Raw genomic sequence first — 66,851 nt, forward strand, 5'->3', positions numbered from 1 at the left:
TCCGGGCATGGATAGTCACCAACCAGATCTGGCCGCCGCTGTATCCTTCTCGAGTCTCCATTATAACTGGTACTGTACCAAACCAAACACCTCCACTGCGACCTGTCTAACGCTAGTTGTTCCCAGTTATGATTGGCATTAACTGATTTTAGGGATTGATGTAGTGTATACTTAAACCGCTTATACTGGCCTCCTGGTTTCCAGGCTCCCTCAGTGAATTAGCCATATAGAGCTATTTTGGGGAGTCTTGTGTCTTGCATCCTCAGAATGTGGCCGCTCCATCTGAGTCGGGCCCTCGTTACTTGAGTCTCGATTGTTGTACAACTCGCGCGTTACAAGACTTCTGCATTCGAAACTTTGTGGAACCATCTGATGTGCATTATTATCCGTCTTAGATGACGTTGTTGCGTTTGTTCAAGCTGTTTAATATGTCGCCTATAGGGCGTCCAGCTTTCGCTTCAGTAAAAAAGCGTTGGGAGGACGACTGCTTTGTAAACAGCTGTCTTGGTCTTCAGATTGAGGTCGTGATTTTGAAACACTCTGTCCTTTAGCTTCCAGAATGCCCGTGATGCCGAATTGATACGCTTGTGTATTTCCGTGTCTAGGTGCCCTAGTATTTATGGAGCTTCCCAAGTATTTGAACTGCTCGAACTGAGTTTCATTTTCCAGGCTGATATTTATTTGAAGGCTCTCTGGCGGACTTACCAGGATTTTGGTGAGAGAGACTACTATCTACAGGACGAGCTTAAGACATTCTAGACGAGACTAGGGTCTACGAGAGGAGGTTAGGTTTTACTATAAGAGACTATGTCCCACCTGGAGAGAATAGGACCTACGATATAAGTCTATTACCTTCTTGACAAGGCTAAGGGTTTACAAAATGAGCCTAAGCCTACGAGATATATATGACTAGATACTACTAGGCGAGACTAGGGTTTGCGAGACGAGATTCCATAAAATGTTGTTAAGATTTTATGTAAGTCTCGTTGTTTTTCAAGCGTACCAGGAATACGCATACGCATACGCTTACTGGGTGTTGTATCACAGCCTTCTAAAGGAAGACGGCCGTGGTTGTATCAACTACATTTTATAGCATTGAAAGGAGTTCGTTATTATGATGTAAACCAACAATACCTTTGATTCGAATGATTATTCTAGACCACAGTGTGTAGTGATCTTTAGAAAGGCATAACGTAGGTGGTTCCCGTTTTTTCACCTCGGCAGAACGACTTCATCTGAAAATAATCGATTAGCTGTATAACCAAGGCAAACCCAATACCCTATTGTATAGAAATTATACCCCAAAGTCAAAAGACCCTTCAGGCCCTTCGGACCCGCTCTACGACATGGTATCGTAATTATAGGTGGGGAACCCTGATCGTGCAATCTCGACGGCGTTCGGTCGTTCTCGACGGATTTAAACACTTGTTGCTCAAGGCGGCAAACTCGAATAGAAACTCAGTATGTTTTCAACTGTTTTGGCGATCGGAGCGTGAAGTGTGCCTTTACTCAACTTCTCCCACTTGTTGTTTACGTTACTATACCAATGACATTCGCAATCAAGTCAATTAGAACAATTGTTACTAATTAATCTTAAGTGTATTGCTCCGGGAACAACCAGTTACTCGAAAACAAGGTCGGGCAAATTGACATTATGCCTGTTGGTTTTAAGGAACATGTAATTTGAATTATTATGTTGCGGTCTTGTTTGTGTTGCCCTGTCTCTCCACCATGAGATTAGTGTTTTTGAAGATGTGCAATTTTTGGAGGAACTCCGTGCTCAATCATCTTTTGCTTTTGGGATGTATTGTCGTTTTATCTTCAGCGTCGATACTTGGTGACGAATGCGATTGGACTGGAAGGTAAGAGCAAGACGTAAATTAATACTAACCACCAAAAAAAATATATAGGTACATAGGGGCATATATATATTTTATAGATATACATATATGTACTTATAATCAGGTCATAATTTTTTTCCTTTTTTTCTCTTCAGATTTTATGTATATTTTAGGCAATATTCCTTCTACTCCCTGTTATTCAACAAGACATAAAGATTTGCTTTATACTTCAAAAAGTACTTACGAACTATAAAAAAATAATGATTTATGAGATATAGTTTAAGTTTGTCCGCAAGAACAAACTTGACGTTGGCACATCTATTTCAATGTTTTATTAAAAATTCTATTTTATTTAATTTTATTCCCGGTTTCATAAGAACAAAACACGCCTTTTCATTTTGGTTTTTAACGAATTACGAGCCTTCATATTTGACAATTTTTGTAAATGAGAAATGGCGAAATTTCCATATTTAATGGCACCTTAGATGGTTTAAGTTAGCAATTCAATCTTTGTAATGAAACGGTGCATTTGCCATTGAAGAATTAATCAAGAAAACCGCACATGGTGAAACCATTCTTTTACGAATTCATTGTATCCCAGGCAAATATCATACATTGTACTTCTAAACCTGCAACCCTTTCATCGAACAAGCACGGGTTATGTATATAACCCTGTAACTGTAGAGAAACTGGGCTGAATCATGCTCATACTTCATTGCAATGTTAAAAGGAGGCATTGAAGCTAATTTTTCAGATTATGAATTCCAATCTCTCTTTTCAATTCAATGAAATCAGAAATTTTTGCACTCTTCTTCATATTGAATATCATTGTTGAACTATTTCTTCCGAGATTTCAGCCCTTGCATCTCAAATAAAAAAAAGTTCTGCTAGAATGTTCGTCTCGATGTTCATACTGAGATTATTTCTGGTCACGATCAGGTGTACAACGAGTGCAGTTGCCCTTTAATAACACTTCTATCTCTTCAACATCATCGAGGTGTTTTAATTGGTTTTAAGTTGAAACATCCTCGGAAATCGCTGTATACATGTAACAAACAGATGACATTTTTCGATTTATGCCAAGTATTCATGAACTAAGACCCCTAGAACCCAAAAGCTGATGCATTTTATCGACGAACACAGTGACAGAATGCATGTGAATAATTTTCAAACATACAATACCAAATGATAAGGTTTTCGATATAACTTATTGCTACCCTATTTCGGTATCAAGTTCTTGTCAAGAATAGATAACACATGTTCCTCTTACTAAACCGAGCTCTAAATAGTAAATTCCAATCGAAGGACAGTTTGACGTAGGATTAACTTAATTAGTATCTCAAAGAGCTCAGACGATCAAGAGATGGATTGATTTTGACAGTTACCTTCTTATCATGCAACTTATCTCCCCTTGAATCGCTGAACTGTGATTAAATTTTGATCTTTTTTATCGATTCATCAGCTGGATCTCGGAAAAGTGTCCATCGTTTTTAGGACATATATTTATAGCTTTCTTTCAATCTTGTCCATTTTAATCTTGACTTAAGGAAATTTCCATACAATCAACACATTTATAAACGTCTGGGGGCTAAAAATTCACTGCAAGAAATAAAAATTGTACATGTAATTAAATTTCCACAAAATCGTAGGGATTTTTCCTTCAATTGTCTCAACCTATAGGTTTTTTTTTTCAAGAAATTAAGAGTTATATCCTCAAACAGATGTTATCAATCAAGAGGCGTGTCATTCAAGTTATCGTGGTAGGCATGAAAAAAGTCCAACTAAAGGCTCTAATAAAATGACATAAATCACGAAAAGCACGAAAAGTAACAGATATAGTTGGGGAGCCGACGATGCTATATCGGGATTTACTCGAGCGTCGTGGAGACCTAGTGGATTTTGAAGATTAGATGGTAGAAAGAAAAAGAGGTTCTATGATATATGCACTTTCAGCGGTGGGGAAAGCGTCTGCAGGGTCTCAAAGATGTAAAAAAAAAATTTTTCCAGCGTGTCAGATTTTTGGAGGATATGTTAATTGAACCCAAAGGAAGCTACTTTTCAAGGGACTGACAATTTGGACGTGACGCAAGGTCACAGCGGTCCTTTGAAAATGTAACTTTGACGATGATAAAAATCCATTTTTTTTCGAATATTTTCCTCCCTGTACCTCTAATCTTTTTTGTATTCATTATGAAAGTTGTTGATAATAACCTTCTAAACAACTTTTGTCTGAAGCAATTTTGCATACCATTCTCGAGTTAGAGGGCGATAAGGGCGAGAGCTTAACCACACATGCGAAAGGGCAAGGTCAATGTAGAATCCCAGTCTAATCTACAATTGTCAAAATGACAAGGTACATATTTCTATGATGACAATTTCGAAATTAGTCACGAAAATTTTAGTATTGTCTGTGACTGAACCTTAGAATGTACTATTTTCTAACCAGTGAATTTTCGCTTCAACAAGTATCGTTAAACACCTCGCATTAATCGCCATATATCTCAAAAATGTTTGAACGTAGAAAAAATTGCTTGGGACAAAATTTGTAGAAAATGTTAAGCTCTACAACTTTTATAATGAATGCGAAAAAGATTTGAAGCCCAGGGAAGGAGATAATTCAAAAAAACTGAATTTTTATTGTTTCGGCTTGCTTAAACTGTCAGATTATATTTTTTTTGTTATTCTTGAATCATTAGCTTCAAAATAAGAGAAAATGCCACCGCGCTCGAGAATGTACACGTGACTTTTTTTTTGCAACTTTGGCGCCCTCCCACACATTTTCGACACACTTAAATTGTCAGATTAAGAGAATATATACTTTTCAACATGTAATTAACCACCTATATCTTAATCTGACACGCTCGACTATGTACAATGATCGTTTTTTTTTTTTTATATTCTGACAGGCTGTCCTAGACAATTCCCCTATATACAGGTCTAATTTTTGGTAGATGTACTCTACAGTGTCCAAGGTATGTCCCCTTATATTAATCTGACACGCTCAACTAATATACTTGTCTCGGTCACCTCCGTAGAGCTAGTTGTCAGAAACGCTCATATTTGTGGTTCGCCATACTGTAAGCCAGTCTTTTTTTGCTCTTGGTATCTACCTTAATATTTCTCGGTCCACATACTACAAACAAGTATTATCGTCATTGCAAATGCCAACCAAATTCGTGATAGGACAAATCATCATCGGAACAGACAACTAACATATCACTATCACAATTGCTGAAATTATGATAGATTTGATATCTCTTACAAGAATCAATTTTATACCTCACTAGTAGACTAAAGATCTACACTAGTCAGTTCTCTCAGTATTTTTATGAAAACACAACAGAAATAAAGGGTTATCAGTGCAATTATTCGAAGCATACCATGCTTCGAATGTCATTTTATTGAGAAAAAAACAACTTTATTCTTTAGTCTGGATGTTGCAGTTCTGACTCAACTTCTGAGTTCAGACGACCATAAGTATATTATCCTTTAAAACGAAGCAGACTGTCGTTCCTGAAAATCCATAGGCATTCCTGTAAAAAGTATTCAAATGATCAATAGCCTGAAACCTCGACATTTGGCACTGCGTATCATCATCGTGAGAACTGGCGCTTCCAGTCATCTCTCACGAATCAAAAAATTCCGTTTCAACACATGTGTGCAAAATTCTCGCGAATTATGTTGTGTTATTTTTTTTCATCACTGGATCCGTCCGTTCAGATGACGCCAATGAGCAGCTTATGGTTAATGTCAAGAGGTATTTGGTGTGGTTAATGAGTTGTTTGGTATGGCATCTGCTAAGAAAGCATTAAAAAATTGAAGATACTAAACAGTTTATTAATGTTATTATTTCGATTTTCTTCAATAACAGATAGTTATTGCGATCTCGAGATAGTTCTTGTATTATTAAAAATCGATGATACAAAAATCACGCAAGGCAAAAAAACATAAATTACAGACTGAGACAGCATTCTGTCCAAACTTCGGTCTTCATCACAAAATCGTTTTTTTTTTTACTTAAAACCATTCATCACCCTGATGCAACTAAAATGTTCGTTCGACGGATTATTAATACAGGGGTAATCTGTCACTTATCGTAAAACATAATATGGTGTTATATTTTCTTTATATTCTGACACAAAAGTGTCAGGTTTCATTGTTTCCAATAACGAACAGTCTGAAATCGACTTCGAGAAATAAAAATTATTATCCTGTTTGGGTTACGTAAAGAATTCCACAGAAACTATCATGAAATGTTTACCTTATGGACACACTCGTAGGTTGTGTAGAAACTTTATTGACTTCGGAATAAGTCCGTGGACACGTCGAATAACAAAGAGGTGTTTATATATTCCGGTAAAAAAAGTTTTATAAACAGGAGGTTGCTTTGATGAATTCTAAGATTTAGTACACTATGCTAACCGACCCCTTTCCTCTTTGCAGTCACAACTAGACGCTGAATGAGTTGCTAAAGACATACATTTTTAAAACTTCGTATGACAGATGAATAAAATAAAAATCAATTATAATTCTTAGTTTTCCACTGCACGTCATTTTATGAGAGAAATTAAATTTTTCGAACCATCTGTTCAACTGTTAACCACCGGTCCTGAAATATTGACAGAAAAGGAATCTACTTGTCGTATCATGGCGAGACACAACGGGATACTTTCAAGGTATTCAAAACAACCTGACTTTGCGGTCCCTTTTATTATAATCATTTGGTAACTTTATGTCGTTTATGTCTGAAAAACTGGTCGCTAAGCAGTCATAACATTCGGAAAGCAGGCCTAATGAAGAGGTCTAGAAATAGGCTCTATTTTGACATTCTGAATTTTTCAATAACATCGAATGGGGTCCCATTATCCCACCATAATGATTCAACTCGATTAAATAAAACTCATAGGTAGATAATATGAAATGCAAAATAGCTCAGGAATTATCGACGAGAATTAAGATTAACCGAGTTTTATTTGAATCTTGTACTATCTTTGAATCATTTTTTTAAATTTTATGTGTTCCAAATCACAGTTTTGGGGATACCATTTTTTCAGAATATATCTGAAAATAACTTCAGTTTATAATTATAGTCATTAAGTTTTCAGCAATAAAAATAACAGGACACTGGTTTTTGTGATTTACTCATTGAAAAAAATTCAAAAATTAACCATACATATAATATTATTTTCAAAGGCTACTCAAAGTTGCTATTAAAATTAAAAAGTGAGCAGAATATAAGGGTACAATTTAATTTTTTATTTTGGGAACCGTTTAGAGTGAAAAAATTATAAGGGTGCAATTTTAAAAAACTTGGGGGTATTTTTTTTTTAGTGGTGGTAATTAGAAACCTCGTTAGAAACAAAATGTGCCAGAATTTATGATTATTATTTTTAAGGGCTGATTTTACGTGAAATTTGAAAAATTGTTTTGCATAATTTTTCTTTTACTGAGTAATCGTTTAGAGTTAAAAAAAAATAGAAGGGTACAATTTGAAAAATATCTGGGGGTAGTTTTTTTAGGGGTGGTAATTAGAAACAAAATTCTAATGACGGATACTGGTAGAGTTCCTGATGCCAATTAGAATACTTTTTGTTTGAACTTTCTACCTTATCCGAGACCTTATCTGAGAGCCGAGATATTGGCCGTTTGGAACATTTTGGTACACCCAATATAACGTAGTTATAGCCACCCCGTATACATGTCATTTGATGCACATTTCACAAGAAAGGATACTCCATTCACATTTATTTTAGCAGTCGGTTGTCCATGAAATAATTTTCTCAAATTTTTGTAACTAGAACGGAGTAAGGTTGTCACTCATGAAATGTCGTTAATGTCATAACGCCGTTGCCACAACTAATATCAATTAATATTACAAAAATGCCGAAAGTGATTGAAAAATAGACAGGTTTCACAAAGTGCTATTTAGAATTCAGGCCCGCTCATTCAAATAGTTTTACCCTGATATTCTAAAATCCACAATACGTTAGACGGTAGCGAACATATTCAATGTAAGAGAATAGAGAATTTAAATAATGTTTCACCTGAATCTAAACGACTTATATTTCAGCTGAATATTTCCACAATCCGAAAGATTGTGAATGAAGAGGATGACAAACAATTTCCTTCTATTGGGGGACCCAAAAGAGTGGTGGCATTTGAGAATTTTATGTTTGAGTGAATTAATGCGAAAAGTTTACTACAGGATTTTCGATGAATGTCATCGTAGAATAAGTTCACCAACAAATACGCGCCAGTTGTCCTGTTAATTGTTTATTCATGTGAAATTTTTGTTCAAAGGTGAAGTTCATCTTGACTTGAAACTTCCTTTGATTCCTTTTACTAACATTGATGCAAGATGATTTTTGCTGAAGAATTTAACATTCTTGTAATTATCTGTTAATTCCTCCGGGAGATACCCATTCCAAACCACTGCATCATATGCATTTCATCTTCGGGTTAATATTTTTGAAATCTAGAACTGTTGTAACGTATTCAAACTTTAGCCAAAGAAAGTAACGGACATCAACTCGCCTCAAGCTAGTGCATATTATGATATTATACTGATCTCTTGTATTTTACATGCAAATACATATCTGGATTTGGTATGCCTTCAGTCAGTTTGTATAAACTTCAATTATGTTCGTCACATATTTTCCGAAGAGATTCGACATTGTGATAAAATACGTAATAACAGAAACTTTCACGTAGAACGGGCAACATAGCGTTGATTTAAAACCCAAAAATGTTTTGACAAGCGTCATAACCCCACATTTTCGTACTATACCAAGTGAAATGTGTCAAATTTCCATGGCCAACCGAGTGCCAAAATATAAGTGAATGGAGTATATGTATTGTCTCACTTCTATAGCAGTGTAGAAAGTTTAGAATTGAGACACAGTCGTTTCAGCAACTTACTTACTTGCACACAAAGTAGCTTAGCGGTTTATCCATCAGGGGACCATTGCCACTATGTCAAATGTGGATTGCAGCTTTGATATTCGATCGGTTCATAAAATTGTCAGATCCTTTGGTTGATTGTTTTCCCCCAGACCAGGATTAATCGCCTGTTAACCCGAATACCGCTGTACAGAATCGTCCGAACCGCACGCATCAATTAAATGAAATAAAATCGTCACGAGCCTTCAGCTTGTGCAGGAAAGTGTGAAATCGACCAATTTAACCGTTCCATGAATCGGTTCGATTCATGGCATTCCGTGAAAAGCAAATGTCTCTCCGTCTTCAGATTTCAGACACCGATCGGGTCTATCTGGTTCTGGCACGCGGTCCAGCGCAGCGCCAGCAGCGGTCGAACGTCAGAAAGAGTGTTGCCGCGGTGATGGGAGATGAAGGTTGTTCAATCTTTTTCTACCGGCATGCCCGTGAAATTATTCTATATTGGTTATATGTTATAAGTTATTGGTTCCAATCAGCAGAGCCCATTTCCCAATTGGATTCGGCTGCCAAATAATGAGTTTTTGGATGTGTGGAGATAATTTTTGCCAGTTCAAATGCATGAAATGAACTATCGAATATGTGTTTTTGAAAAAAAAGTATATTAAAAATGCATGAGGAATGGAGGTTTCGTCGAACCAAGGCAAAATGTCGTACAAAGTTTAAGTTTAAGTTGATGGTCAATTATAATTTTTTCGGTCAGAAAAAGTTTTAAACGGAGATTGTGATTTCGAAAATGCCCAAAATTTAGAACATTCGACATGGATAGAATCGACCATTGAAGCTATTAATTATTTTACAACCAAAACAATTATACATACAGTGGTTGAAGGTAACTGTGTACTGCCTCATACGAAATATATACAGGGTGTGCCTTTGACCAGTACAAATATTTATAGTAGATTCTTGAAATCAAAAGAAACATTTTTCTTCTATACTATTTTTTCCGATTCGGCTCTGATGAAAAGATATAACCCCTTTGTTTCCTTTGTTTTCCTCGAAGTTTTCATAATGAGCTGTGCCACCCCTGGATTAACAAAATTACCTTCAGAATAACCAGCTAGATCTGTGACACCACACAACTGCAGATCTTTCAAACAGAGTTGTATTCAGCCAAGGTACCCAATTTTTCAAATTTAACAGATGCTTTTTGATTTTTGTACAATTTCTGGCAAACGGCGCATCATACGAGAGTATAGAGTACCTACTTTTATTTCACAATAGGTTCAAATAATCATTAGATAGCGTCCAACTTATGGTGGTATTCTGCTTTCATCTGTAAGCCAATCTGTAACTTTTCATAAGCTTACAGGAAAATTGCAATTCTGGACGGTTTTTAGTGGTCTGTAGCTTACAGGAATCCGTAACTATTTACGATAAGTAGTTCAAAAGTGACACTGTGAATGAGATAGTGACAGAAACATTTCCAGAATTGCATTATTCACGAATCTGTCAATATGAAACTTACAGATCGATTGTACGCTACAGATTCGTAACTTACGAATGAAAAGCAGAATACAACCATTATTAGTTTGAAGAGTTGGGTTCTTCGAATTTTTGGTATTATTATGTTAAGAAATGGTCATAATGAGAAAACTGGAAGACGTGGGTTATATCTTGTGTTCGCAAAAGATTCATCAAATAAATGAAAAACCATATTCTGAAATTAATTTCATTCGATAAAACCGTTTGTGAGAAAGAACTAAAATAACATTTTTTATGGTTTCTCAACAGACTGTATCGTTTAAACCGAGCCGATTCGGAAAAAATGGTTAAGTCAAAAGTAGTTCTTTTGACTACTGTTTAAATATTTATAGGAGTCAAAGACTCACCCTGTATTGTGGTTTAAATTGAAGGCATCAGAAGGTTTGTTTGAGTCTAGAAAAACAAAATCATTTATTTGAACTTGAAGACCATAACCATGTCATGTCTCTCAGCACAGTAACCACAACTTTTTAAATTCGGGTGGGTAGAGGTCCGACCATGAATTCTGGAAATAATTTTGATTTTTGGAGCGACCAATTTGAGAGGTTCAAATTTGATCAATTAATAATAATAAGGTTTATTCAATTCCTACAATTATTGTGGTACAACAAGAGGGAATAAGTCAATTAATCTCAATGATTACTCCTTACAAGATTTCTGTGAGTTTTACTTTACAAGATTCAAAATATTCTGGTAAATTGTATGGTTCAATGTTCAGCAGAAATTTCATCAATTGGTTTTTCAATATATTAATATTTTTCATCAAATGAAACTGTTTAGGTAACGCATTGTAAATCTTCATGCACATGTATTTTGCATTGTTCTGTATTAGTGTCAGTTGTTGCCTGGGGTATATGTAAGGGTTAATTCTCCTAGTATAGTTGTTGTTCTCAAACTGTTTAAACAGTTCACTGTGGCTTTGTAGGAAGATAACACACTTCAACACATATATTGCTGTCAACGTCAATATTTTATTTCTTCTGAAAACACCTCTGCACGTCTCACTGTATTTCATTCTATACATAACTCTGATTGCTCGCTTTTGTGTTTGAAATATTCTGTTCAAAGATGTACAATTTCCCCAGTAAATAATGCCATATGATAGGGTTGACTGAAAGTTGGATTTGTATAAGCCTTAATGTTAGGCCTGTTTTGGTTCACTTTTAGGATGGTTCCAGAACGGTTCAAAACAGTCGCATATTTATTTATTCAGCGTAAGCTCGCGCGTAGCATGCGTGTAGCTTCCCACACCATTGCTGCTCCACTACTTTGAACCCATTCAGAACCGCCTCAAGTGCGAACCAAAACAAAGCTGTTAAATCAAGTTATACAGAGTGAGAAAAAGTAAAGCACATAATTTGTACAAAATGCTCGGACAAGTCAATTTGTATTTCAAATTAGGCAAATTTTATGTATGAGGAGCTTGTCATGCCCCCTCTATGATGGGTTTAGGGTAGTCGAGTTCTATTAAATGGCAACTCTATTTTTTATGCCAGAAATTGATAAAACTTTTGTATTTTTATCAACTCTTTTTTTGATAAAGGAAAAAATAGTTAATTTTAAATTCGAATTTCAATTTTTTTATGTATTTTGACGTTTATTAAATGCTTCAGGAGTGATGAATGTTTTTTTAAGGATAGTGATTGATGAAAAAACGTATCAATTTTTTGTAATTGTGATTTTTATTTCAAATAATTGAGTAATTTCTGCCTTATCCTAAGATTCAAAAATAACAGATATTTGTGGAAAATGTCTCCATAGTATAGCTCTTAAGTAGTCTTAAGTAGTTCTAGTCCTTCCAACTTGAGAGAATTGAAAATGTAACCTTGTCTTCTTCAGCATTTTCGAATCAATTAAAATAAATCTTTCTCGCATAAAGTTTCCCTTGGGAATCTAACCCTTTACTATGCTCCATCTGCGAAAGCTACTAACTAAAATAAACCATATCCATGAAAGTATGTCATCACCGACGAAATTATAAATATTTACAGCTCGTCATCTCAAATTCTATACGAACTGAATTAATACTCAAGTTTTTCGTGGTAACAGTTCAATGTATTCTGTTTACGAAAAAGAAATAGAGAAGCAAAAGCTGTAGGTATTTGTTTATGGTCGTATATTGAGATATCGATTGTGGAAATGTCCCACGAAGTCAGTGATATTTCACTCTTTGAAGCAGGTACCCTTTTCAGATCTCAATTGCACTTCACTTCGGAACCGTACTCTGTAACCTACATCTGATATATGAATTTAATCCTCCAGATCAAGCGGCTTCATTCCAATCAAGTAGTAATTATAGGGGGACAAGTTCAACCGTTAATGTACTCATGCACCGTAAAGTCAGGTTTGAATTTGAAGCAATAATCCGTCTTCATTCGCCTTATCGCCTCTTTTTTCGAGTTTCGTGATGGAATTACAAACATAAATCAGCATAATCTTCAACTCATCGGTTCAGCGTCAGAGTCTTCGATGTAATGAAAATTTTCTTGAACGTTAACTTTCGAAAATGAATGTGAAATGAAAAAAAACTTTTTTTCTCGTTAAAACACTATTTCCACGAAAAAAAATTAGTGAAAAGTTCAACTAGACTGGTTTAAGTTGTTCCTTTAGATAAAATACTGAAATTTTCCTTAATCATCATGTGTATCGTCAAAACATGTCTTATTTTTTCTGATGGGTGTTCTCCACCAACACAAGGAATTGAAATTATGAAATTGCTCCTGCTTCAGAAGATATATTTCAATTCATTACATAATCTAAGGACTGATTAATCATCATGTGTATCGTCAGAACATGTCTTTTTTTTCTGATGGGTTTTCTCCCCCAACACAAGGAATTGAAATTATGAAATTGCTCCTGCTTCAGAAGATATATTTCAATTTATTACATAATCTAAGGCTCGGAAACAGTAGCTCTTCTAGTTTCCGAGATTCCCTCACTGGACATCGAATTTGGGACACCCTGTACAAGTTGACCCAGTGTAGATATAGTGCCTGGCCATATTACGATAATATTATATTATCAAGTTCGCTGTTAACGGCTACTAATGGACCTCTTCGAGGTGGGGCATTCGATTCTTTTGGATCTGCATACTTACTACATATATGGACGCGTTGATAACTTATAATGTAGTACATCTAGAACGGAACAATGGCTTTTTCGAAGATAATGCCGAAGGAGGCGTGAGCGTAACTAAATTTCAGACCCAGCCTAAGAACCAATAATGGATTGAATAATACGAGAAGAAGGTGACTTGATGAAATATTCCTCAGATCATTTACTTGACGAAATGGTATGGAGTTAGTCAGCGAATTTTAGTACCGGCTCTCTCCAGTGGCGTAGACGTGATGATGTACGGCCACAAGAGTTTTTTGATGATTCACTGAACTCCTCTTGATATTGCAGACTTGCTGTGATGAATTCCTTTTCAATTTTTAAAAAGCAATATTTTACAATAGAGTATAAGATGCTGAATTGTGGCGTTGAAATATGGAATGTAAAAAAGATGATAAAAAATCCTGAATAACAATATTTTCATTTTGACAATTATTCCATTCATTGTTCGTGTTTTGCCATTGCAACAGCTTCTTCAAGTTCATTTTCTTATTTTTCTTTAAGCATTCATCATCCAGACTAGACTATCACCTTCTGGAGTATCTCTATTAGTCCATTAATATCACGGTGGATCCAAATTATTGTTGAATGTATAATTTTATTAACCTTCTAACAACTAAAATTACTAAAACGATTTTCCACACGTATATATTGCTATTATAATGGCATCTGCAAATGTTTCGGATTATTGTGTCTTTATAAGTTTAATTATGCATTTTCATTAAGTGTCGTCCAAATCTATTCCACATCATTCCATAATTATAAAAGTTTAATTGAAAATTCTCATTCGAAAACTCCATTTACATTATGATATAAAATAATATTTCAACACCATGAAAGCAGTCACTTTCAACATCGGCTATAAAATGAGAACCTGCCATCAGCCATAATGATAACAAATATAAAAAAAAACAAAAGCTTCTTGAACATCCATTCAAGTGGAGAATATTAATAAAAGATATATCGTACGTTCACAACAATCAAAGATGGCGAATAGTACCATAAAAAAGCTTTTAGTGTTATTGCTCAAGGCGGCTCCGGGCGCATTCGAAAAACAAAACACCAACACCTTTGAGGGCGGCCATTTTTCGATTCGTATCTTGTAATAATACGGCGTTCGGAGCGGAGCGTGCAGGTATTCAGGTAATTATTTAAAATAGCTTATGGATTGTGCTCCCAAAAGAGGAAAAGGGTATAATACGGTATTGGATCATAACGGGCAGTTCGATTTACGACACCATATCACAAATGTGACTCATCGGAAGTGGCGATTTCTCCCCATTCTGTCTTTAGGACGGGTAGTCACCGTTTTAGTGGTCAGTTCAAAAAGAGAAAATGAATGTCTTACGTCAGAAACCACTAATTTATATGAGGTTTTTATTACAATTCAATTCAATCAGTTCGTCATCTCGGAAAGTCAGAAATTTTTTTATTCGTCAAACGGGAAAAAAAATAAAATTTTTTTTCATTGAAGAACAAATATTCATTCATGTTATTAACTTTCCGAGGTAAAATTATCTCTTCTATGAATTTCCACATGAAAAAATTTCTCGAAAAGTCTCGCCGTTGGCTATAAGTTGTATCCTGGTGAAATTGAAAAAAGACGTTAAGTGCTGAGTGCTGTCATTTTTTCGACGAAAGTGGAAACTATTGTAATTTCTGGTGGTCTTTTCTCATTAACTCCTTATACGGTTTGCTAGAAAGTCCCCTGGTCTAAACTCCTCTTAAACAGCTATGATAGAATAGATAGACATAATATGTATATCTGACTTACTTCTTGAAAATGCAATCGGAAAACACATAACTACAATAAGGTCACCAAACTTCTTTTTCTCCTCGTTACCATCTACCGTTTATGTAGATACCATTTAAATGTAGAGTAACCCATAACACATTTCTCTTACGCAGATGTCGAAATATTCCATTCGAAATAACAGGATAATATATTATGATAAGGAAATTTTCTAATTTCCATATTGTCCAACGTTTCTAATGCTAAAATTATACAAGAATGATGTTCCTTGGAGAATTGTATTATAAACAATAGGAGTGGAACCCACCTAACAAGAAAGACCGTAATTTTTCATAACAAGTTTAAATCCGTGTCACCAAAGTTTCTTGAAATCTTATGCTGATCACGTACGAAAACCATTAAGCCCTTGGTACTATAAAATATCCCGTTTTCTACGAAACAGAAAGCGAAGCGGTTCTTTGTTCTGGGCCGACCCTGTTAGATGGGTCAGCAAAAAGGTAATTTATGAAAACGCCGAAAGATCCTATGATAAATGAACGAAAGTTGGAGCCTGTCAGGTTACATGTCATGTACAGGTTGGCTTATACGATAATTTGGAGAATTTTGTGAGTTCTGAAAAGAGGTAATGCTAATTAATTATTTCTATCGTTGTTTTAGTGTCACCCCTTCGAAGTTTGAATTCAACGCAAACCTAAATATCTTATGTTTTGATAGAAAAAACAAAATGATCAGATACGCTGGCTGTCAGCAGTCTTAAGTTCTTTAATCATTATAAAAAAAATTATACAGGATGTGAATAGTTGCGAGAACATTAAAGGGATGATTCCTTGGCAAAAACTTGTTTGGGTGTCTCATATATTTTGTCTTTTTGTGCAGCCCCTGTTTAGATACAGTTCTCTGAAAAGCAATTTTTGATTTTTCTTAGAAACCGAAAAACTGACAGAAATGAAATGAAGCAGATATTCTCCATGGGAGCTGTAGTAAAAGCCACCCCTACAATTTGTTTCGCAAAAAACTTTTACCCTTATTCGTATTACACCATTAAAAAATTAATTTTTAATATCTTGATTCCTTGTGAAGAAATATGGTACTCTCTTGCTAAAACTAACATACCTATACGACCCGTATAGGCTGTAATTATTTTCAAACTCAAATGTTCCTATATAGTAGACGGATATCAAGCTGACATTATAGGGGACCACCATCACAATTTTTTTCTAGCTCCCGCAGAATGTCTGCTCAATTTAATTTCTGTCAGTTTTCTGGTTTGTCAGAAGAAAATTAAAAATTGCTTTTCATTTAACATTTTTAGGGGGCTGTATCTAAGCAGGGGCTCGAGCTGTTAAAAAAATCATAAGAAAGACCCACACTATTTTCGATAAGGAATCACCCCTTAAATTTTGTCGCAACTATTCGTTCATTCACACCCTGTATATCTGCCGATTAATTCATTATCAATTGTAAAGAAATTAGCGAGAAGAATGCTGTAATTTGCCTCGTGCAGAGATTCTTAACACTACTTGTGATGAAAATTTCATTTTCACTAATTTTATATTTTGATCTCAGTTAAATTTTCGGAAAAACTTCCAAGAATCATAATTTTTATTTTCAATCTACAATCTAACCTTAAAACAGCGAAGTGTTGAGTTCAATACGTCAGGTTAAACTTCCCATTATTCAGGATGACACTCCCATGCAATGTGAAGTTCAATGCTGAATCCGCCGAAGGTATTAATTCAAGGGTTACCAACCCACGTGTCTGTCTAGATGGAGCAGACTCAGATTATGTGTAACTTAGATTTATACCACTTGAGAATAATAAAAGGCAAACAAAATGCAAATCTAGAACTTGGAGAGACGTTGGTGAAGAGATGCAGACGTGTCTGTTCCTCCTATAATTGAATGCAGCTAGAGATATGTTCTCAGTTAGCCGCCTACTCTCTTCAAAGAGAATAAACGAGGAGTCCTTTTAGGGGGTCATGAACAAGAGAAGTCCTTTGACTACTTGTGTTTGTGTGGGCTTACAGAGTTGCATTGGGAATTTAAGCAATATGTGAAGAGAGGTTCTTTTGATAATTCAACGGTTCTTGGTGTTGCATAACAATTATTGATTTGATTTTTGGAAATTGATATATGCACTATTTCCAATTTCTGGGGAAGAAATTGTGATTGACGAACTCCCAAAAGGTATAATTTATGGTTGAATGTTTCAAATGTATCTGATGCAGAAAAGATTAAAACACTAATAGTGCATTATTCAGTATCTAATTGTAGAATTTTTGTGTGTAAAATATAAAATTTCTTGGTGACGTCCTATATCCATATTCAGTTTAATAAGTTTCACATTTTGTCAACTTCAATCGGGATCAATTGGAAATAGTAGCTAAGAAGGTATCTTGTGAAATTGCATGTTTCTTTGTTTCGAAGAAATTACTGAAGTTGTTATCTGATTCAATAAAAAAGATTCAATATTCTATCGTTTCTAATAATTATTGTTTCTGTCTGTATCGAAACAAACTACCTAAATACTCACTTGAAATTTTGTCATAATTTGATTTGAGAACAATAAATGACAAAGAAAGTACGTAATGATCAAACATATTATATTTAATATTGCCTTGTGATATTTTACAGGAGATAAGGTTATCGTTGTGTATTTTATAAATTCCGTAAATCTGCTTTATATTTTCAGTCGAAAATGGAGATAAATATTGAAAACTTCATTTGTATCTGTTCAAGATAGTTATATTATTTTATTGGTGGCATCTGAAAAACATTGGTCCTCATACCTATTCTCCGATAATTGATTCTTCTTTAAAAATCAGTACTTGCTGTATTCATCACGTTTAATTTTTGAGTCCTAGTAAGGTCAAAAATGACCTATCCAAAGAATTGTTCTCTTGAAAACATGGAATTCTTGATTTGAATGCGGCATATTGAATAGATGTCAAAATCGAAATTCATTTTTTCAAGTAGCCGCTACATATTTCTCCCTAATAGGATTACGAGCATACCGTATGGTCCGAATAAACTGGTTTCGAGAAACCAACAACCTCCTCGTCCTATAGAACGCCTACAACGCGAGCTACAAGTCATTCCTTATGATAAAATTTAAATAAAATGTAGTTTATAGTTTATGTGGTGCCCACCTCCGCTAGGTCGATATCATTAAGTCTATTGTTATGGTTATATCTCATACCACCCGCTAACATGCAGAAAGATCTTGTTCCATGGGTGGAACTGTGTCCTCTGGTATCATTAATTCTTCAGGTGTGCCATTGTTCCGTGCTATTACAGTTTTTATTGTCGATGGATTTCTCTGATAAAACAATAATACATTTTCGATTTCTCAATACGACAATAATAATAACGTAAAAACAATTTTTATCCTTGGATTATATAGTCATTATGATATTGAATGTTTGAAGGAGAAGGGTTTTTCGATATTTAATGATAGTTTTTGTTCAGTGCATATATTTCAGATCTGGTAACATTTCTTTCTTTATTTCTTTCTCACGAAGGACTAGGGAATTTTAAATCGATTATGAAGGATACTTTTATTTTAGTAACGGTTAAGAATTGGAAATATTCATTTCAGTTTTGTTATTTACAACAGTAACGATGACCGTATTTAGAATCGTTTTTGTGACTTATAATTTAAGCACGTTGGTTATACCGGGTGGCCCACCCCAGATGCGCCGCTCATTTTGAGGGAGTGAATAAAGATATTTTGAAAATCTTTTCTTGTGGTGTGTGTAGGGTGTTCAGAAGCAAAATTTGAAATTATTGTCATACATACAGGGTCAAGATTAGACCAAAGTTACATTTTTTCAAATGTAACACTCTGTATTTGACCTCAAAAATGGAATGGCAAGTTCAAATTATGATGATTTTCTTCAGATCACTTTATATCTTAGAAGGACCATTTACGAGATAATGGCGAAAATGGTTTACTAGTTTCGAATTAAAAATCGAAAATTGCTCAGAAACTATCAGGTTTAGATGGAGGAAAATTTTATGAAGATAGTATAGATAGTAATTTTTAAGTTCAACGAGATATAAAAATACCGGGTGTGTCATTTGAAATAAGAAAGTTTTCGACGATTATTTGTAGATGATGTTTGAGAATTAATTATGATCACTCTGTATATTCCAGAGTTGAAATTTTTTTTATATGTACCTAGGAGTAGCCAACTTGTCTACTCGAAAAAATTCTATCTGTATCGCTGGCGTAACTAGTTTCTTCATGAATTGCTATTCAAAAAACTTTATATTTTGGATTTTTCACCATTATCTCGTAAAGGGTGCTTCTGAGCAATGGAGTAATCTGAAGAAACTCATTATAACTTGAGCTTGCCATTCCATTTCTGAGGTCAAATATATGGTGTTAAGTTTAAAAAAGTGTAACTTTGGTCTATATCTTTGTTTTCGAACACCCTGTATATATGAAAATAATTTTAAATTGTGCTTTGCGACATCCTACATACACCATAAGAAAAGATTTTCAAAATACATATCTTCATTTACTCCCTCAAAATGAGCGCCACCCGGTATACAGGATGAGTCTTTGACTTGTACAAATATTTTAACAGTGGATTATTGAGGTCTGAAGAAGCATTTTTTTCTCATACCATTTTTTCCGACCCGGCCCTGATAAAATGATATACCCATTTTAAGTTTTCATAATGAACTGCGCCACCCCTAGAAAAACAAAATCACCTCCAGAATAACCAGCTAAATCTGTAACACTACACATCTGTGAATCTTTTAATCAGAGGTGTATTCAGCCAAAGTATCCAATTTTTAAAATTTCACAGATACTTGTCCATTTTTGAACATCAAATTACTCGAAAACACCGCATTAGGTATACGAAAAAATATTAGGAATACTTTTATTTTACAAAACGTTCAAATATTCATTAGATAGCGTCCAACTTATTTTCAAGAATTGGGTTCTTTGAATTTCTGGTATTTTTATGGTTCATAATGGTCATAATGAGAAAACTGGAAAACGTGGGTAATATCTTGTGTTCGAAAAAGATTAATCAAATAAATGAAAAACTATATTCCGAAATTAACCTCATTCGATAAAACCGTTTGTGAGAACGAAAAATACCATTTTTTATGGTTTTTCAATAGCCTGTATCTTTTGAACCGAGTCGATTCGGAAAAAATGGTAAAGGAAAAAAGTACTTCTTTTGACCTCATGAATCTTGTGTTAAAATATTTGTACGAGTCAAAGACTCACCCTGTATAATATATTGAGCAGTATGATACTTGGACAACGGAGGTCCTTTCAAGAAAATGAATTATTAGAGCATTTATTTCCATTCTCGAGGAAAACATCTGAAATAAAAACAATAATATTATAATTTGAAATCTCTGCACCTCTACTCTTGAAGTTTGGAAATAGAGAGGAGTTGTGTAGTATGATTTAAATGTTTTTCCTCTGCAGGTGAAAACACAAGAATCTTTCATATAGTTTTATTTCTTTTCTCTATTCGACCATAATGTCTCAATCATGAAATAGGTACCTCATCCTGAATAGGAAAAATTAAAAATGAATCCACGGAAACAGAATCGACCAGTACCTATTCAAATTCAACACTCCGCTGTTTTTTCTGAATAAATATACACCACAACATGGTCTAAGGACTCAATCCAAAAATGTTTCAGCACTGGTTATTATTGAAATTTTAACAATTCATTTTCAGAAAAACACATTTGAAATATTTTTTGATGCTTTCATGTCGTTTCGAACAAATTCTGTACGTGGTCAATCTGAATTATAGCTTGAAAAGGTCCTGTTCGTCGTTTCTGAACATAGTGCAATCGTAATCAGTTGAAAGTCGAACGTAATTAAACCTAAGTGGGGCATTATTCATAAGAAAACCAGAATGATCACGGGGATAAATCCATGGACAACATAAAGCTTTCGTTATCAATCCTACGCCCTGTGTAGGAGTACCAACCCGAGAAACACGAGCCAAATGTACGTTGGCGACCGTAAAGGATTCCTTGTCGGGAAAAAAGCCACTCCACAAAGGAACGCGCCACGCTTACCAGTTTCTTCCATCCGTATCATGTGGGTTAGATAATCCGAAAGCTTCAACGCGAGATATCTGACCACTTCGGGCCATTTCGAATCGGTTCCCTCTTGAACTGAGTAACTTTTGACAGGCCACGTTAATGGACAAGAAATATGATACCGTGAAAAGCGATCGGCTGATATCAGAACCTTGAAAACAGAACGGAGAGGCTGCTCAAATATCACATTTCGAAGGACCAAATTTATTTTCTGAGGATTATTAAAAACTAGCTTCAGTCCGTTGTTTCGATCTCGTTGTCATGCATATTGATGACGAATTTCTGGTAGGTAGAAAGATTCCGAAAAAAGCATTCTAAATTTGAAGCATATATTTTAAATTTTTCACCGCCTGTTTCATATTCAACTCCTTATTTATTTTCTTATATTATGTGAGTGGATTACTTTGTGGGCCATTTTTACATCTATATTAATAAAAGAGGATCTATGGTTTACTTCAAAATGCTTTATTGTTCAAACGATCGCACCAAATTGGACAATTCTTTTTTTGTTGTGTTTATTATTGTTAGGGCAAGGTTTATATAACAAAATATTCCCAAAAAAAATTGTACAGAACAGAAAAAAAGGCATTCCTTTTTCTTACGACCAATCGAGCAATCATAGAGTACTTATAGGTTCTCGACATTTGGACAAAAAGTTAAGTTATATCGAGTAAATCGAAAATTTAAAATTTTCGATCAGAAGTAACGAGTAAATAACATATTATAGAATAATTTTATAATCATACTATGTTTAACAAGTTTTTAATTATGATGTTTGAATGTATTTTGGGTTGCCTGACAAAAAGTAGACTGAAATGAAACGAAAATGAAATCTTTTTAATTCTATTATAATATAAGGATTATTGATGTAAGATAAATCACACAATCACGATGAGTAAGTTATTATTATCTACCCTAGAAATAATTTAAATGACAAAACTAGGTTTGCCGGGTCAGCTAGTATTCTATATTTATGAGGGTTGTACAACGTACAGGGTGGGCAAAATTGGTAACATCTGATCTACAACTTTTCAACCCAACGAGATAGAGGAAAATGAATGGCACATTACGGTCATCATTTTTCGAGAAACTTATAATCCCATCAACTGCATTCCACTATCTTCTTTTGCTTTCGAGTTATTGGCCAAAATTGAAATTTCAACTTTGGTCATTATCATAATTTTCAAATCAAAATATTCCGAAAACGGTACACAGTTTTACCAAGACTACCTTTATGGTGTAAAATTGAATGATGTTCACTTGAAATTTTGATTGAAAAATCTAACCTTGAAAACGTTATGTTCAATAATACTCGATACGAACCGTGCAACTATAGCGTCCCTTATGAGATTCAGATAAAAAAATGAATTCATGGGATGAACAATTAGCTTTCACAACATATTCGCACTAAATTGCATTACAATGTTGCCAGTTGTTTCGTCGAAAGCATAAAAAAGTGTAGGTACTCATAATTAATTTTTCGTCAACGCCAAAATTCAATTTCACATATAGAAAGACACATTAATTAAATGGCAAATATGAAGAATTATTGGAGCAGGCCAAACATTTATTGCAAGCAAAAATATGAGAAGGTTTAGCCGTTTAACCTCTGAAATGCTATACGCATTTAACTCTGACATTCTGGAGTAGCATTACCATATAAAGTGTTGCAGGAAAGACATGAAACAAATCACTGGTTCTCTATTCTTCGTTGATATTCAGCTCATAATTCCGATAAAAGCATAAATCAGAATAATATTTGAAGATGCCGATAAACAAGACATTTAAGAGAAAACCTATACATATTAAAATAAACCAAATCTATAATCAATGAGATGGTTGAGTTGATTCGCTTTTGGCGATATAGGAGATTTGCATACTTGATGAAATTTTATAGCTAAAAATTTTCCTCTTGAAATATTTTTATCGGATGGATATTCGTCACAAACTGGTTACATTAGTCGATGGCATTTGAGTGTAGAATGCGAGCTGGTAGATAATGCGTTATAAATCAAACTTAAGCACATCAAATTGTTCCTTCTCAGTATTTATAGAAGATGGATGGGACCTGAGGCCTTGTTTGGTTGTTGAAAATATTACAAGGTGGATAGGTTGATATGAACTGTAAGAATTTAAGTTGCTTTGGAATGAATCAAGGAACCACTTCATTATTCTGTATATTCCGAAAATTTTTCATCAACTCTACCCCTAATATGAGGTTCAATCTTTTTTTCATCTTCGAATAGTACGAATATTTGAACAGGATATTTGGGGTCAAAGGAAACATTTTCTTCCTTTACCATTTTTTCCGAATCGGCTTGGTTGGAAAGATACAGGCTGTTGAAAAACCATAAAAAAAATTTTATTTTCAGTTCTATCTCACAAACGGTTTTATCGAATGAAATGAATTTCGGAATATAGTTTTTCATTTATTTGATGAAACTTTCTAGAACTCAAAATATCACCCATGTCATCCATTTTTCTCATTATGACCACTACGTTCCATAAAAAACCAAATAATCAAAAAAAAAACAACTCTTGAAACTAAGTTGGACGCTATCTAATGAATATTATTTGAACGTTTCGTATAATAAAATTATTCCTCATATTTTCTCATATAATGCGCTGTTTTCGAGTAATTTGACGTTCAAAAATAAAAAATATAGGTGAAATTCGAAAAATTGACCGAATGCAACTCTTTTTAAAAGATCCACAGATATGTCGTATCACATATTTAGCTAGTTATTCTGAAGGTATAATTTTGTTTTTCCAAGGTTGGCACGGATCATTATGAAAACTTTAAATGGCTATATATTTTTATCAGGGCCGAATCGGAAAAAATGGTATAGGAAAAAAGTATTTCTTTTGACCTTGAGAATTCACTGTTAAATTATTTGTACGAGTCAAAGACTCATCTTATATACTGGACAAGATTGTATGAATTTGAAACGCACTTTTTTCTTTTATTATCGATATCACAAACAATGACGTCATTTCTTTGTGAGCAAAATACCCTAAATAACACAATCAGTGCTGGAAACTTTGAACTGATTTGAATAATTAACATTATATTTACCATTTACCTACTGATGAAGCTGATGAAAGTTACATATTTGAACAACTTCATTTCGAGAGCCATGAATCTGATCCAAAATAAATTGTGAGCTTCACTTGGTCGAAATATATAACACTGTTATAATATAAATTCAGTAATTTCTCAGAGTAGTTTGATTTCTGTCGAACATGAAAATCCCCATAAATATGATGGCTTTTTCGAATCAACCAAGAAATTCCATATTTCTTCTTTTTCACCTGATGGATGCTCCTGGACATATCTCCCGTGACCAGCCGACCTTGATCCCAATCAAAGCTCGAAACAAATGATGCGATCATTATAAAGCCGCCTCGCCTCATTATATTTAGCCCTGATTCGACGTATACTGCAAGTGTTCTTATTTGTTGAGCTTGCATACTTTATTTATACCTGCGAGCCTTTTGAGCAATACCTCATCAGACTGCACCACATAAAAGACTTGGGGATTTTCGACTCTAATGATTTACGTCAAGCAAAACCCCTCAAACCAATTCGAGTGTTATAAATTGTAGCTCAGACTGTAGCTTGACTTTTATTACATCGAATAGTCGTCGATAAAGAAACCAGGCTAATTCAGATCAAGATGTGAATTGGGAAACAACTGAAAGCTCGCCCTCTCCTGTGGTGAGCTATGAATTTATGGGGAGGATAGTGCCAAAGTCTATCATTTATTTCATGAAAGAACAACATGGTTAACGTCCACCTTCATAATCAAATTTAATGTCCCTTCAAGCTTAAAGCTTCCTTTAGTGCCATTTTTAGTAGGGTTAAAGGAAGCTTTGAACGTAAAGGGACTTTAAGTTTGATTATGACACTGGAAGTTTAAATATCAATCAAGAACAAAGAATGTAATACCCAGCAATCAATACTCTCATTAGTGGAAGTGCACAATATAATATTTTTTTTGCTTTTGGTGTAGATCCAAGTTAGATGTTGTTTTTGAAAACTTTATTTTTATCTTGAAAAAAAGGGATTTTAATTTGGAATTCACAAAACATATAAGGATAAATTAATATATAATAATAAAATACAAGAAAACACAAAACAAATAGTGTTGTTCGGTTAATTAATTTGCCTAGTTGTTGTTTAAAACATAAAAGCAGTATTTGAAAATCGGGGAAACTAAGAAATCTTCTTTTATTTTGGGTGTTTCTTAAACCAGAATCAGATATCTACACAAATACTCATTGGAAATTCTAGTAATGATAAAAATATGAAAGAACCTACTGATTGAGTATAAATATTGAATATCGTGGTTTCTCAGGGGAAGTTTATCGAGAGAGCATTGAGCGATGCTAATGAATTGCCAGAATGACAGCCTTTCTTCATCTCTCGCATTCATCGAACAATTTATTTACACATGTTTATATCCCCCACAACTGAATAAAACGTCTCCAAGGAATGTCATTGTCTTCTGTTTTATATGGTAATGTTAAGAATATATTCCTCCGTACTGAACATGCGTTTCCGAATGAAAATGACATATGATTTTCTATTGTTCTGTTGGCCAAGAAGCGTGCCTTGAATTTCAAGCGGCTCCGTTTGATTATCTGGAGATCATGAAAATTATGAGGTTGTCTGAGGGCCAATCAACATCGAACCAAAGCTTGGGATAAGAAATTTTTGTATCGAAATTGCCAAATTTTAGAATAATCTCATGTGAAGGAATAATAATTCTATCGTCATGGCACTTTCGATTCTGATATTTGATACAAATTTATAAACGAATTCTCTTCATTTATATGTGGCCATTCTGGTAAAGACAAAAATTACTCAAAACTCCTACTCATTGTATATTAAAATATATTTACTTTTGACTCTGCTAGTAATTTCATTGGGTCCAATCAGTCTGCTCATGTCATTCTTAAAATTTTTGGGATGATATTTTCCTTTTGTAACAGGGGTGTAGACCCCTCTTAAGGAGGTAAAAAAAAAGTTATGGGAATGAAGTTTGGGAAGTCAAATCCTCATCGAAAAGGATTTTGACAAAATCTTTTGTGGGACTACTTGTGAAAGATATTTTTATATGTATCGACATTGCTTGAAAAGATCAAGATTCATGGCGTTTTTAAAATTTTTTTCATCGCCAATTTTTCATGGATTGGATTCTCATTGAAATAATTAGATTTAAATATTGAAAATATGTTATTCAGGTTATTTTGAAGATTATTTATTGCATCAATGACTTAAAAGCATTTGATTCCAAATTATTGAGCAAACTAGATTACCTGCATAAAATAGCTGAATATGAATATCTAAATGAGCTCAAATTGTCCTCCCAATGAAAATATACAGCTTCCTTCATTCAAGTGCACACTTCAAGCATTTAAATTTGCCGCAATCCATACACGAACTCGGAATATCAAGCAGGTGTAGGCGGCAAATCATAATTCTCTTTGTCTAAATTGAAAAGCAATGAACATCTGCAATGAGCAATGAATACGAAATAAAGCTTTGGGCGTAGATGAAGAAATCTATCGCGTGCAAGACATGCGAGCCAAATATCTTTTATTCTTTATCAGATCATAGTCTCGCAGCTATAAGAGTAGAAAATATACTTGGAGTGCTTTGTATCTGGAAGACAATGAACGTGTGGGCTCGAAGACAAGATATAAGAGCACATTGTTCTGTACTGAATTGATCGCCCTGCCATGCCATAATTTGAATATAGGAGGGTGTTGGGATTCTTTTATTTTATTACGAAATATTCAATTAGTTTTTGCATCTCATTGTGTTTCTAACAAAAGTATTAAGGAAATATCGTTTATGTAGTTCATGTGTATTTAGGGATCGATTGAATGAACATACGCTCACTCAAAAAAAATTTGGCTGAAGTTCGTTGTCCAAGAACTGAATTTTTCATCGATTTCAATTGTTTTTGAGCCAAATTGTAGATAAATTCTTTGGTTTTAAAACAAGCTCCAGAAAAGATTTTTAAGAATGTTGATAGACCTTTAACACGTGGTGAAAAAAACATGTATTTGAAGTCCAATTTCGCAACACCCTGTGAAAGAGTTCCGGTAATCTGTAAAGTTTACGCTCAGTTTATTACAAAGACCATCTTGTTCGCCAACTTTCAGTTTTTATTTCATGATGATATCTTGATTTCTCCAGAAAATACATGTATTCAAGTAAAAGCCTGGAATTTTATAAACACGCCAAGGAACAAAATTATCCAGGAAGTTCTGTTATACCTAATTGGGGAGCTGACGATGCTAAATCGGGATTTACTCAAACGTCTTGGAGACCTAGTGGATTTTGAAGATTAGATGGTTGAAGAAAAAAAAGTTTTTGCAATTTCAGAGGCGGGGAAAGCGTCTCCAGGTTTTCAAAGATGCAAAAAAAAATCGTCGGGTGTAGCGTGTCAGATTGAGATACTGTACCTATATGTCCCTCGTGTCCTACGTGTCTCTGATAATGAATTCATGTTCTGCATTTTTTTAAATTCTGTAATCGTCTTGGAGTACGCTATACTTTTATTCCGACTACGTTAATATTGCCATAGTGGAACGAAAGACTATGAATATGTCAAAACTGTAAAGAAATATATCTCGCTGTTTCAATTTTACCAACGAAACTCCATATACCAGAAGAGATGCTTATTGAGTGTACGTTCTTTACAAAATACTATGTTACATTATGTTATAATGTTTTCGAACGAGGAATAACCCGTGCAGTTTTATCGCATCTTCAGTAAACACCCTGTATGAACGTAACAGGCTAGTGCTTTCAGAAGCACAAATAAAATTTTCCTCGACCCACAGTTTTCGTTTCTTTCAGGAGAGATTTTTGTCACGGCTCAAATATTCAACGAGGTTGACTGAGTCAACTGGACTCCCACCAGAAACTGGCACCGAAATATTACCTTTAAAATCAGTGGTTTATTGTTATTTGCCCGTGGAGTGTAGGCTTCGTAAAGCGTGTAGTAGAGCGTGCGGTCCGTGTTTTTCCCGTTGCGTGGGCATAGTCAATCCGCCACAGCCCACGCCGATCGACGGTGCAACACGGCTGCTGACCGAACGAAGCTTCTCGTGACGTTTATCTCATAAAATAATAAATATCTCATTTGAATTGGATGGCCCGTTATGGTCGCCAGCTGATCCTCTTTTACTGTTTTCTAGGAGAAAATCGGCTGTTTTTTATCGCTTCCAAGCGATTTTCTGGTGGAACAAGACCGAAATATTCGGTTTTCTTAAACAATCTGTTACTAATTCGTCTGGATCGTTCTCTGAGCTCCATTAATTCATGACTTAATTCATCTCTATACCCAAATTGCAACAAAAATTTCGTGAGACTTTGCATTAATGAAAAAAAAAACAGTGGGGCAATATCATACATTCTGTACAACAAGAGCTATACAGGGTGAAACTTGAAGTCAAAAGAAACACTTTTTTTATACCATTTTATCCAAATTGGCTCGGTTTGAAAGACACAGGCTGTTGAAAACCCACTAAACAATTACATAAATTTTTGGTTCTCACAAACGGTTTAATCGTTACAAATCTGTTCGAATTTTTTTTTTTTTTTTTTTTTTTTTTTTTTTTTTTTTTTTTTGTCCTTCTTTTTGTAGATTTATTCCCGGTAACGGGATACAGCAATGAATGAATGAATGAATGAATGAATCGAATGAAATGAATTTCGGAAGATAGTTTTTCATTTATTTGATGAATCTTTTTCGAACATAAGATATCATCCACGTCTTCCAGTTTTCTCATTATATATGACCATTACGTAACATAAAAATATCAAACATTCAAAGAACCCAACTCTTGAAGCTAAGTTGGACGCTACCTGATGAATATTTGAACGTTTTGTAAAATAAAAGCATTTGTCATATTTTCTCGTATAATGCGCCGTTTTCGAGTAATTTGATGTTAAAAAATTGAAAAGTATCTGAAGTGAAATTTGAAAAATTGGGTACTTTGGCTGAATACAACTCTGTTTAAAAGATTCACAGATGTGTCACAGATTTAGTTATTTATTCTGAAGGTAATTTTCTTTTTTTAAGAGTGGCATAGCTCATTATGAAAACTAAAAATGGCTTCTTATTTTTATCAAAGCCGAATCGGAAAAAATGGTCTAGGAAAAAGTGTTTCTTTTGACCCCAAGAATCTACTGTTAAAATATTTTTACTAGTCAAAGACTTATCCTGTATAAGATATAAATTTCACGTCTATACGCAACAATCTGGAAAATATGATTTTTTTTGTCAACTTCTAACATGGTCAAAATATGAAAGTATCGCATGTTACTTAATTTTCGTAACAAACTCCTTCATTTTTTTTATCCTGATGCCTTTCACTCTTGGTGTACTCTTTTCTTTCGTATCTACTCCATTCTAAAGGTTCATTATTGGAAATAAGTTGATGTTCCTAAGTGCAATAATTTTACATAAACAAGATATTTTGACGAAATCCTACCCAGAAACTTTGACCCATGTTCAGTTAACCTTTTTCTGCCAATTTCAAAGATTATGGGTTAAAATTTGTAGGAATTCGATTTTTTTTATGTAAATCGAGAAATATTGATTTTATAGCTTCCCTTTTAATTGCTATGTTTTCTAATTATTCCTTTTTTGTTGCAGGTAAGAATTATTCTATCCCTATTCTGCTTCATCTGGTGCAAAGTGAGTATTTGAAAATAATTATTTGTGCAACCAGTTTGGAAAAGCATTATTTATCGTAATGAGCTTCGCTCGTTGAGCCAAAAAATGCAAATACGAAAAATAGTGCTTTCCAAAGTGTTGCACACAATATTTGTTCTAAGTTTTGGATACGATTTGTCTATGAATTCAAATATCAAAAGTACCAAAAACGTCTATAAAAGCGTCTTCCTTTTAAATCGTTTAGTGGCGGAAATTTTTCATTTTTCACTTCGTTACTATGGAAACAAGTATATCTTCATCATCAGTTGCGAAATATTTTACTTTTCGCAACTGATTACGAAAAGTAAAACGTTCAAAAATGGCAATAAGCTTCAAAAAGTGTCAATTCGAATGTCAAAAAAAAAATTTCATTAGTGCAGAGATACATGACCGATTCATCAAACTGCTACCTTTTCATTTAGGTGCTCACAACTGAATTATGTATAACGTGTGTAAATCCCCATGGAACACCCAACGCATACCAAACTTATAAACGAAAAGAAAAAAACCTCTTAAATTCACGACTGAAAGGGAAATAATTCCTAACACAGATAATGGTCCATTCTTTCGTCAGTTCAACACCACCCAACTATAATTCCTCTGAATTTACAACCCTTCTGTCAAAATATTATTCAGGTGTTTTTATGATAATCATGGGGGTGATTCGCAGGTAGTTGTCATCCGAGTAAGCACAAAGAAGTTTCCATTCTTCTAGAATTTGTGACTTCAGAGGGTGCTATTAATGGAGATTGTAGGTGGAATATAAAATACCCTGCTCTACTGCCCCTTGTCGCACCTGTGTGTTCTGTCGTATACAATGAAATTCGATCTGCGAACTACCGTAAGAGAAATCGTAAATTCATCATTGTTAAACGGACCTCTCATATCAGACTTCGTTTTTCAACACTTTCACATTTTTAACTTGAATTTGTCGAGAGTGTTACGATTTTAAATTCAGTTGCGAATAGAAGGCTCAATTGAAGGTTTTCAAGTAAGTATTCATATTTTGAATGAAGTCAACAGAATTAATAATCAACTGAAAAAGATGCATAATTTAGTATTTCTTATTGAATAACTTTTTGTTTTATTTAATTCATTTGAAATTCAATCTATTCTTCCATCGAATTAGAGTGGAATAAGTAAAACGAAAAATACTATACTTCCTATTTTCCTTGAAAATAAGTAATGTAGATATATATGTGTATTGATACATAATATAACTTTCAAGCTATAATTATGTTTCACATACATATAACTTTATTCATTTTTTCATTATTTTCAAAGAAAGTATAGTAATTTTTTCCTAAATCGTTTTTCAATAATTTCCCAACAATATGAATTTCTCTTTCATTACTTATATCAATTAAAATTCACTTGATTATAAAGTCATGTTGTCTCTTTACTTTATATGTGTTCATCTTATATGTAGCCAATAATAAAATCTGAAATTTTGCGATGGTTGTTGACAAATTATCCTGGTTTTCGTTGAATAGCTGTGAATAACACTGCTATCAATTTCAAATTGAACTTGGGAAATTATTTCCTAATACTGTCCAATAAAATTCTGCGACTCAAAAAGTGCTGAAATTGGTTGAAACAAAATTCCATCGGCTTTCTATCGGAATGCTTGTGAGCGAAAAAATATTAACGAGGCGATAAAACTACCGAATGCTTATACATCACAATTCACTTGAGCTCATGAAAGCTTTCGTTGAAGCAGCTAATCTTGAACACTAATAATAATATTTCCAAAGTGATAAGTAATTTGAAACGGAAAAATTACCCAGATTAAAACCTTTATCTATCGGAAACAAAGATTAGTGTATGCCGTGAGAGTTTTGTACCAACCCATTCATTGTTTTGTTACAACAAGATTTCCTGTTTAGATAAGCCTATGTGAATATTCTGCAAAGTTTGTGCTCATGAAATTAGGTTCGGCTTCACCGTAGGGAGATAATTTTTTTTCACACCAGTTTAGGATAATTATGGCCTAAGAAAGCTTTCAGATAGTATAACATGGTGATGTAGTTTGTTGCGTTTTCGGTTTATCATTTTCGAAGATTAACTTTATTAATTTCGATACGAAAATTTCACACCAAACGTTTCAGAACTGCAGTTAAAGATTAGAAGTTGATTCTATTTAAAATTACTTATATAAACTTGTCCAGCGAAGTTTTCTGGCAAGCTAATATCTGAGTTCAGTTAGAGCTATCAAACCCTAGAAATATGAGTAGATTATGTGCAAATTATGTGAAATTAATATGTGCAGAACGAGTTTTTCATCATCATGTATTGTCACCTAACCTCCCACTTTCAATTTGAGGATTGAAAGGATGTTTCTATCCCCTTCCTGCTTATTCTATATTTTCTGTTGGCGCTGATATATTCAGGGTAATGCGTTTCAGAATTGAACTATGGTTGAATTGAAGGAGAAAAGAGTATTTGTTTAATTTTATCGTCGACCTGATCACGAATTCTTCTAATGATTTCTCTAATCGATTGTGGAAAGAACGAAATGTCATAACTTGTTCTATTTCTTATAAGTTAAGTCTGATAACGTGTCCAAATAGAGATTTCGTCAAATTTTAGGTATTATCTTGAGTAAACGCAAACAAAGACAAGCGTCTCGAGTGCAATTTACAGAAGATAGTGTTATTTGCTATCCATTACATGGAATTATATGCCAACCTCATGATCCGTCACGTTCATGACATTAGTCATGCATAATATCTTGAGGGTTTGACAGGTAGAAAGGAATAAACAACAAATTATTGACTCCTTCCTTATAGTCCGTATCGCCTTCATCTACCTGGCTACAGTCAAAGATTGTTTGACTTGTTTTCGTTTCCTACTACAACAAGGATAGATTGAGTTGAAAATCGCAAAGTAACCAAATTTTTGAAAAATAACTGTATACTGTATCCTAAATCTTTTTACAGCCCTCATTCGCACGTTAGTACCTATTGTTACCACATCCACAATCTTTTTGCTTCGCTAATCCGCATCCATCATAGTGAGGTGAAAATATTATTTGTTTTCTATTCGCTCTTTCAATTATTCCAAATCATTCAAATCCCCTGCCAATTCACTGCGATATTTGGAGTGACCCTAAATAATTTTTCACCAACGACAAAAAAAAAACAATAATATTTTCATAATGTCATTTCATTCTTCAGGAATCATCAAGAAATAAGTACAATCGCATATATATTCATTAAGACGAGAATTTTGTGCGTCGTTATTCATAGGATTGTAACATTCAAATAATTTCACACTGATTAAAGTTTAGAATCGTTAAAACTGATATTTTCTCAAATAATAACTCCCCAATGGGATATATTTTCGGCTGGATTCTTAAGATCATTTTACATTAATGGGATGGATAATTACAGCCATTATTCTTTCATGTTAAAGAAACCAGTAGTAACGCTGAATTCCTTATATTTATATAAGTTTCAGAAAATGAAATCGTCTTCTGCAATGGAAATAATTTTAACTTGAATGATGATTGTGATTTAACATTTTGCCATCATTTGGAACCTGTAAGAACATGAAGTCTTAAGCCTATTTGCAACAGCCGAAAATTCTCTAGAGAATTCACTCCATGCAACATGAATTCTCTGCAGTTATACTCCATTCACTTTTATTTTAGCACTCGGTTGTCCATGGAAATTTGACACATTTCACTCTGTATAGTACGAAAATGTGGGGTTATGACGCTTGTCAAAACATTTTTGGGTTTTATATCAGCGCTATGTCGTCCGTTGTACGTAAAAGTCTCAGTATTTACGTATTTTATCACAATGTCGAATCACTTCGGAAAATATTTGACGAAAATAATTGAAGTTTATACAAACTGATCGAAGGCATACCAAATCTAGTTATTTGCATGGGAAATACAAGAGATCAGTTTTTAAATATATTTATCTTTGCTATGGAAGAAGATTGAATTATTGACACATATTATGCAGTAGCTTCAGGAGGGGTAATGTTGGTTATTTTCTTTGGCTAAAGGCTGAAGACGTTACATCAGTTGTAGATTTCAAAAAAATCAACCTGAAGATGAAAAGCATCTGATGAAGTGGTAGGGAATGAATATCTCTCTAAGGAACTAACGGATAATTACAAGAATGTTAAATTCTTCAACAAAAAATCATCTTCCATCAATGAAAGTTAAAATAATTAAAGGAAGCTTCAAGGCAAGAGTTCACCTTTTAACAGAACTTTCATATGAATTAACAATTAACTGGACAACTGGCTCGTATTTATGGCTGTTTATTTATAATATTTTGATATAATAATTATACATCTATTGATCTCTTAAGACATTTACTATGTAGAGGACAAGTCAAATGAAAAATAGAATAATCAATTTTCTGGAACTTATTCTACGATGACATTAATCTAAAATCCTATGGTAACTTTTGGCATTTATTCACCATAAAAAAAATTCTCTTTATTTCAAAATACCACCACGTTTTTGGGTCTCCCAATAGAAGGAAATTCCTTGTCATCCTCTTCATTCACATGCAATCTTTCTGTTTGTGGAAACATTCAGCTTATTATTTTAGTCGTTTAAATTCTGTAGAGAATTATCTAGAGAATTTTCGGCTGTTACCAACCGACTTTAGTCGATATTGAGAGAGTTTTCTTAAGAAAATTTCTCCTTTTCAAAGGTTCTAAAACTTAAAAATAATAAACCTTCACGTCTAACAGAGAGGTAGGTGTTGATGAACAACATTTTGTTGTAACACGCCCCTCCCTCTGGTCCCTCCACTTTCTTCACATCCAGCAGAAAATCTAATAGTACAAACGACCCCGATTAACCACCTGCACGTCTGGGTTGCGGGTCTGTCTAAATATATCCCCAAAAGAAAACAGAAAGAGGACATTATTGCCACATTCCGACAACCACTTCAAAACATGTGTGGTGCCTTATTAACTATACGGAATTCCTCATTTAGTTTAAACTTCCCCCGGTCTCAGATGTCAAGGGGTGATTCCATAAGTCATTTTAATGTCATGCCCTAATAAATATTTAACCCAAGTGTCGAGACTTGGGGCGTCGATATAGGGTCTGGTTTTGTCGTTGTCGTTCATTATTGGACCATCATCTATGTATTATATGAAGGGTGAGCTTTCGATGTGTACGTATACAGGGCGTATATAAAGATGGGGCTTTTTTTAACAGAAGGTAGAACTGGTCAAAATAAAGAGTTTCATCAAAAATGATCTAGAAAAACTTTCAATGTAACAAATTTAACTTTAACGATTTAATAAAATGACAAATTTCGGTACCAACTGATAGAAGAAGGCACAAGTGTTTTTCCAAAATTGTCATCACAATCTTCTTGTTCCAACACACCAACGGTATTAAGCATATATTCGTAAATCTGCTAACCCCTGAACCCTTTTAAATACAGGTACTTGATGATGGCTCGATACTCCAATTTTTCGATTTTCACAATTTCGATGGACATCTTCTTTCTTTTAATTTATTGCTTAACTCTGGTTTACTTTTTTGACCTCAAACTTCACAATGAGACTTCTAATGAGTTAGTGTTCTTTGCTATGGTAACGCAACATACTTTTTTTTAAGCATGGAACTGGTCTAGGCTAACTAGATATCAATACATCCTCGTATACCTACCTAAATCTTTCAATTGGGCGATTCGTGCTCAAAAATATCAAAGCATGCAAAAGCATTTTTTCTAATTATTGTTGTCGTTCCCTAGTTGAATGAAATCCGTGAATCCAGAAGTATCAGTACGATCACCATGAAGAGCTGTTTCTAGTAATAATTAAATTGAAGTTAAGACCGTTAAATTCTCTCTTGAGATCGCGAGATTGGATGATAGAATTGTGTAATTCCGAATCTTTACGAATACTCGTTATAAAAATATTTTCAAGAAATCTTAATGAAATGTAATGACAGAGGCACGCTACAATCATCCCGGCTGTTATATTGTCATTATAAAGCAATTTGTTCAAATTAGCAGAGCTCGCGACGAAGCCTTGAATTCATATAATATTCACAGCGAATGATTCCCTTATAAAAACTAAATTAAATGGAAAATGCCCGAGAAATTAGCGCTTTAAGCTATGAATCTTAAAAAGTTACAGATCACACCACACATTAAATAAAAGACACAGATATTTTTTTCTACAACGTTGAATTCCAACGAACATAAATAATCATCCAGTATTTTTCACTCAACGAACTTATTCACCTTTCAAATAGATAAGTAGAAGACAAAAAAATACTGGAACAATACTTCCAATACTTTACTTTTCCACTTCTACGTCATCACCCTTCCAATCGGATTTTAATTGAATTGCAACTTCTTTCTATACCTACTCTTAATTATCACAAAGTGGTAGTGTTATTTTACCATAAGTGACATTGACTCTTCAGTAAACAGAACGTCTGCTAAGCCATTTGGCTCCGATTCTGACTCAGAATATTCACTAACAAGCCAAAATTTAAAATGATCAATGCAAGTAAAGCGAATTCGGACCTTTATTGCTCAGAATATGGGCTTTTTATCCCCTTTTTCATAGGGGTAAAAACGTTCAACTCAATGAACTTTATATGTATTTCGTGAAATTTCCTGTATAGAAGTATGTATTTAGATATTCAAAATACTATTAGAACACCGAGCCTTTCTTGTTGGTAGTACGTGAATATCCCTAAGTAGAAGCTTCGTCATAATGATATAAAAAAAATACCTGCACCGACTCGTTCCCGTTCCCTTTATTCCTATCTAAATAACATGAAAACTCCTACAAAAGAAACGTACTCCTATTTGACCGCGTTATCAGGTTGATATTCTGTATTTGACTAGGACAAATGTTTGTCCAAGACACGCTCGTTGTATGGAGGTTTTATTTCAGATAAATAATCGGATAATGCTGCTCTTAGAAGTAGTAGATTGAGGAGAATAACCTCTACGGCCAAGTGTTGTGGGCGCGTTCTGTCTTCAGGGTAACCTGAGCCGCAAGAACTTTGAGATCGTGACTTTTGCCTTTCCATACCGTTACTGAATCTGTATGGAGCGCCCTGTTTATAATGTAACGTGAAAAAGACGTTCGTCTCCTAGGTAATGGTCTACATAATACGAATGACCCTTCCAATATGTCAATTGAAACTTCTATATGTTTTTTTTTCGATATTACCTATACTCCATTCACTTTTATTTTAGCAGTCGGTTTGACACATTTCACTCTGTATAGTACGAAAATGTGGGGTTATGACGCTTGTTAAAACATTTTTGGGTTTTAAATCAGCGCTATGTTGTCCGTTCTACGTAAAAGTTTCTGTTATTACGTATTTTATCACAATGTCGAATCTCTTCGGAAAATATGTGACGAACATTATTGAAGTTTATGCCAACTGATTAAAGGCATACCGAATCCAGTTATTCGCATGGGAAATATAAGAGATCAGTATAATATCATAATATGCACCAGCTTGAGGAGAGTTAATGTTCGTTATCTTCTTTGGCTAAAGTTTGAATACGTTACATCAGTTGTAGATTTCAAAAATATTAACCCGAAGATGAAATGCATATGATGCAGTCGTTGGGAATGGGTATCTCCCGAAGGAATTAACAAATAATTACAAGAATGTTAAATTCTTCAACAAAAATATCTTGCATCATTATAGGTAAAACGAATTGAAGGAAGTTTCAATCAAGAGGACCTTCACCTTTGAACAAAAATTTCACATGAATAAACAATTAGCAGGACAACTGGCGCGTATTTGTGGATGTTCATCTTAATGCATATATATAATAGCTATAATTATAGGTATTTTATTGGTACCTTAAGACATTTACAATGTATAGGACAAGTCAAATGAAAAATAGAATAGGGAACTTATTCTACGATGACATTCATCGAAAATCCTTTAGTAAACTTTTCACATTAATTCACTAAAACATAAAATTCTCGAATGCCACCACTTTTTTGGGTCTCCGAATAGAAGGAAATTCTTTGTCATCCTCTTCATTCACAATCTTTCTCATTGTGGAAATATTCAGCTGAAATATAAGTCGTTTAGATTCAGATGAAACATTATATAAATTCTCCTACATCGAATATGTTCGCTACCGTCTGACGTATTGTGGATTTTAGAATATAAGGGTATAACTATTTGAATGAGCGGGCCTGAATTCTAAATAGCACTTTGTCAAACCCTGTCTCTTTTTTCAATCACTTTCGGCATTTTCGTCATATTAATTGATATTAGTTGTGGCAACGGCGTTATAACATTAACGACATTTCATGAGTGCCAACCTTACTCCGTTCTAGTTACAAAAATTATTTCATGGCCAACCGACTGCTAAAATGAATGTGAATGCAGAATAGAAGTTCAAGCATTAGCAATCAATATACAGAACATTAACATTTTTTCTCAGATATTCGTTTACTCCCTTCATGAAAATCTGTTGAACCTACAGCAAAATCGTACCAGAAACACTTTTTTTTATTTAGATTAAACGAGGTATCTGCAAACAGTGTCATATTTGCATAAATGTCTACAGAAAATTTACCATCTATTTTTGCAATTGCATACCTTATAAATCGAATTTAAAACACGCTTTTAGTAACAGAATTGAAGCAAATCTCACATTTGGCATCATTATGTAGCTGTCAGTAACTTCCGAATTCAATAACCCGATACCTGTTAGCGCAATAATTCATAAAAGCGTAACAAGAGATGAGAACTCAGGAGCTAATTGAACAAAATTCATACAAGAACCGTTGTGACGGATATTTTTGAAGAGCAATAAATTATTTCGGGACATTGCAGTTGGGCTGGTCACAATCTCTACCTCGAAACGTGAAACAATTCCTCCTTGTTTTAATTAAATGAGAAACAAGAATAATTGAAAGCCAGAATCAAAATTGTCCGGATATCCATTAGTGAACGCACTCGAATACTTGTGTGATTTCTGGACTTTTTATTGAACAAACAACTGTTCCCCACGAGATGAAAAACAAATCGACATTTTTATTCATTTATTAATATGGAGGTACTGTTATATAATTATTTCGTTCAACCGGTAAAAATTCTTATATCGGAAAGAATTTGGCTTTAATGAATCTCATGAGGAGCCGCCAAACATTTTATCAGCGAATTCTGGATTATATTTCATTTAAATTCCTTTATCTTTGTAATGGGTAGTGTCGGTCTCAGAGCAATGGATTCCCAAAAACCCAACGATTTTTTCAGTAATTCCTATAGTCATTTGGTTGACTACCGGTAGATTCGGGTGACTTGGGACAGTCCTGTAACTTGGGACAATTACCCCCCTTGCAGATTTTTTTGTTTCTTACCATTTATGAGTGAAGGGACAAATTTATAAGATTGTGTAGCGTCTTTTCGGTTAGTTTAATAATTAATTCCTGGTGAGTTTGCCGTGACCAGAGCGTTTGAATTGACAGAAAAAATTAACGAATTCAGGAGAGTAAAAGCGCGTTTTTTTATGGCCCTTATACTTTCTAGTGTCTTGTACATGTGTTTCACTTTGTGCATGTGTAATTTTTTTTTCTGGATACGTGGGATATTGGGATATTAGATATTTCATGAAACAAGGTTGTTTACAAATTAAACGACAACGCAGATCTCATTCATTTATTTTGTTGTTTCATAGGGTGACTTGGGACAATGCCGAATAGATACAAGTGGGGCATTGGCAGTAGGAAATATGCCGATTTTTCGGAGGATATTATTATTTACGTTATTTGCACAAAGAAATCACCAAAGAATAAAAGAAATCAAAGTTCCCTTGTATTGATTAGTTTTTTTACATTAGAGTTGCAATATATTTACTTTCGCTGTAATAGGGGTTTATCATTTAATTTCCTTACCGAATTTCAACTATATAATCACAAATTCTAATTTTTCTAAACTATACATCGTCCTAAGTCATCTATTTCATTTGAGAGTTGAGAAATTAATAGATTTTAACTTATGTGCCAGCCTCCCAAATAAGTGGGTGACAAGTATATTTCATTTTTTTCAAAATTTATATCCGAATTCTGAAGCTTGGTATATATCCTAATCAATAGTCTGAGTCATTAAGCATATTCGAACCACTTTTTCAGATAAAAATAGGTCACCGTTTGTAAAATATGACAAGTTGAATTCAACAATCGTTTTACAGGGTTGGCAATGGTTTGCACACATGCAAACTATACAAAATGAACAATATCATTTATTTCAAACTTCACATTGAAACCAAGCCAATGAATTTCGTCACTTTTCTGTCTTCTATATTCAGATCTTAACAAAAGTTGAATTCGAATATGTTTAATATAAGATGAGTTTGACAATTTCGTAATTTCTGGTGAGTAGGTTTTGTTCTGAAAGTCGATCGAGTTAGGGACACCCTGTAAACATGCACACTCTATTCGAACACTGACATTCGATTTATAACTCATTAAGCCCAATGCTTTCAATTATAGGTTTCTCCTGCATATGGATAGAAAAGCAATAAAAATTTTAATGGATCCCCTTTATATTCATATTGGCAATATTACGTCTGTCTATTATTCAGATGATGAAATCTCACTGGTACTGGAATATCAATCAAACTGATTGGCTTTCATTATTGCCCCAGTAACTCTTTATGTATTGAGCTTTGATTGTAATTGATATGCCGTCTTCTAGAGAAGAAGTTCAGGAGGAGATTGTTAATTTCAATTGAAACTCGATTCCATTGCTGGGCCACTACAAATGTTCTCGATTACTGCATTCATCCTTTACTTTTTTAAAACAAAGAATTGTTTTTCGAATCTGGTTTGTAGACTAGACTTTTGAAATAAATTGAAAATAAACATATTTCCCAAGGTTTTAGATAGTAAATAGAATAGATATGTAAACTAATAATTATGCAACAAAGTATTACAAAGGGAATTGTGGTCCAGACATAATGAACAATAATATCGAAATATCAATCATGACTGGTTATCCAAAATATGGATCAGCTCTAACTCAATGAAAAAAAAAATTCAGAACAAATATTGGAAATAATTTTTTCATTCATTAAATTCTTTTTTGGTATACGTCTTTCAAAGGTGCAGCAGCTCCTATATTATTCTTTATTCAACGTATAATCTGGATAGATATTTTCAGGTTTCGGTTTTTGTTTTAATCGTAAAAAAATTTTCCCTAATTCTTCTAACATCATTTCACCGAAAGACGTTAATTTTTTCCAGTATAATAATAACCGCAATTGCAAGTATTGACTAGTAAGTGTTTGCCTCGAATGTCTATTGGGTTTTTCGAGCATCAAAAACACAATTAAGAGGTTATTTTTCTGCTAATGATTCAACTCAATTAATGAAATTCCGGAAGTTCAGTCATCTAACCGCGGTTATCTTTAGCGTAGTTTGTGCAGTTTCAATTTGCTGAAATTATATCAATTGTCCACAGGAAGTCGTAAAAACTTTTTGCTAATATCACCCCTCAAACTATATGTCTGAGCTAGTCCACCACAGGATATAAAAATGCCCCAAAAGAAACAAATAATATTTTAATGAAACAGGGTCGGCTAAGGGTTAATTTCAGATTTAACTAGCGGTACCCCTCTATTAAAGGTAATAAAATATCTTCTTCTGTCCGCTTTGACAAAATGGTCTCACTTCTTAGTTGAAAAATGATTTTGGGTTTTTCGGTGAAGTTACCTGCTGAGGCAGAAGGGTGTTTGGGAAAATCTTAGACTGTGCTCGTAATAAATCGAATTCTACGTTTTGCACTTATAGACCGATTTTTGAAAATGTTATGAAAGTATACTACGAAGAAATTATAAGATTTCCTTTGAAAAAGAGAACTTCTGTTTTTTATATTTTATAAACTGACTGTAATGCTATAAAACTCTTGAGTTATCCATTTCAATCTGAGGTTTACGTATAATACTGGACGAACAAAACAAACAAAAGGTACAGACAGCGTGCAAAAAACGTAACGTAACTCAATAATCACGTCAATATTTCTTGTACTAAGAATTTTTTAAGATTTTCAATTTCAAAAGCAATTTATTATATGCTTTTTTGAATTTGATATTTCTCACCCTCTACGCCCAACAGCCCTCTACTTTATTTTTTCAAATGGGAATATATGGATTGTGATACATCAAATGAAAGGTGATTTGATTACCTATTCAGCGATGCAGCTAAAATTAGAATTGGTTGTGCCGTTTTTTTATTGAAAAGTTACGAAATAATTTACAATTTATGATTGGAGAGTACTGCAATCAGACCATTGAAATCAATAACAATAACAATAACAATAACAATAAATTTATTCTCAGAATCCAGAATACAAAGAAATGAGAAACCGTCAAACAAAGAGAAAACTAGAATTACATTTCAAAATTCCTATAATCATATTTCAAAAACTCTAATACTGAATAAGGTTCAATATCGACGATCAAGTTGGTGAGTTTTTTCTTGAATCTTCTGAAATCCATTATATCTAATATGGCTTTGGGGACACTATTATACAATCTGATACATACATATTTGGTGTTTCTTTCTGTTAGAGTCAGATTATGTTGTGGAAAGTGATAAGGAACTGTTCGCCTGGTATTATTATTATTTTTGGAATCTTCAAAGTAATGGGGATTTTTTCTGGTATAAAGAATACTCTCCATAATGAAGAGTCCGTAGAAAGTAAGAATTCCATTCCTTCTGAAATGGCCCCTACACGTTTCTCTATATTTTAATCCTATCATGGCTCTTAAAGCCGATTTCTGAAGTACAAATAATTTACTGGCATCAGAACTGCCACCCCAAATAACGATTCCATACCGAAGCAAAGAATCGAAACTTGCAAAGTATATGGATCTCAAAAGATTCACATCCACCCGTCGAGACAATACTCTTATCATGTAAAGAGCACTATTTAGTTTTTTACCAAGTTGTAGAACATGTTCACACCAATTCAATTGGTCGTCCACATGAACTCCCAAGAACTTTGTGGACTGTGCTATCTTAACTGATGTATTGTTGAAGACTATTTTTTCCGGAAAATTCAATTTGGATCTATTAGTTTTAAATATGACGCACTCTGTTTTTTCAATATTTAAATTTAGGTCATTTCCAATACACCAATTTTTAATCAATTCGAAGACAACCTGCGTTCGCTCGATACCTGACTGGAGATCCCTATCTTTCACAAGAGCATTTGCGTCGTCCACGAACAGCAAAATAGTGACAACATTCAGGACAAAAGATGATATAGCCGAAGGTAAATCATTTATAAATACTATAAAGAGAAGGGGCCCAAGAATACTACCCTGAGGTACACCCACATTCAGAATTTTGTCATCAGACGTGTGAACTCCAGCGCCAATGGTAACGGACACCCTTTGAGTTCTATTGCTCAAGTAACTACGTATCAACTTAAATCTCTCGCCCTTTACACTCCACAACCCTCTACTTTTCTTTTCAAATAGGAATATAGTGACATACAGCGTGCCAAAAAATGAACATATTCCTGTTAAAAAAAAGTGGAGAGGTGTGGAGCGTAAAGGGTGAGAGATTTCAAATTCAAAATAGCATAGGGAAATTACAAATTCATGGATTTGTGGAAGTCCCTTAATAATAATTAGTGAAAGATTAATTGATTGCAGTACTCTCCAATCAATAATTGTGAATTATTTTCTAATGATTTAATAAAAAAAAACGGCACAACCAATTCTACTCTAAGCCACATCGCTGAATAGGTGATCAAATTACTTTTCATTTGATGTATCACAATCCATATATCCCCATTTGAAAAATAGGGGTGCGGGGCGTAGGGGGTGAGAAATATCAAGTTCAAAAAGGCATACGACAAATTGCTTTTGAAATTGAAATTTTACGGGTGTCAGCATTTTCCTTAATAATTCTTGATTATCTTGATACAAGAATTATTGACGAGTTACGTTATTTTTTGGCACGCTATATCTAGTTTTCAATGTATGTATGAAACTCAGCTTTCATTATGACGAAACGATAAAGACGGTGATAATCTTCGGGACTATCCCGAAAGGATTTTTTCCTCATGTGTGTAGAGGTAGGCTACGAAAGACGTCTACAAACACATGTGTGTTACTCAGGGCTGCGTAACATGATACATGAATATTCCCGCCCAAATTGTCATCTCGAAAGAAACGGAACATTCGCCCTGAGGGAAGAGGATAATGTTACATTTTGTCGGTTCGGAGTCTACTACCTGTTCAAATCTTTTCAAGAGTCGATGAAGCGAAAACGCATCTCTTGCAACATTTAACTTTAGTAAGACCCCCAAGTAACAATTAGTTCGATAATTAAAGCTAATGATGTTTGGAATTCTTAATTTAACATCATATTACTTATGATAGGAAATATATGAAACACAAGACATCAAAGGTATCCACACTTCAGTCAAGAAAGAATTCGATGAACTATTTTGACAATAAAAATAACAATGCCTCTAACAACAAAATTATAGATTCTGAAGATATTCATTTCATTTTGGGAATTTCGGATTTAATTCCTTTAACTTATACTCAATAATAATATGAAGTCATATCAGAATTTTCGAAATGAAAAATTGAAATCATAGTCAAATACTAATAAAGTTCAAATTAGAAAAAGCTGAAATTATGCATTTTAATATGGTTATATGCAGTCAACATTAGAATTTAACCTTATTAATTTCAAGTTGGAAGTACATTTTTTTTAATTGATTTGGGTGCTTTTTCAATCCCATCACAAGTTTAATTCCATTATGAAAAATTGTGAGAAGTCAATCGATCTTGAAGAAAGAATTCAATTACAAAATTTCATGTCTCTTAAAACCATCGAGTTTTCAGCGATTCCTAGTTGAGTTGTCCTTACTGCTTACTGCTTACACCATCACAAAAACTGTCCTTCTTCTTCCTGATGTCACATAGTTCTTTTGGAAGCTTCACATACAGTAAACAGATGGGAAAAACCATTTCGACAAGCATCTTCGAACCAATGATCATGTTCGGACTTTAACGCTGGGCAATCTACATTTGTAATGACTCTTCCTTATATTGTATCAAATAAAAACATTATACTGAGCACTCTTAATCCCATTCTTCGTTTTTGCTCAGCAATTTCCTCTCCTGCAATCATTATCGACAATCAGCTCGAATCTATAACTGCATATTTGGCCATAACCATCCATCTAATTTTTTTCAGGTGATTCATTTATCGTTCCATTCAAGTTATATTTTATCGGCCTTCTCAAACAAGCAGAAGCATTTTAAATCAACCCATATAACGCAAGACCTGTCCGTAAACGACTTTTATTCCCTTAATGGTGTTCAATTTCAACTCGATATATCAAGTACCAACCTACGGCACATCTGTTCTGCAAAACATGCCGCCTCTACTGGGAAAATTCATAATTTGAACGATGAGAGGTCATTAGAACTAACCAAACAAGTTATTTACAAAAATTTCCGATGTTTTAACCATAAATCTCTGGAAAAATTTTGCCCTTTACTCTTGAGAGTAGTTTTTTCAAAGTGCTGTATTGGAATGTTTTATAATGTTGTAGTGCTACAAAATCATTTTCCTAGTTCACAAAGCAATATTCATAATCAACAACAATATAATTCAACACCTCTGACTAAATTATCATCATGCACAATAATTGAGATATACCTAACTGTAGATTGATATAAATTACCACCTTTTTACGTCAACGATAGTTGCTTAAGATGATAAAAAACTTGTTGACTGGATCAATAAAATTGTTAATTGTAAATCAAGAACAAAAGGTTATGTAATCGACTTTTCTTAATAAGATAAGATGTTTGGAAATATCACCAATCAAAAAAGATAATATTTAATTTATAGGTTATTTTCTTCGCTGTCCGATCTTTTGTTATGCAGGGTGAATCTTTGACACGTACAAACATTTCAACAGTCAATTTATGAGTTCGAAAGAAACACTTTTATTCGATCTTTTTTTTCTTATAAAAAGATATAGGCATTTTAAGTTTTCATAATGAGCTATGCCACCCCTACAAAAACAAAATTTCCTTCAGAATAACAAGCTAAATCTATGACACTACACATCTGTGGATCTTATAATCAGAGTTGCATTCAGCCAAAGTACCCAATTTTCCGAATATTACAGTATTTGTTTTATTTTTGAATATCAAATTAGGTACTCGAAAACGGCGCATTATAGCAAAAAATTTGATGAATAATTTTATTTTACAAAACGTTCAAATATTCATTAGATAGCATCCAACATAGTTTCAAGGGTTGGGTTCTTTGAATTTTTGTATTTTTTTGGACGTAATGGTGATAATGAAAAACTGTAAGACGTGGTTGATACCTTGTGTTCGAAAAAGATTCATCAAATAAATGAAAAACTATATTCCGAAATTCATTTCATTCGATAGAATGGGAGTGAGATAGAACTAAAAATATTTTTCTTTATGGTTTTTCAACAGCCTGTATCTTTCAAACCGATCCGATTCGGAAAAAATAGTGTGGAAAAAAAGTGTTTCTTTTGACCTCAAGAATCTAATGTTGAAATATTTGTACGATTCAAAGACATGAACTGACTTTATAGGTACCGAAGAAACGCTTGAAAATATCACCCAGTAGGAGGACAATCTCGGCATTATAATCTTTCACGCCGATTCGTTCCAATGGGGCGTGGTGCCATTATCTTTTTCTGTGATCGAAGGCGGTGAAACTAGTCTACTTTTACTTGGTTGCTTCGAAGCATACGCTGAAGTATGCAGTCGACATGTTGCGAACGTTAAACTTCCGATATGAGCCAAATGATAAACTGTGTTCCTAATTTAAATTGACACACTTATGCATTTTCATTCGCTAGATTGGTCAATTAAGGATATTAGATGGTTCTTTTCTGTGATGAAATGAGGCAGTTGCTGGAAAGATGGGATATCTGATACATACAAACTAGTACTGAAGGGTTTGAGGTTTTCAAGATCAATATATTCGATTAATGCATACCAAATTCCATAGATTTACTTTTCGAAATTAAAGAAAGCCACTTACCTATTTAGTAGTAGAAAGTGGGTGGAAGGTTAATTTGGTAAAATCTTGCATTCTTTCCAATGAAGTTTTGTCGTTTTGTTCTGGGACTTGTATCAATGTATCTACAGGATTTCTAAATGAAACTTTCATCTCATTAGTAGGTATATCTCAGGCTAGAATTTCGATATTTGCTTCACGATTTGTCAGATATACAACGCCACGCGTCTAATAGCGTGTAGTTGGGGAGCCGACGATGCTAAATCGGGATTAACTCTTGGAGACCCAGTGGATTTTGGAGATTAGATGATAGAAAGAAAGAAAAGGTTTTATGATGTATGCACTTTCAGCGGTGAGTAAAGCGTCTGCAGGTTCTCAAAGATGTGAAAAAAAAATCGTCAGGTGTACATACTCGAGCGTGTCAGATTAAGATACTCTATAGGCCCTACGTCTCTCTGATAATAAATTCATGTAAATCGTTAATTGTACATACTCGAGCGGTCAGATTTTCATACAGATGGTCAATCTCGATGTTTCAAACGTGTTTAATCTGACACTAATCATGGGGGTTGTCTTAATCTGACAATTTACAATTTGAAGATGTTGACAAGGCATTTTTTTTCAAACCCTTCCTGTACCTATAATGATTTTTATCTCCATTATGAAAGTTGTAATATTAAAATTCTTAACAACTTTTGTCTGAAGCAATTTTACATACCCCCAACCGTTTTCGAGTTAGAGGGCGATAAGTGCGAGGAACTTAGCCACTTATGCGAAAGGTCAAGGTCAATGCAGAAACTCAGTCTAATGTGCATTCATCGCCATATATCCCGAAAACTTTCAAACGTAGAAAAAATTGCTTCGGACAATATTTTAAAAAAATGTTAGGCCCTACAACTTTTATAACGAATGCGAAAACAATTTGAAGCCTAAGAGAGGAGATAATTAAAAAAAAAGATTTTTGGGTCCTTTACGGCTAATTTTTATTGTTTCGGCTTGCTGAAACTGTCAGATTATATTTTTTTCGTTATTCTTGAATCATTAGCTTCAATATAAGAAAAAAATCCACCGCGCTCGAGAATGTACACGTGACGTCCTTTTTCTGCAAATTTGGTGCCCTCCCACACATTTTCGTCACGCTCAAATTGTCAAATTAAGAGAATATATACTTTTCAACATGATATTAACCACATAAATCTTAATCTGACATTCTACCAACTATAGAGCCGATATTTTTGGATATAAGAAAGGGTTATACGAAATGTCTCGCGACGTTTTTTTCGCTCATTTTTAAGATCTCTAGAGTCACAAACTAAAAGGCATATAAACTACCCTTTCTCCAGGTGGTCCTCTTGAAAAGGCAAAACGTGAACTTATTTCTCTTATTCCTCCAGCTCATCTCGTACATAGACATTTTATATTGACGAATTTTATTGGACGTATTGTCATCTTAATTGTCGAATAGCACGTGCTAAAATTGAAATTCCCCAATTGAGATATGCATATTAGTCATGGCTATAATTTCGGGAACGAGCTGACTCATGTATATAAATATAAACGGTCAATTGAAATAAATGACAATTGAATCAAATTGAATGCAGAAACAGAATAATGTGAGATAACAAAGAATAACAAAAATATTCATGTTATGAGGATAGGGGTTCATCGAGGTTCATAGGCGCCGATAAAGTTTTTTCATGGGCAAGATAATATTGAAAAAAAAAATTTGGATATCGATTGAAATTCAATCTGGGATTCTGCATTTTCTGAAAATTTTTATTGTTTTCACTGCCAATCTCTGAAACGAAATCAATTGAAAAATTGAAATCACCGATTTACTCCTGCGTAAATTCTTGCACTAATTTGTCAGGAGCAAATCAAGTAGCAAAAATTTTTGTCTGACAATGTACTGAAAAAAAGGACTTTCAAATTATAATTATGTGTATAGTAACGGTTTGGGGTCTATATCAGACTCCTTCATCAGACGAAGGTAAATTTCTGAAAATCTTTTGAATTATAGCTTTTATTTCACATTAATTGTCAATACATAGAAACTTTGATTCATTTAATTTTAAATTACCGGAGGACAGTTCTTTCTTCAGTGAATTGATCCAAATATGATATATTCCTATTGAACAATTGGCCAAATTATTATTTTGATACAACAAAATACACGTGGACTCTTTAATCTTTCGTTTATAATGATCCGGTTCTGTCATTGAAATTTTAGTGTTATTCCAATCCATCATGTGGTTTGTATTAGAACAAACATGATCTGCGATCTGTGTTCTATTAATTTCTCAATTTTCAATATTATTTTTATTTTCGTGTTTTCTTATTTCTAGAGGTCTAGACTTTTCACATGTAGGTATAAGTATTAAAACAAATACAGGGAATGTTGTAAATACGATTTTTTTTCATTCAAAGGTTTAGTTTTTGTTAGTATAGATCTTAAATCATTTTGTCTTTTAAAAACAGTTCTTATGTTAAATTTGGAACCTATTCTTTTCATTTTTTCTGAACGGTCATTAACAAAAAAGATAAATTTGGTTTTTCTTGGCGCTTTCTTAGTTGTTCCTGATCATCAGGATTTTGGTTAGACATTTTTCTTTCTAAACTTAATATTGTTTTTTCATTAAAATCTGTTATAGTTTTAATTTGACATTAATTTCAATACATAGAAACGTTAATTCATTAAATTTTGAAATTACCGGATGACAATTCTTTCTTCAGTTAATTAATCCAAAAATGATCTATTCCTATTGGCAAAAAATTTTGTTGATTGAAATTGGTTGCGGAAGAGAAAGAACTTTATCTTCTGTCTTGTTAGTTTTCCAAACTTTTATTTCTTCTGCCGAAGAGTCCTTGGTTAGTTTTTCATTAAAACACACTGTATAGTGATAGAAAATTATTGAAACCATTTTTTGATTTTTTGGCCATCTTATATCATCATTATTTTCCGGTTTAGTATTTGATCAAGTGATTATGTATCTGATTTTCATTTCTTCCTTTACTTCGTTTGATACTAATTAGAGAATATAAACAGTGAATATGAATAATTATCAAGAATCTATTAATTGAAGACATGTTCTACATCAATATGAATATGAATATGAATATCCACAGGCGTCTCACAACTGATTTTTTTTTACAGTGGACTCTCAACAGTAACTACAGAACGGGGCGTTACACCAGTCTATCTCAGATGTCGGACAGGAAGAATAACGTGGTTGTATCCCAGGGGAGCTCTTCGGGTGCTCCTACGCCTTCCTGGCCAAGATAGAGACTTCCGAGCGTGCGTCAAGGTGCGCGAAGATGGGAAAAAGCCAGCGGCAAGATTGTTTCTGGAAGGACCCAGGTCTCTGTTGAAATTATATTCGCACAACGATGGAAGCACGAAAACCATTCGGTAAGTTCAAAGTCGTGATTTTTCTACAGGAGAAGATTACCTGTGCTCGTGTGTTTTTTTCATCACTGGGAAACTTGCGTGATAATCGTGGGATAATGTTGCGGCGACTGTCCTCATTATGCAATAAATTGGTTCGATGTGTTGAAATGAAATAAATGCGGATTTTATCGAATTATTTCGTAAGTGAAAGGCAGCAAAAATAAAACGTTTGTTTCTGTCCCTATTTTCTCAAGTTATAGTTTCTCCCTCTATTCTTCACATGCGTGAAATCAAGGCCTTGTATATGACTTTATTTTTTATTTTAGTTTGAACATACAAAAAATTGTTGTGATCTATGCAATTTTGAGGGTTGAAGTTTCGTTTCCAGGTCCTCTTCTTCAATCACGTACTTAGATCTCGGATTAAAAATATTCATGCATGTGAATTACAATTATACAGGGTTAGAACTATTTAGATGCTGACTAAAGGAATATCGAAAACCGTTAAAAATAAAGGGTGACTTAAATTACAAAAAAGTAGTACACCAGTATAATCTTCATATAGGATTATGACTACACACCAAATTTCGTGTAGTTATCTCCAAAAACAAAAGAGTTATGAAGAAAAAATGATAATCTTCATTTTCAGTTTTTTCGAGATATCTCAGGAACCATCAGATATTTGGGAACTGTTTACACCCACCCACTCATCCTTGAATAACGCAACTTTTTCGTAATTTAAGCTACCCTGTATTTCTAACGGTTTTCGATATCCCTGAAGTCCCCCTCTAAATAGTTCTACCTCTGTATAGGGGAACTTTCGGGGAAAAATGAAGAAGAATGTCCTGATGTAAAGTCAGACTTTTCTTTTCGATATGACCATGTGTTAAAACGTTAAATGTGTAGATATCAGGAAAATAAATTTTTATATGCTATTATAAATATAAGGCTAAAAACAGAAATAAAAGTTCTTCTGAATAGGGAATACTCCTTCTGCCGAATATGATATATTGTTTATGAAATATCTTTGAGACGTCACATATTGAAATATCCATTTCAACCGTTTCCCAAAAAAACAAATTTTAAGTACTCAAAAATGAAAAATAAAATCGGGTATTCCAAATTTAAAGCGTTTCGATTCTATTGCACAATATGGCAACATCGACTGAAATGTGCGTTGATAATAAAGGAAAACAAATACACTATCTTGATGAGATAGACAAAGATGGCTGTCTATGAAGTCTGCGACGAACGAGGAAGGTCGTAAAATTCTATGGGATTTTTATGGCCGGTTGCTGTCGAGGCGCGGCAGTGTATACGCGCCTTATGCTGGCTGTAAATCAACAGCTGTTATTTTATAAACAAGCCATTGTTCTTATTATTTTCAAGTAGGCGCTGTTGCCAAATCGTAAAGTAGAAACGAAGCGATTTAAAGTTTAAAATCTCATATTTGAAGAATGATTTTGAATAGTTTCCGCCGTGCCGTGAAAAATTCATGAATGAAACTCATAATTATTCAGTTTAAACTTGCATATGCTGCGATAATTCAAATTGAGGAATATTCCCCATTTCTGAAGATTTATACGGCTAAAATTGCCAATAGGAGTTCGGAATCAACTGAAATAACAAAAATCGTTTGTTTGCATCTTGCGTCAATTCTTTTCACATCTAGATAGCTACGTAAATTGCTGAGTATTATTTACGGTGAAAGTTTCACAACAAATACCCATGATTAGAGTCGTTTTCAGTCTGCGATCTTTGACCTCGAACCATTCTGAAATGAATCCTTACTTGACGAAATAAACAATGAGAAAAATATATATGGGTGAGAATATCTGTACCTGGCAATTTGTTGCCACGTTAGCAAGACAATGCTCCTCTTGTTAACGAAGCTGTTATAAATTTCTTTTCATTTATAACCATTGAAATTTGACAAAGATTTGTCGAGGGAAAATATTCTTTTTCCAATCACGACCAAGAGGGATAATTCCGAATAACTTTATTGTAACATTTAACATTCCACTTCAATAAAAATACATATTCTTTTTCCCATGTGATTTCACTAATCTTTATGTTCTTACTATACATTCAAGGAAATTACACCTATCGTGTAAATGGTTGAGTGTTCAAATTTCCTCAGTTTGAAAAATGCAGAGAGCTGTTTTTCCAATTCATTGATTTATAATATCGGTTATTTCATCTGTATGCAACCTGAAAAATAGGGATGATCAATTTCGAATGAAATTATGAATTTTTTTTTATTCCAGGTGTTTCAATAGTAAAAACGGCCAAGCTGCAATCTTTGTTGAAGCAATGGAGAATGATGGCGTGTCGAAAGTTGTGGCAGATATAGAATATGACCTTCAACCACTTCCTAGAGGAATACATGCATACGATCCTAATGAAGGTGAGTTGATATCAATACGCTCATTACAAAATCTGAAAAAATTACTGAATGTTTTAAAAGAATGGAATGGACGCCTGATGCCTCTCACCATTTAGATAATACTCAAGAATGAGCTGAAAATTCATGAAAAAACTTTTATTTTTATTTTACTGGAAGTAAAAAGTTTTTCATCTTCAGTGAAGCGTGAGATGAATGTCGTAAACAGAAATTCTTTTTCACGACTTACTTTGCATTCATTCGTTCAGCGATCCAATCTAAATCAGAATCTCCGATCTAAATTAGTTTCCTGCACTGTTCAAATGAGTACCTTTCGGACTATCATTCAATCTGAAGCAATTCTCACGGTGAATTGAATATAAATATCCTAGTGAAAGCAATTTGTGCAACAAATACGAGTGAGTATGACTCCAACTCAGCCTCTGAGGGTTTCGCAGAAAAAAAAGTGAACAGAGAAAGCGACAACATACAATCATAAAGTAATAACTTTATGGAAAAATAACTTCTTTATAGGTATAAATTTGATCTATTGGGAGAAGTAGAAATGTAACACACATTCTGTTAATAAGCAAAATTTCGTTTCTTTGCTTAATTTTGTTGGAAACTGAGAAAATAGTGTTTTTGGATTACCATAAAGTGTTTTGTAAATATCCATTATTCGAATACATGAAAATAAAAGTTCTATCCTACTGGAGAGATTTCTTGTACAATTTCAAGAAAAAAAGACCTATAAAATAAATATGAGACTGCAAATGCTTCGTATTCAAGATATACTAGGTGTTACTTAAAGTTTTAATTTGAAATTCGAATTGTTCATTCAAAGGGCATCAGAATTCTAAATCTTTTTTTTTTATTTCAGAATGTCGACCATGTACAGCAGAAGAATTAGCGCATGCATTCTGTACAAGTGATTTAGGTGAGTTTTAAAAATATAGAACATATTAACATCATGTTCAGTTGAAATCTGAACTCAGAATGTCCAATCCCCAATCCCAAAATTTTGAAAATATGATTCCCACTTGAAGAAATTGATTTGGTTCTGGCAACACAAAGTCTGCCGTATCTTTTAAAATCGTATACTATCGAAATACCTTTTATCAAAATTGGAATTCCAGATGAAATTAATATATCTCTACTAGTAAATGTTACAAAAACAGTCTAAAAAGTATGTTTGATATTGTAGAATAAACGTCTCGCTACCAGAAATCGATCACAGCCTGTTATAAGAGGTCTCAATTCTCAATATTCTCATTCCAAAATCCTAGAAGATGCCTTCGGTAACTGTCCAGCTCCACAAAAGGTAATCAAGAAATTATCGTTATAAGGCAACAACAACATAAATATTTGAAGAGAGCATTCGAGAGAATCTCCATACACTAATGATGTACACATAAAATGGAAGCTGCGGATCCACTTTATGCAGAATAATCTACCGATCGTATCGCAGAAACTGGTTGAATAACACGTGCCTACTAGATTCAACGCTTGATCAGCACGTTCCTATCGAGTAGGTATGGACAACGCCCTCGATTTGCAGTTATTAGTTTATTAGAACACAAAATTATATTAACAGACGAGTGACGCCACATTTTCTTCGTTATTCGGCACTGGTTGTTAGGTGGAGCTGAATGACCGGAGGCAGCTTTTCGAAATTAAACATCGGATCGGAATTTACACTTTTTTTCGGTGAATCTGATACATAATAAGGTCGACTTGAAAGAAAACAAGTGAAATAGGGTTACTTTAAAACCAGCAACATTCAATATTTTTTTTAGTGAGCATTATAAAAGAGTGGGACCAAACCCAGTAACCAACCCAGAAAAATATATACCGCAAACGTAAAAACTTGGGCGGAATTTAGCCTTCAATTTTAGGGCTTCCTTCAGTTCCCTTTTCCGTAAGATTAAAAGAGGCTTTAAAATTAATTGTATGTACTTTAGTTGATCATGAAACGGGAAACATGGTGAAACAGTGAGGCTCTTTCATATAATTTTCCCTGCTTAGATATAGCTCCCTGAAGATGGCGCCCGAAAAGCAATTTTAAATTTTTTTCTTAGAAACCAGAAAACTGTCAGAAAAGAAACTGTGCAGACATTCCATGGTAGCGAGAAGGAGATAATAGTTGGGAAGCCGACGATGCTAAATCGGGATTTACTCGAGCGTCGTGGAGACCTTGTGGATTTTGAAGATTAGATTGTAGAAAGCAAAAAAGGTTCCATAATGTATGCACTTTCAGTGGTGGGGAAAGCGTTTGCAGGGTCTCAAAGATGTAAAAAAAAATCGTCAGGTGTACATACTCGAGCGCAGTGGCGGCTGGTCTGTGAGGGCTATAGGGCTACAGCCCCCCATACAAGAAATCACAAGAAATCAATTCTTTTATGTTATTTACCTTCCCATACGATTTTAAATGAAAATATCACATTTCAAGGTTATTTATATAATTTATTAATGTAAAACTTTCATGCGACTCCTGCAGTTTTACTTATTTCAATCATAATCTAGCAGTTCGTCCCTGCATGGGCGATGAATCGTGTAGCCCCGAATTCTTGCATTCGGACAGTCATTCGGCTCCAGCCGCAACTCTTCGTGTCGGTCGTTTTAAGGAGTAAAAGGGCTACGATAAAAGTCGCCCCTATCGGCTTCAGTCTAGCCGCTGCCCGCTAGCGTATAGACAACCTAGCGTTTGTTCGTATTTGTTTACGCTTTGAAATCATGGCGGACAATAGTGTTCAAAATATTTTAAAAACTGATTTCGCGAGGCTTTCGCTGACGGAAAAAAGCCGTATTAAACTGCTGGGTAGACGTACTCCCGATTTAAATTTAAGCCAGGCAGATAAAATTTCTTACACAAGACGATTCTCAGGACAAGTGTATAACAAGTGACAAAACGTATGGGCAAGGGCAGGATTTAGAGACTTGAAGCACCTTAATGAAAAAATTAAGAAGCATGAGCTATCTGCCAAGCATGTAAATTGTTCGACAGAATTAGCTTTCCTGGTTACGACCAATATCGCTGCTCAATTAGATTCAGCTTACCGGAATAATATTATTAAGCACAACGAGCAAGTAGATAAGAACAAATATGTTTTAAAAATAATTATAAATTGTATCAAATTTTGCGGAAAACTGGTTTTAAAATTTCATATTTTTATTATTATTCTAAAAGTAGCCCCCTAGTGAACTAGATCACGAGCCGCCACTGCTCGAGCGTGTCAGATTAATATTCTGTTTATGTCCGTGTCTCTGATAATAAATTCATGTGAATCTGACAGTTTGCGTGGTGGGGCTGGCCGTACGGAAGAGTTGAAAATGGTAAAAAAACTTTTTTTCAAGCGTGGGAGGTTTTTAAAGGATGTTTAAGTTTATTGAACCCAAAGGAAGCTACTCTTCAAGAGACTGACAATTCGGACGTGACGCAAGGTTTCAGCGGTTCTTTGAGATTGCAAAAAAAATCGTTACTTGTACATATACACGAGCGTGTCAGATTTTCATACAGATGGTTAATCTCGGTGTTGCAGACGTGTTCACCCATTAATCTGACACTAATCAGGGGGGTTTTCTCAATCTGACAGTTCGAAGATGAAAACAAAGCATTTTTTTAAATATCCCTTCCTGTACCTCTAATCATTTCTGTATTCATTATGAAAGTTGTAGATAATAAAATTCTATACAACTTTTATTTGAAGCAATTTTACATAGTCTTAACCGTTTTAGAGTCTAATGTACATTCATCGCCATATATTGCTTCGGACAAAATTAGTGGAAAATGATATGCTCCACAACTTTTGTAATAAATGCGAAAACAATTTGCCCAGGAGAGGAGATAATTCAAAAAAACTGATTTTTGTGACCTTTATGACCAATTTTTATTGTTTCGGCTCGCTGAAACTGTCAAATTATATTTTTTCCGTTATTCTTGAATTATTAGCTTCAAAATAAAAAAAAGCCACTGCGGCCGAGAATGTACACGTGACTTTTTTTTCGCAAGTTTGGCGCTCTCCCACACATGTTCGTTACGCTTAAATTGCCAGATTAAGAGAATATATACTATTTGACATGTAATTAACCACATATATCTTAATTTGAGTATGTACAATGATCCTTTTTTTACTATTCTGACAAGATTTCTCTCCCTGTATATTAATCTGACAAGCTCCAAGCTCGAGTAAATAAATCCCGAATTTCTCTCTTGGGCTTCCCAACTTAGAAAAACTACGCTACGCTGTTAATAAATCATTTTTTTCTCGAAAACTTACTATTTACTACTACTTACGTTACTTTAAGTGAAAAAATACAAGAGAAATTATTTTTTCAAAATAAATCAAGCGATCAAAAATTGATTCTTCATCAATGACAAAATATGGATAAAGAAATAAGTTTATTGCGAAACAAATTCTAGGCGTGGCTTTTTCTACCCATTGCATTTATAGGGAAACACGAGGAAATTTTTTTATTGCCTTCTCGCTCCTAATGAATGTCCGCTCAATTTCAGAAAACTTTCCGGTTTGTAAGAAAAAAATTGAAAATTGCCACCTGGGTAGCTGTATCTGAGCAGGGAGTGGTCAAAAAGAGATGAAAAACCGACACTATTTTTGGACAAGGAATAATTGCTTGATTTTTTTTTACAACTTTTACAACATTTCCATGAATTTATATCATCATTATAAAAATTATAATGATACACTTTCTAGCTTCATTTATGATGTATGAAATCACTTCGCGCATGATGAAAATCTTCAAAACACCTTGGCAGTATTACAAATAATCGAGTGGGAATCATATTTCGAATGAGGTTGGCAATAGTACCAAAAAGGCTTGTGACCTAAAAGATTTTTTCTTTCCAGTTACCAGAGGGATAATTCACGGCGTAGAACAACACCACACCGAGGAATTATCGCAGATGTCCATCAAAATCACGAAACTCATCAGGAATACCGTCGATGAAACCTTCAGTGACGATATCGAAACGAACGAGATACCAGAAGCTGAGTATGACAAGACGAACAAGAAAATCACCATCTCAGTAGCACAACATTGTGGAGTGTCACATGGCGTAGGCGAGTTTGTCTTCATGGCTCGAAGAAAACTTGGCGACTTGAGGTTGCAGTGCGCGCCAAGGTTGGAGGATTGGGCCAAACTGATTGGTTCGCTGTCCGAAGAAGGCAAAGCCCATTGTGTGCTGAGAAGTTAGGTTAGAATCCCATGGAAGAAAACCCGTTTACTTCAATGCCATATGAGAGAAGTCCCAATTGATTGAAGCCTATGTTTCGAATTAAATAGGCATAAAATCCATATTCAACTTGGATCCACTTCTACAAAAATGGATCAGGTTTTCTTAGATTCCTGCACCATAAATAAATTATCCTGTCCCGTGCAAAAAAACTTTTTCGGACAGGTGAAACCTACGATTTCTGTGATTCCTGCTGTACATAAGTTGTAATTACGAAAAAATGATTTACTTAACTTGTAATTTTGTATATTAGAGTGAAAAAAGGGAATGAAGTATGTGCAATACTGTTTCGGAAATATATATCACAAGATAATATATATATCCCTTTTCCGTTAATTATTCATGTCTGTCTTCATATTGAAGCTGTGTTTGTAAATTATATGAACTGTAATTATTGTAAAGAATCACTTATATGCTTATTCTAACGTTACAGAGAGCAGATTTTTATTGTTATCCAAAAATATCACTACAAAAATTTTTTGTTGAAATTGAGAAGAATTCAAGGTGCCAAATGAAAAATCCCAAACATAAAAACACTTTTGTATTTAAGTGGATATTCTTGGAATAGATCTCAATCACACTTGAACACTAAATCCAGATCCTTGGATTAGTGCATAATTTAAAAAAATACACCTTTTATATTATTGTTGTTTCATTATTCTTTTCTGTTTTGAAAAGAGTTTGAATCATTTTGTGATTATTATTTTTAGGGATATTATAATGCAATGAATAATTTCTGAGTACTTGAAAGCCATACATATTATTATATAATTAAAGATGCTGTGATAAATAGATATATTTAAAGTGAGAATTGTTTGCAAATTTATATTATAAAACTTTTGAAATGATATAAGAGCGTTTTATTTCATTCATTATCAGTATTTCAACTCATATTTCAATGAACAAATTCAGACTGTGCATACAGAAAACAAGAGTAGGGGTACAATATCAATACAGGGTGTTTTCAAACATGAGACTTTTTTACAGAAGTACATCTAAATCTATCTGACTAGTTGCATCGAGTCACTTGAAAAAATTATTGTATCGAGCGATTTAGGATGAAAAAAGTGTAAAAAAATTGAGACAGTTTATTGAAATTGCTTATTATTTTTTCTCTATTTCATCCCATTATTAATACGATTGTTGGAGGGTTCGAACACGAAGAATATTGGGAAACCTTTGTGACATATATATTCAGTTGGGCAAAACAAAATTCTCTATACACTCGCAAAGAGTATTCGAAGAACATACTCGAATTGATTTATGTATTTCTGTTTCTTATCAACGCATAAGATCACAATTCACACATTACATATTTCCAATACAGTTCCTTCTAGATGTAATGTTAGTGAAGTTACCATAAAATTGTTAGCTGTATGCGTCCCGATTGTAAATCTGTGATTTAGTTTTGCCTCAAATTCAAACAGGATGATAGTTCAACACCACCGAATTTCAAGTTGTGGTTCTTGGTTATCCACAAATAAAACTGAACGGCAGCATGTTGAAGAAATGAAAGTTCTACACTCTTTCTCAAAACCAATATATTTTGACACACTAATAGTCGCTTATAAATAGCACACATTCGTAAGTCGTACAAATGTATTCAAATTATTTTTAAATATCAATTGACAAAGCGCTACCTATAGTGGGAAGAAGGAAACCGATCCCATATCTCCTAAAACCTAAAACAAAATCGAATCAGTGATTACACCATAGTTTTACATTTTACACATCTTATATTTAACTATCAATACAAATTCATAATTCATTTGTGTCAGTTATGACACCAGAACAGGTTAAATACGAGCATCTGGAGTGTGCCTAAAACTGAATAACAGGAACAGGATTCAATTCGCCAAGCTCATTCTTTTGTGTTCCAGGTTGAATTGAAATCTGATCGTTGAAGTTCAATCTCCAGCATCATAACTATGTAGGAGGATATACAGGGTCTTTCACGAGGAACCTCACCCATATTTATACGGGAAACTACTGAACGTATTTTCATGAAATTCAGCACTCATAAGTATTTCACGATGCTGATGAAATCTAAAATATTTTCAAGGCATGAGCACCTCCGGTTTTTCCGGAAATGACGTCAACTTCCGTTTTTCAAATTAGAACACCATTTTTTTATTGCAGAAATAGATTCCTTAGAAAATTTCAAGTTATTTTGATGTAACATTTTTCAGTTTTGGTTGGAAAATTCTCTCTGAGCGGAAAAATTCGAAAAAAAAATCGAAAATACAGCTCCGCTGAAACAAGAATAACTTCGAGGTTTTTGGATGGAGAATTTTCATTTTTGGGATTTTTCAAGATGTAAGATTGATGTATCCACTTTAAAAATCGAAATCGCGATTCATGATACAGGGGGTGAAAAAATCGCTTTCAAAGTTAGGGATGACAAAATCGTGAAAAATCAATTTTTTCAAATTAGAACCCCATTTTTTTATGGCAGATATTGAATCTACGTTAAAAAATAATGTGAGTGTATGTATCACACCCTTGCCCTAGCTAAAATGGATATTTTCTGAGTTATTCACAAAAAACTGTTTTTCGTCTTGAATTTTCAGCTATTTCTTTTCCCTTCACGCCAAAAAGATGAAATTTTCAGGAACTGTTACTTAAACCATGTTTTAGATTTTACTACCCTAATATGCAAGAGAAAAAAGTTACAGGTTGTTCCTAAATAGATGATTCGAATTTGTATCGGAAACCTCTTTATTTCTACTAATCGGCCATCGGTTTTCTCTCCAGTGATAAATAAATAATTCCTTATGAACCATATGCAAAAACTTACCATGTTTTACATTCTTTTTTTTAATGATAGATATCATTAATTACATCTGCCAAATTCCTCTTTATTCAGTAGTTTTTGTGTTTACTATTAATTTGGTGATAATTCATATTAAGTTATAAAATCGATCACTATGCCTAATTTTACCAATGAAGATTATTTAAATCTCATTCTACTTCATGGAGAATGTAATAAAGTTGTAGATAGAACGATTCGACTGTTCATTGAGAGGTTTCCTGACCGACCCAGACCAACGAGAGATACCATTAACAGAACCATGACAAACTTGAGAAATGTCGGATCTTTCGTTAAGAGTTCTATACACAGAGAAAAAAGTGTAGTAGAAGATGAGAACAACGAAATTACAGTTCTTGCACATTTTCGTGTGAATCCTCAAAATTCTCTCAAAGATGCCGAGATTGATCTGGGATTATCTCAATCGAGTGTTTGGAGAATATTAAAAAAACATAAAATGCACCCATATAAATTCAATAGGGTACAGCATATGAAGGAAACTGATTTCGTCAGGAGAACATAGTTTTGCGAAGCTATGATGATTCGATTTCAAGAGAATGAAAACTTTTTGGACTGTATAATTTGGACAGATGAATCTAAATTCACAAAGAATGGTTCTTTCAATAGGCATAACAGTCATTATTGGGATGAAGAGAACAACCACCACTTCAGACAATGGAACTTTCAAGAGACCTGGAGTTTCAATGTTTTTTGCGCCATCAAAAATAATGCAATTCTCGATGTTCACATTCATGATGGGACTTTAACTGGTAAGATAGAACACTACACATGTTTGCATTATTTAAAGAATGTTTTCCCTTAGGAGATAGATATTCTAACATATTGACTCAAATAATTGAGCCGCTAGTACAGAACCATAATGACTTATGGTATCAACAAGATGGCGCGCCTCCACACAATTCACTCAATGTGTCAAATATCCTCTACAGGCTATTTGAAGATCGATGGTTGGCGAACAATGGTCCACATCTTTGGCCACCACGTTCTCCCGATTTAACTCCTTTAGACTATTATGTTTGGGGTAGGATAAAAAATATTGTCTACTCAACTCCCCTGACTGATAAAGAGGACTGCATAGAACGAGTCAGAAATGCGTTCAGGTTTGTTTAGATTTTTAGATTCATAGTTTTGAAACTCAATTTGGTTTTTAAACACTTTTGCAGATCTCTTCCTCCCGACGAAATAAGAAGAGCAACGCACGAAGCATTCCTGAGACGTATAAATAAATGTCTAGAAGTTAACGGTCAAAACTTTGAGCATCTTCTCTAGTTATAACTGCGAGAGTTTGCCATGGTTCTCCTAATAGTAACTTGAAGTCGGTTTCAAGAAGGGGTGAAAAATCTACAGCATGGTTCAAATAACAGTTCCTGAAAATTTCATCTTTTTGGCGTGAAGGGAAAAGAAATAGCTGAAAATTCAAGACGAAAAACAGTTTTTTGTGAATAACTCAGAAAATATCCATTTTAGCTAGGGCAAGGGTGTGATGCATACACTCACATTATTTTTTAACGTAGATTCAATATCTGCCATAAAAAAATGGGGTTCTAATTTGAAAAAATTGATTTTTCACGATTTTGTCATCCCTAACTTTGAAAGCGATTTTTTCACCCCCTGTATGAATCGCGATTTCGATTTTTAAAGTGGATACATCAATCCTACATCTTGAAAAATCCCAAAAATGAAAATTTTCCATCCAAAAACCTCGAAGTTATTCTTGTTTCAGTGGAGCTCTATTTTCGATTTTTTTTTCGAATTTTCCCGCTCAGAGATAATTTTCCAACCAAAACTGAAAAATTTTACATCAAAATAACTTGAAATTTTCTAAGGAATCTATTTCTGCAATAAAAAAATGGTGTTCTAATAAAAACGGAAGTTGACGTCATTTCCGGAAAAACCGAAGGTGCTCATGCCTTGAAAATATTTTAGATTTCATCAGCATCGTGAAATACTTATAAGTACTGAATTTCATGAAAATACGTTCAGTAGTTTCCCGTATAAATATGGGTGAGCTCCTCGTGAAAGACCCTGTATTGAAAAATGCTTACTATAGAACCAAAGCCTACTATAGAACCAAACAAAATTTCAATGTCAAAATATTTTATTACTCAACATATTCTCCTTTTAATTGGGTACATTTATTACAGCAAACCTGCAACGTTTCTAGAACTTAAAAAAAAAAGATTCTTCTTGATCTGCAAACCAGACCTCCACAGCTTTTATTACCCCCTCGTTGGATGAAAATTTACGACCCTTTAAACTTTTTTTCAGTTGAAGAAAGAGATGATAGTCGGATGGAGCCAAATCTGGTGAATAAGGGGGGTGTTCTGGTAATTCAAACCCTAAATCATAAATTTTTTGAATGGCAACATGAAATTTGTGTGCAGGGGCGTTGTCCTGCAAAAACAAAACACCTCTTGATAGCTTTCCACGTCTTTTCTTTTAAATTAGAGAATGGTAGAATGGTCAGTAATGTCGAATAGTAATCTCCGGTTATTTATTAATCTATGGTTCTACCCTTATCCAAAAAATCAATCATGATTACTCCATGGCAATAAAGTGTCAGAAGTTTTTCGAATTTCTTCCCCGTTTTTTTTCAATTTTCTACTGAATAACCACTCAGGTATATCTATGGGAGATGATTCCCCAATATAAGGGTCCTGTACCGTTCCTCGAACAACTGAAGAATAGAAGAATCATCACTTGGAAGACTGGACCTGGTCGAAAGACCCTCCCAGTCAAAAGCGAGATTTGACTATTATTAATTTGAGTACTGAAGGCATTTCTAACGACGAGGGTGATCCTCCACCAAGATCAGTAGAAGTTTTTTGACGCAGAGATGATATTCCTCCCAATGCAATTGAAAAACAAGTTATGTACCTATGATTATTTATTTTTTTCTTCAGTCATCATCAAGTCCTGGAATATGTTTGGATGAAGAATTTATTATTCACTTTTTTCTCGTTTTCTGCTCTGTTTCTTTGTTTCAGATATTATTTCGAAATGGAAGGAGGATCAAGATATTTTTATGTTAATGGAAAGGAAGCCCTTCAGTATTAAAAGCTTATTCTGTAAACAAATTTGTCATCACTACACTTCTCACGGGGAGACAGGGTTTTTTTACTGAGGTTTTTCCCTAAGCTCTTGTATCATACTCCAAATTGTATGGTACCCCGTTACACTAACCTTTGCTAAAACTCATACATATGCTATATTGTTTTATAACTAAAAATGTATTGCTGACATTCAAAAGAATATATATGTTACGGGCAATGTAATTATTTAGGTCAGTATTCATAATGCTTGGTTATTATGAATAATGACCATTAAAATCGGGCAATTTGATAAATTTGAATTATTTTACAATAATTTCTCACATTGCCCGGTCATTATAAATACCGCTATTATTTCTTTGGGCACTTTGATTAATTGACACCAATGGGACAACCTATGTGAAAAGAATGGCGAAGATATTCCACAGATAGAGATTTAACTAAGAGAATGTGCAAGATTGTCATCCAAGACAGGCTATAGTCGATGTGGCTGTAAAGGTAGCTGTAAATCCAACGAGCGCAAGTGTCGTAAAGAAAAAAGCTATGTAACTCCAATGTCACCAAAGTGGAAGCTGCTCCAATGAATAGAGCCTGTATTGGCCTGTATTGCTACGTATTGACATGTTGTGTGAATATAAATTTGAAAGTACGTACATATCTAATACTTTAGTTTTATTTGGACTTACGTTTTGTTTGTACTTATTTCATCCCACCTGTTTGTTTGTCAGCATGTGAAATTTTATTTGTTATGTTTTGTTTGTTACTTTGTCAGTCAGGTATGCAAAAATTTGTTATTTTTTATAAGAAATATGAATAATATATAATTTTCAAATTGCCCACCTGATTTTTAGCATTATACATAATAACCGGGCAATGTAATATTTGCAATATAATTTATCATTTTGTCATATCCTTTTGGGCACTTTTTAAATTGCCCGGGCATTATAAACAATGCCCAATTATTTACATTGCCCGTAACATATATACTCCATGGCAATCCCAAAAAACTGAAGCAAGAACTTTTCCAGCAGATTTTTGGACACGAAACTTCTTATAGGTCTTGAAGAACCAGCGATGCACCCAAGTCTCATCCATATAGTCTACATCGTTTTCAAATCGAGCACAGATCGAACGCGTTTCTTCTACCCTTGCACGCTTTTGGTCAACATTCATCCATTTTGAAGCAATTTTTCTCATGTCCAAATTGAGGTGAACTGTATGATGAACTCGTTCGTATGAAATATTCAGTGGTTCAGATATCCGTTTTAGCCCAATTCGACTTCGACGGTTTGATAAAATCATGTCATGAACTGCATCGATATTTTCGGGGACTGACACAGCCCTTTCGGGGACTGACACTGGCCTTCTCGATCGGTCATCATCTTCAATGGAAAATTTACCTCTCTTGGAGCTTGCAGTCCAATTTTTCACGGTCGCATACGAAAGACATTGATCACCAAGGGTAAAGCATATCTTCGTAAATCTGTTTACCTCTTAACCCTTAATATATAGGTACTTGATGATGGCTCGATACTCCAATTTTTCGATTTTCACAATTTCGTTGGACATATTCTTTCTTTTAATTTATTGCGTAACTCTGGTTTCCTTTTTTTGACCTCAAACTTCACACTGAGACGTCTAATGAGTTATTGTATGTTGCTTAACGCAATAGTTTTGTTATGCATGGAACTGGTCTAGGCTAACTAGATATCAATACATCCTCGTAGTATGAGTCGGAATAGCTGTGCCCACCTGCTTCGTGTGACGAATTTTCTCTAATCAACTTTTCCTATTTCATTTCACTTTACTCTAGTTTAGACAAATTAGACAAAACTTCCCCCACCCCGCTCGATTCTTAACTATGCTTTACTCGAGTCTGCTCTACTGTAATTTCTTTTTTGTAGACTAATACCTTTTTGAGGAGTCCCCTTTTTACTTTCTAACAATCGAGTCCGATGAAAATCGGTTAGGTCAATAGTAAAGAGGGTAGCCATATAGTCAATAGAACCCCCTGAAAAAACAGACTGACAGGCAAAATGTCAAAAATAGTTGATCCAGTTTAGGTGCTGCAAACACAGCCCTCTGAAACAGGGCTTAAGAGGGATGTGATGCAAATAACCCAAAAATCTTCAAAAGGACGGACAGATACTCCAATTTTATTCATTAGTAAAGATATATAGATATAGATGAAAAGAAATTTACCATAAATAACCGCAACTAAACGGTTGGTATGAGAGGAGAGAAACCATTAGATTTTTTCGTTATTAATTTATTTATAATATTATCATATGAATATCACGTCTTAATAAATTCATAAATATTATGGACTGCATGAATTCACAAACTTTCGAACAATTAGTACAAAAATATAAGTAGGTAATCTAAAACCAAAATAAGTTCATGATCTGTGCAGTCCCGAGCTATATTACAATGTATTCCACATTTATAAATATACAATTAAATCACAGATAAATCGAAAAATTTAAAGTATGAATGTATTTTAGATAGGAAATATTCGGCGAAACTCGACAAGTGAAACTAGGAAATTAGTTATCCTCAAGGATAGTTATCTGTATTTTGTCAAAAAATGAAAACATATTGTGAATAAGTGAATATACTGGTCCTTGGGAACATAAGTATCAATGCACAATCAAGGAAACGCTTTTCAGCCAGTCGACTGCCCGATTTTTTTATGCAGATCGGTAGAGTTTATACAATATTTATAGTGCTAATGATTTTTCCTGAGAAATGCTAGTTTCATTTTTTGTTATCACAATATAAATTACTTCATAAGAGATTATGAACAATCTACAGAGAGGAATCGTTTCCAATAAAGAATTACTTTGCGAAATCACTACTGCTATAACTCAGATTCCTTCTAGAAAGATTCATTTTTGGAAACTCAGAAAAATGTTCAAATGCCACGTGACTGTGGACATAAATTACGTTACAG

The 66,851-nt window shown here is 34.0% G+C and overlaps 1 protein-coding gene across 1 annotated transcript; it reads left to right on the forward strand.

Moving 5' to 3' along the window:
- The first annotated feature begins 1,451 nt into the window (after positions 1-1,451).
- LOC123320763 (meteorin-like protein) lies at positions 1,452-58,868 on the forward strand. Its single transcript, XM_044908176.1, has 5 exons — positions 1,452-1,862; positions 50,152-50,406; positions 52,652-52,791; positions 53,648-53,704; positions 57,633-58,868. Exons 1-5 carry the CDS (start codon positions 1,732-1,734, stop codon positions 57,977-57,979), a joined length of 930 nt encoding a protein of 309 aa, XP_044764111.1. The 5' UTR covers positions 1,452-1,731; the 3' UTR covers positions 57,980-58,868.
- The last annotated feature ends 7,983 nt before the right edge of the window (positions 58,869-66,851 follow it).

Source organism: Coccinella septempunctata, chromosome 1, assembly GCF_907165205.1.
Source record: "Coccinella septempunctata chromosome 1, icCocSept1.1, whole genome shotgun sequence".
Classification (NCBI taxonomy): Eukaryota; Metazoa; Arthropoda; class Insecta; order Coleoptera; family Coccinellidae; genus Coccinella; species Coccinella septempunctata.

What these genes read in the sequence shown, in the direction of transcription:
- LOC123320763 (XM_044908176.1), top strand. Translation starts at nt 1,732, where the DNA reads ATGAGATTAGTGTTTTTGAAGATGTGCAATTTTTGGAGGAACTCCGTG. An exon ending in GAATGCGATTGGACTGGAAG is followed by an intron (nt 1,863 to 50,151) that starts GTAAGAGCAAGA and finishes TTTTTTTTACAG; the next exon opens with TGGACTCTCAACAGTAACTA. An exon ending in ATTCTGTACAAGTGATTTAG is followed by an intron (nt 53,705 to 57,632) that starts GTGAGTTTTAAA and finishes TTTTCTTTCCAG; the next exon opens with TTACCAGAGGGATAATTCAC.